The sequence below is a fragment of the Brachyhypopomus gauderio genome, chromosome 6 (assembly GCF_052324685.1).
Source record: "Brachyhypopomus gauderio isolate BG-103 chromosome 6, BGAUD_0.2, whole genome shotgun sequence".
NCBI classification, from domain to species: domain Eukaryota; kingdom Metazoa; phylum Chordata; class Actinopteri; order Gymnotiformes; family Hypopomidae; genus Brachyhypopomus; species Brachyhypopomus gauderio.
This window is the reverse complement of record NC_135216.1, coordinates 19,810,714-19,876,973: the sequence shown is the minus strand read 5'-3', so window position 1 is coordinate 19,876,973 and position 66,260 is coordinate 19,810,714. Positions and strand designations below refer to the sequence as shown.

General features: G+C 43.3%; 1 protein-coding gene across 3 annotated transcripts; it reads left to right on the top strand.

The window, feature by feature from the left end:
• The first annotated feature begins 14,085 nt into the window (after positions 1-14,085).
• Positions 14,086-65,796, top strand: LOC143517216 (histone-lysine N-methyltransferase 2B-like). 3 transcript variants are annotated; one of them, XM_077009458.1, is made up of 37 exons: positions 14,086-14,428; positions 28,368-28,440; positions 28,845-30,422; positions 30,563-30,753; positions 31,070-31,174; positions 31,329-31,485; positions 32,188-32,386; positions 32,657-32,706; positions 39,305-39,568; positions 40,319-40,413; positions 43,034-43,411; positions 43,534-43,647; positions 43,794-43,937; positions 44,125-44,217; positions 44,362-44,479; positions 46,744-46,857; positions 47,011-47,198; positions 47,318-47,446; positions 47,928-48,038; positions 48,185-48,261; positions 53,932-54,038; positions 54,161-54,234; positions 54,318-54,452; positions 54,757-54,915; positions 55,015-55,126; positions 55,430-55,508; positions 55,769-55,926; positions 59,193-59,348; positions 59,456-61,949; positions 62,044-62,163; positions 62,247-62,368; positions 62,525-62,659; positions 62,749-63,001; positions 63,172-63,279; positions 63,414-63,497; positions 63,579-63,708; positions 63,956-65,796. In XM_077009458.1, exons 1-37 carry the CDS (start codon positions 14,126-14,128, stop codon positions 64,229-64,231), a joined length of 9,183 nt encoding a protein of 3,060 aa, XP_076865573.1. In that variant the 5' UTR covers positions 14,086-14,125; the 3' UTR covers positions 64,232-65,796. The 3 variants fall into 3 exon arrangements, with proteins under 3 accessions (XP_076865573.1, XP_076865574.1, XP_076865572.1); XM_077009459.1 differs by having other exon boundaries at positions 32,185-32,386; positions 43,286-43,411; XM_077009457.1 differs by having other exon boundaries at positions 32,185-32,386.
• Positions 65,797-66,260: the final 464 nt, after the last annotated feature.

Here is a 66,260-nt window from a genome sequence, read left to right as displayed (position 1 = left end):
AGTTACGTGTCATAAATTTGTTTTTAGGTTCCTCGTGGATTTATCATGGAATTCCATGACGTGACAAATTACCAAAAATAATGGCCCAACAATAAGCACAAGTACTGAGAGCTACAGAGCATAACTGAGTTTCATTAAATACACAGGTAACGAGAGGGGGACTCGCCACCTCCTGCTGGAAATACGGCACCTTCTCCCAGAGTGAAAACGCAGTGAACATCCAACTCCAATGGAAAATTTCCAAGTAAGTGGTATTCTGATGGGGTTGTGAATAAAAACCCATATTCCAAGACAGTGGATGTGCACTTCATGGTTATGACTCACCAAATCTCATATCAACACCAGTGGTGAAGTAAAACGCAGAACCTGTTAATCACCTTGTTTCAGTCCCAGGTGTTTCAGCACAGTCGCCCATCCCTGCTGTTATGGCTACTGCCTCCTGCCCAGGCTTAATGGAAGGGCCGGCCCTGTGTATCTCCAACAGTTGGTGCAGGATTGGTGGAGAGAACAAACCCACATTCCAAACTGGCAAAAACATGCCAAGACTCTCAATTCAGTTGTGCTGATGAGCATGAGGCACTCGAGAAACTGTAGCAAGTGTCCAGTGACATTATGACATAATCTTAGCAACAACGTCAGTGGTTAAAGGATGAACCCGTGGATTCAATCAGCCACTGTTGTCCAGCCAAAGAACCTGGCAGGTCTGTGAAAGAGGTGAATACCAAAAGACACAGAAAGAGAATGAAGATCCAGAAATCTCTCCTCAAGAAGGACCTAAAAAGCCTTATAGGTAGTGCAAAAAGGTGATGAGATACAGGTTACGTATCAAGGCACAAAACCACTGGGTTCATAGACTGGTAAATTTCTTTAAAAGTGATTTGAAGCGTATTGAATTGTAGTAAGAACAGCAGTCCATTTACATACAATGAACTAAAACAAATTGCCCTTTCGCTTCAGAAAGTTTGTTTATTTGACTCACTAATAAATTGATATCAATGCTTGAGGTGTAGTGTAGTCTTCGGTATGACAGTATCTTTATACTTTGTGATTTAAACAAGACAAAACATTGAAACATTGATGCAAAAAAGAAGGTAAGAATCTTAACTTCATTCAGTTGGCCTTATGAAGGTTTTATCTTGTTCCTGTTTTTGGACTGTAACTGGACATGACACTTATGTCAATGTGCTGTATTTTCATATTTTCCTTTAAAAGAAAATGCTATCAAATTACCTCCTGTTACCTCCTCATCTCTGTTATTTTGATCAAGTACTGAGTACTGAGGTTTTATAAGTCACTCCTGGTCAGTAAATTGAAGATGAGCAGCAGCTGTTGGGCTTGTTTTACAGGCTCAGCGAGATGTGAGGCCTCTGACGACCTTTCTTAGCTATCACTTCTGTCGATGGACCATTACAGGTCTGTGGATGCTACGGTGTGACACACTCATATCATGAACAGTCATGATCCAGGAGCAGGGCTGCTTTATTAGAGAGCATAAAAGAGACCAAGGGCTCAAGAGATGATGACGTAGGTAAACAAGAGCAACGAGACTTTAGGTACAAAGGGGCAGTAAAGATACTAGCAGAATAAAGTGAGTAAATGGCTTGGTACGCAAGCAGGAACGTTTGGCAATACTTCACAATGGAGCCTGAGTCTGTATAGTGTTGAGTAATGAGAGATGGGTGAGAGCGCCCTCTGGTGGACGCGAGGCAGAGGAGCAGCGTCTGGAGCTCCAGTGTTCTATGTTATGGGAGAGATGGAAGAACAGTGTTTACTCATACACATTGTGATCTGCTGGTTAGAATGTCCAGAATCGAATTACACATGGGTGTGTAGAGGCAGAGGTTGTGTAATGTAATGACCAGCTTTTTGGGGGCCGGGGGGTGGTATCAAGAGTGCAGCTATATTCCACAAACAGCATCGATACATAGCTGTCCTGCTGGTGTCCTGCAGTTCCAGCTATGAGAGGTCAGCGGGACAGTGTGAAGGGCCGGTGTGATTGCATCATCACATGACCTGTTTGCAGACAGGAATTGGTCCAGTGAAGAGCAGGTGTGGTTTTTTATGTGTTCAGACAAGTCACTTGAAACATTATTCTCTATATATAGAGGTACGGGCACTTGGTGATGGTCATTCAGGGACCAGCCACTGTGGTTTGCTGGCTTTATGACCTTGGACTTATAACTTCTGCTTGTGAAAGCACACAATCAAGCCAAAAGGCGTATTAAGAACACACTGAAAATAACCACACGTCCAACAAGGTTCCTCAATCATGGCTTTGTTCATGGGGTGCACATTTTTGTGCCCCGACTGTCCCAAAGGATATTTAATGACAAAATAACTGATTGAGTCACCAATCAATTTTGAAGTATTGTCTGACACTTGGGTTTCTGAAGAGCCAAATAAAGCTGTTTAGGTGAAGACATTCTCCTGAAGGACTGTGTCAGAGACATTCGTCAGGTTGCTATTATACTGGTGTTTGATATGTCACTCACAGAGCATTAAAATGGTTTGTAGTCATGATTTTGACATTAATAACATCCATTTTTCTAAAGTTCAGGTTCCTTAGCTGTCGTCATCATGATTAGATTTACTGCCATGTGTACCAGATAAATGCTTAAAATGTTATTAGACACTGAAAGCATGATGAATGATTGATATAAACTGATATAAACACTGATATAAACCCTATATAAACACTGATATAAAAACTGAAAGGATGATGAATGAGCGATATAAACACTGATATAAACAGATATAAACACTGAAAAGATGACGAATGAGTGATATAAACACTGATATAAACAGATATAAACACTGAAAGGATGACAAATGAGTGATATAAACACTGCTCAGCGTTTAGAGGGACAAAAAGACACAGCTAGCCTCCTACAGTAGGACATCTTACTTTAGGGTAACACTAGAGTTTCAGTTCCAGTTCTTATCTAGTGTGGAATAATCGTGCATATGATTGAAGGATATTACTTTCTTACTTGGTATATTTTCTGCCATATCCAATTATACATCATACCACTTTATATCAGCTGACCAGTCTTAATAAGAAGCTAATGGCTTCACCTGGAATCAAATGTCATGAATTCTTCAATTTGTCATTATTTTAAGATGCAAATATTTTTTTGAAACAACAATATTTTTAACTATGATGATTCTTTAAGCAAAAAAGGTAAAAAAAAAAAAAAAAAACCAATTTTTTGCTAATGGTTGTAGTTTTTCCTTCTGAGGTATATAGACACTAGATCAACTCACTTGCAAAGTCTTTAGATAAATACCCACATAGAAATAATTACAATAGATAATCTGTCTAAGATTTTGATTCCCTTACTGTCTTTTGCACACTGATTGTGCATACAGTTTGATATCTTTCTGTGCTGTTTCATTGGTGTGTTTGTCTGGGCTGTGACATCACCATCCCTTGCAATTCCTGCAGGAAGTTCCTGTACAACTGTCAAGTGGTTACAATAACTGCAGTCCTTATAATGTTGCAGACACTTACTGATACGTGTTGGGTCCCTGCTGCTACAGTATTGATAACATCTATATCTGTTCTCAAAGCAAGTCGGGACACAGTGGGCCTGAAATTGCTACCATTCCAGAGTTTAACAGCAATAGTGAGTAATGAGTGTACACATCAAATAGAGTAAATTCCTTTAATTTACATTATGCACAGTGTGAGTTACAGCTCTTATGGTCAAGCATGCAAGCTATTTAAAAAGTCTACTCAATATCATATCTCTCAGAAATGAGCCATTATTTATTAATTCTTGATTTAATAGAAAATTCAAAACTTAGGCCTAATTCTATGCTGTTAACAGAAACCTAGTAGTAGTGCCACTGCTTTGTTTTGTGGTATGTGCAGAGAGGAAGAGAGACACCAATGTACTTTTGGAGTATCTTTATTCTCCATGATAAAGGAAACCAAAAGCACAGTGCCATAGCAATGGGCACTTGTGTCAGTGTGGAGGTGCTGGTGTCAGTGTGGAGACGCTCAGTGTCAGTGTGGAGGTGGTGGTGTCGATGTGGAGGTGCTGGGTGTCAGTGTGGAGACGCTCAGCGGTAGTGTCGAGGCACTGGTGCAATCATTTACATTTACATTTATGGCATTTAGCAGACGCTCTTATCCAGAGCGACTTACAAAAGTGCTACGTAGTTGCTTGGAATCTCCAAGGTACTATAGATAGTCCTGAACACAAGGTACTCTAAGCTAGAAAAACAATTATGCCAAGTCATTATTATACCTGAATATACACATCACCTGAGGAAAGACAGTAAGGGTGTACTCACACTAGGGTCTGTGATCCGGGCCCGGGCACGGTTCCCTGCCGAAGCACGGTTCGTTTGACTAGTGTGATCTCTCCGAACCGTGCCCGGGCCCGGCCCAGTTAACCGTGCCCGGGCCCGCTTGAAGAGGTCGGCCAGGGCACGATTCGCGTGGACTCGGGCACGGTTCGCTTCTAGTGTGAGCGCTATCCGTGCCCGGGCCTGCTTGGTGCCTCGTGTGATTGGTTCATTTTTCCGGAACTCAAACATGACGTCAGTGATGCGACGCTCACGTTAAACAGTCATGATGGCAAATGACAAATGATCAATAAATCTGTGCTTGCATCATGTTTCTGCACTCCCAAAACGACTCCAAAAATACAATAAAAAGAGAATTGGGAACACCAATGTGTTGTGCGAGTGCGCTTTTTTTCCAAATAAAGTGGCGTTGTGATGACGTAAGCGTGCTCGGGCCGGCTTGATGAAGCCAGTGTGAGTGCAGGCCAGGGGGGGAGTGGGGAGGGGGGATGACCGGGCCCCAGCACGGAACCAGCAAACCGTGCCTAGTGTGAGTACGCCCTAAACAATTCCTATAACCCAATTATGCACAATACCTGAGAAAAAGACAGTAAGCAATACCTATAACAAAAACCTGAGGAAAGAGATGATAAAGCACAGTAGACGAAAGTATAATTATGTAAAGTGCACTTGAAAGAAGTGGGTCTTCAGTCGGCGAATGAAGACAGCAAGTGACTCCGATGTTCGGACACACAAGGGAAGTTCATTCCACCACCTTGGAGCCAGGACAGAGAAAAGTCTGGATGCTTGTCTCCCATGTGTCCTGGATGATGGAGGGTCAAGACGAGTCATACTTGAAGCACGGAGCGCTCTAGGTATGCTTCTGGGTTTTACCATGGCCATCAAGTAAGGAGGAGCTGGACCATTCTTTGCTTTGTAGGCCAGCACCAGGGTTTTATATTTGATGTGGGCAGCTACCGGAAGCCAGTGGAGGGAGCACAGCAAGGGGGTGACATGGCTGAACTTGGGAAGGTTGAAGACCAGCCGAGCTGCAGCGTTCTGGATCAGTTGCAGGGGTTTAATGGCATGCATAGGAAGACTAGCCAGGAGGGAGTTGCAGTAGTACAGTCTTGAGATGACAAGGGACTGGACAAGGACCTGAGTGGCCTCCCTAGAGAGAAATGGCCGAATCCTCCGAATGTTGTGAAGGGCGAATCTGCATGATCTTGTTGTGTTAGCAAGGAGAGTTGATTGTCGAAAACTACACCAAGGCTACGCGCTTCCATGGATGGAGTGATCACGGTGTTCTCGAATGTGATTGAAAGATCACGATGAGGACTGGCTTTCCCAGGGATGTACAGCATCTTCGTCTTGCTTGGGTTAAGCTTTAGGTGGTGAGCTGCCATCCACGAGGCAATGTCTTTTAGACATGCAGAGATTCGAGCTGGGTGTCATCCGCATAACAGTGATAAGAGAAGCCATGTGCAGAAATTGTCTCACCCAGTGAGCAGGTATAAAGAGAAAAAAGAAGTGGACCCAGCACTGAGCCTTGTGGAACACCGGTGGAACCTGCTCTACGATCAGCTATTGCACCTGCTCTACAATCAGCTATTGCACTGATAACATTGTTCCCAAAATAATGTCAGATCATTCCCAAACCAGAAACCATGGATTAGTGCTGAGGTTCGGACTAAACTCAAAACTCGGACCACTGCCTACAACTCTGGAGACATGGCAAGCTACAAGATAGCCAAATATGACCTCCAGAGGTCCAGCAAGCTGGCCAAAAAGAACTACAGGGATAAAGTGGATTCCAACTATCAGGGCTCTGATCTCAGACGCATGTGGAGTAGTCTGTGTACCATCTCAGATTATAAAGGAAGTTCAAGCTATGACTTGGGATGGTCCTCCTCACTGGCTGATGAGCTAAATGCTCATTATGCCCATTTTGAAGCAAACAACACATCCCCTGCTGAAAAACGTCCAGTGAACCAAGAGAGCCCCACCCTTACCATCTCTGTGCCTGAAGTGATCGGATCTTTCAAGTCTGTTAACCCACGGAAAACATCTGGCCCTGACGGCATCCACAATGAGGTTCGTAGAACATGTGCCAGCCAGCTTGCTGGGGTATTCACTGACATCTTTAACTTCTCTCTAAGACTTTCAGTGGTCCCCTCATGCTTTAAGAGAATGACAATAGTTCCAGTTCCAAAGAAACCAGCCATCACCTGTTTAAATGACTACCGACTCGTCGCACTGACATCTACAGCCATGAAGTGCTTCGAGCAGCTTGTCAGTGTGGACACATCTGCTCCACGCTTCCATTCACTATGGACACCCACCAATTTGCATATCGTTTCAATAGATCTACAGATGACGCCATCCATAATGCCCTCACAAACATGGACAAAAAGAACTAACACCATCTACAAGTTTGCTGATGATACGACATAGGCTTCATCACAGATGGGGATGAGACGAGGTCAGAGCTACAGAGACGAGGTCAGAGCTCTGTCTCAGTGGAGTTCTGATAACCACCTTTGTATCAATGTCAGCAAAACAATGGAGATGATAGTAGACTACTGTAAGCTGCAGAGGGGGGAACACTCTCCTCTTCACATCAATGGAGACATAGTGGAGAGTCAGCAGTGTGAAGTTTCTCAGTGTACACCTCACTGAGGACGTTACCTGGTCCCTTCACATCAATAAAACAGTGAAAATGCATGTCAGCATATCTTCTTCCTGCGAAGACTCAAGAATTTAGGTTTACATCCACACATCCTCACCAGCTTCTACAGATGCACGATAAGAGAGCATCCTCACAAGTTGCATCACTGTCTGGTCCAGCAGCTGCTCCACCTGTGACCGCAAGGCTCTGAAGAGGGTGGTGAAGACAGCAGTGTCCTTAATAGGCAGCAAACTCCCTGCACTACAGGACATATATAAGTCTCGCTGCTTGAGGAAGGTCCACAGAATCCAGAAGGACAGCAGGCATCCGGCACATGGGCTGTTCAACTTACTGCCATCAGGCAAGAGGTACAGAAGCATCCAGGCCAGAACAACCCGGCTAATGAACAGTTTCTACCCGCAAGCTATCAGGGTCCTGAATAAGATGGGGGATAAATGATAATATATACTCCCTCTGCACACTCACCATCACATCTGGTACATCTAAGCCTTCTGCATACCTAGGTCACTTTTCATCACTTGATCACTTCTCGTTGTCACATCACACAACCAACTGGACTCAAATACCCAGAATTCCTCACTCTCCCCAGCCCAAAGTGCCATAATAAGATCATCATCACCGGATTATTGATTTCACCTGCAAGTCTGTTCCTCTGTTATTTAAGCCCCTTTCCCTTTTCATTAGTTGCGAAGTATTGCCTCAGTTCTCATGTGTGCATACCAAGCGTTTCCACGGCTACAGTTCTGGTTCCGACTTCTGCTTGTGTCCTGGTATCTCGTTCCTAGCCTGCTCCCTCGGATTTGGTTGCCTGATACTCCTGCCTGTTCCCGGAGTTCTGTGTCATCAGGACTACTTTACGTTTCTGTATACCTATTAAAAGACCTGTTGATCTGCACGCGTCTCTCCGACTCTGTAACGATACAGAATACTTCGCCACTAAGCAGATGGCAGATCAAGAGTCCCTGAAACTGGCCGTCTCCGCGCAGGGACGTATGCTCGGCCAGCACCAACAACTGCTCGAGGAAGTCAGTCTGTCCATGAATGTGGTGGTGGAACAACAGACCGAGCACCGGGCTCAAATGGCTGGTTTAGGACAGACCATGCAAGAGATCACGTCTCAGCTCCAATCCCTGTCGCTCTTTGTGCAGAGAGAGGTGTCATCTGAACCGGCCGTCCCTAATGATTCTCAGCACGAGCCCCTGTCCGTAAGCAAACCCGAGAAGTATGACGGCGCCCCTGAGCAATGTCGAGGGTTCTTGCTGCAGTGCTCTCTGTATTTCTCCGGTAACCCCAGCTCTGACCAGGAACGAATCAAGTTCTTCATCTCTCGGCTTACCGGTAAGGCTCTGGATTGGGCTACAGCAGTTTGGGATACGGTTCAGAATTTGGCATATAGTGAATTTTTGTCACAATTTAAGGCTGTATTTGATCATCCCTACGAAGGTAGAGCATGTGGAGAGAGGCTCCACAGATTGAGACAGGCGAATCGCTCTGTAGCTGACTATGCCAGGGAATTCCGCACTATTGCGGCAGGTAGTGGCTGGAACGACCCTGCTCTTATCGTGGCGTTTCGTAATGGTCTCAACGCGGAGGTTTTACACGAACTAGCCTGCCGAGATGATGACCTTACGCTGGATGGACTCGTTGCGCTAGCCATTCGTCTAGACCAATTCATCAGAGAACGTCGAGTCAAAAGAGCCGGTTCACGTCCTTATGTTCAACCTGCACAGTCCATTACTGATGTCAAAGCCATTCCGCATCTGGAGAATTCACCAGAGCCCATGCAGTGCGACTCTGCTCGTCTCACAGCCGAGGAGAGAGGAAGGCGCTTAAGAGAGGGTTTGTGCTTGTATTGCGGTCAAGCGGGGCACACCATACGTACATGCCCTGTACGCCCTCCGCGTTACCATGCTCCTAGTGAGGAGACCAGGTCCTTGTCGCGTACGACAGTGGTGAGTTCTACTGAAAGTCAGCTGGTGTCAAAGTCTTTGACTATACCTGTCGTTATTCACTCTGAGTCCCCTCGTTATCTTACAGCCCTTATAGATTCCGGTGCAGAAGGAAATTTCATACAGGCGAGGCTGGTCGAGGAGATGGGAATCCCTACCCGACCTCTGTCACGACTCCTTAAAGTAGCTGCCTTGGATGGGGATCCTGTTGGTTTGGGAGTTGTTTCGCTTTGTACGCAACCTATTAAACTCCACACTAGTAGCCTGCACTCTGAAACGGTGTCATTTCTCGTGCTCGAATCGGTATCTTATCCCATCATTCTTGGTTTACCCTGGCTAGAAAAACATAATCCTAATATATCGTGGACAACACGAGACATCACCAGTTGGTCGCCTTACTGTTTTTCACACTGCCTAAGCCTTGAGTCTATACGTGCATGTTCCACTAGTATTGAAAGCCCTAGCGATTATCCTGCCGTTAAGATTCCAGAGGAATATCGGGATCTCTCTGCCGTCTTCAGCAAAGAAAAAGCCACACAGTTACCACCTCATCGTCCTTATGACTGTGCCATCGACTTGAACGAAGAGGCAACGTTTCCCAGTGCACGGGTTTACCCACTCACGCAGGAGGAGGAACGAGCTATGGAGCAATATATAAAGGAGTCGCTCAAGCAAGGTTTTATTCAGCCCTCCACCTCGCCTCTGGCTTCTGGCTTCTTTTTTGTTAAGAAAAAAGACGGAGGTCTACGTCCATGTATCGATTATAGGAATCTCAATCAGATATCTAAGAAATATCCTTACCCTCTTCCATTAATCCCCTCAGCACTCGAACAGCTTAAAGAGGCCAGGTACTTCACTAAGCTTGACCTCCGTAGCGCTTACAATTTAATTCGCATTAAGGAAGGAGACGAATGGAAAACTGCCTTTGTCACCACTAGGGGGCATTATGAGTACAGAGTTATGCCATATGGCCTTAGTGTGGCTCCATCAGTGTTTCAGTCTTTCATTAATGACGTACTTCGAGATTTTATTGGACGCTTCGTCATTGCTTACATAGACGACATTTTGATTTATTCCAGTGACATGGTTTCTCATGTGCAACAGGTTAGGTCAGTGCTTAAGAGACTCTTGGAAAATCACTTGTACGTGAAGGGAGAGAAGTGTGAATTCCACCTTACTTCAGTCTCATTTTTGGGGTATATAGTTAACCAAGGGGGCATTACCATGGATGACAGTAAGATTGAGGCTGTGCTTCAGTGGCCACTCCCTACTTCAGTTAAGAAGTTGCAGAGTTTCTTAGGGTTTGCCAATTTCTATAGACGTTTCATTAGGAATTATGGTACTGTTGCTGCTCCCCTCACTGCTCTACTTAAGGGCTCTGTCACCACGCTTCGTTGGACCCCGGAGGCTAGACAGGCATTTGACAAACTCAAGAGGGCATTCACCACAGCCCCGGTACTCAGGCATCCCAACCCTTCACTACCTTTCGTTGTCGAGGTGGACGCCTCCAGTGTTGGCGTGGGAGCCGTTCTGTCGCAGAGGGATGTCCACTCCAGGCTCCGCCCCATAGCTTATTTTTCTCACAAGTTATCTCCAGCGGAAAGAAATTACGGCATTGGAGAGAGGGAGTTGCTGGCCATTAAGTTGGCATTGGAGGAGTGGAGACATTGGCTGGAGGGAGCTAATCATCCATTTTTAGTACTATCCGATCACAAGAACCTAGAATATCTAAAAACAGCCAGACGTCTCAATGCACGACAGTCCAGGTGGTCGTTGTTTTTCTCACGTTTTCAGTTCAAAATCAGTTATCTTCCAGGCCGACGTAACGCTAAGGCTGATGCTCTGTCCCGCCTATCCCAGGAGAGTGATGAGGAGGAGGAGACCAGGGAGGAATTAATTCTTCCTCCGCACGTGCACTTGTCATCCATCAGGTGGGAGATAGATGAAAAAATTGAGCGACTACTCCAGGAGGTAGAGGTTCCACCTGAGTGTCCCGCAGACAGGACATTTGTCCCCATCTCCTGTAGGGAGCAGCTGATCACATGGGCTCACTCCTCTCCTACAACAGGTCACCCAGGGGAGACACGAACACGACAACTGTTGTCCAGCCGGTATTGGTGGGAGTCGTTGGTCACAGATGTGCACCGGTTTGTCGCGTCTTGTTCTACCTGCAGTCAGAGTAAAGTGCCTAAAACCTTACCTGCAGGCAAACTCATGCCTCTCCCAGTTCCAGAGAGACCTTGGTCACACATTGCTGTGGATTTTGTGACAGACCTGCCTTGTTCCTTAGGCAACACGGCAGTCCTAACTGTTGTGGATCGCTTTTCACGTGCTGTACGTTTCATTCCGTTCGCTGCTCTACCCACTGCTTTCCAGACTGCTGAAGCACTGTTTAGCCATGTATTTCGTGTCTTTGGGATTCCAGAGGATATTCTGTCCGACAGGGGCCCCCAATTCATCTCCAAAGTGTGGTCTGCATTTTTTGAACGCATAGGGGTGGCTGTCAGCTTGACTTCAGGTTACCATCCCCAATCCAATGGTCAATGCGAACGGATGAACCAGGAGCTGGGCAAATTTTTGAGATGTTTTTGCATGAACAACCCTACTGATTGGTCCAGATTTTTGCCGTGGGCAGAGATGGCACAAAACTCTCTTACCAGTTCCGCTACGGGTATTACCCCATTTGAGTGTGTTCTAGGGTTCCAACCACCCATGGCCCCCTGGTCTCCTTCTATGTCCAACATACCTGCAGTGGATGACTGGATGGGACGCAGTGAAAGGGTGTGGGAGGAGACACACAAACGGATAGAGCAGGTATTGCAACGACAGAAGAGGCAAGCCGACCGGCGCAGAGGAGAGACTCCTGTATACAAGCCTGGTGATCGGGTATGGGTATCTACACGTAACTTCCGCTCAGCAGATTCCTGTCGTAAGTTAGGACCCAAATACACGGGCCCTTTTGAAATCGACAAACGTATTAACGAGGTTACCTACCGTCTCAAGCTACCTAGTCACTGTCGTATGTCACGTTCATTCCATGTGTCTCTATTGAAGCCAGTCGTTCCAGGGCCCTTGGGAGTGAACCTATCTCCAGATGTTCCTTCCCTTCCCATCATGAGCGAGGAGGATCCCATCTATGCTATTAACCTCATTCTGGATTCTAGGAGACGAGGCAGTAACCTGGAGTACCTCATTGATTGGGAGGGATACGGCCCAGAGGAGAGGAGGTGGGTCCCTCGGAAGGACGTACTGGCCCCAGGGCTCCTGGCGGACTTTCATGCCCGCTATCCACACAAGCCAGCCCCTCGTCCCCGGGGCCGCCCTTGCAAAAGATCCGTTGGTGGTGCTGCGGGAGATGGTCGACGTCCAGGCCGCTCTCGTTCTACTGCCGTCCCGGACGCCTCGGGGGGTGGTACTGTCACATCACACAACCAACTGGACTCAAATACCCAGAATTCCTCACTCTCCCCAGCCCAAAGTGCCATAATAAGATCATCATCACCGGATTATTGATTTCACCTGCAAGTCTGTTCCTCTGTTATTTAAGCCCCTTTCCCTTTTCATTAGTTGCGAAGTATTGCCTCAGTTCTCATGTGTGCATACCAAGCGTTTCCACGGCTACAGTTCTGGTTCCGACTTCTGCTTGTGTCCTGGTATCTCGTTCCTAGCCTGCTCCCTCGGATTTGGTTGCCTGATACTCCTGCCTGTTCCCGGAGTTCTGTGTCATCAGGACTACTTTACGTTTCTGTATACCTATTAAAAGACCTGTTGATCTGCACGCGTCTCTCCGACTTTGTATCGATACACTCGTCACTAACATCTCCTTTCGGATTCTATTTGATCTGATGTTACTATACAAAACACTAAACATTACCTCAGTAAATGCGTATTGTGTATATACCGCTTCCTGTGTATAACTGTCTATTGTGTACATTGTCTATTGCAGTAGCGAACCGTGACCATAATACCTGGGCCCGCTGCCAAATCCCCCCCCAGAAAAAAAAATTCGTCTCCCAATTAACTGCAATTAAAAAATTTTTTAATTGAGACGCCAGTACAGCTTTTAAAACACAATAAACAATAATATATGTACTAGATAACTTCTTAAGCAAAATAAGGTTCCAACAAAATAAGGTTCACAGCTCTGTGTTCCTCGGGAGCGGAATATGTAAACAACACACACGAGGACATCAAAGGACTGAATCGAAACTAGCTAGTGGTGGTACGCTAACGACAGCTAGCGTCGCCACAGCGGGCAGAAATTATCATACAGTAAAGCCCGCCCACTAAGAAGGAAGATATGATTGGTCAATTTTACTTTCATTTGAAACTGGTATTGCGCTGAATTGTAACTGCCAGGCCCTCTGTAAACGAACAGCGGGCATCACAGTCCTGATAGGGGGAGACACAGGCTCACAGGCTTCCACTTAACCCCTCACCTTCCAACACAGATTGAATAGACACGGGTGAATAATTTTTATTTGCTTATATTTTTGTAATTGTTTCGATGTCGATTGTCAAACTGTAAGTAGATAAGATAAAATTGGATACATTATATTATATTATATATTTGTAAATAAAATTGGATACATTATATTATATATATTTATGTTTTAAGAATATTTTAGGCCCTCTGAGAGGGCGTAGAGGGCCCTGACGGTTCCCCACTGGTCTATTGTGTATACCTGTCCATATGTATATCTTTTAATTTTTTTCTTTTATGCAGTTTTATGCAGATATTTTATACATATTTAAGCCTTTAGTGTAATTCATTATTTATTTTCTTTCTTATTCTTTTTATTGTAGAGTTGTATACACAACTCGCCACAAGAATTTCAACGTAAATTTAGGACGGAATTACGTTAATTAAGGTAAGAAAACGCTTCTTTAATAAAGTGAAGAAACTAGACTATAGCGTAGAATTAAAGGAGGTCACCATGTTTGTATAACATAATATGCTAAAAAATCTTTATGAAGCATAAAACTGAAAAATATTTAAATGGGACAAAGTAATTTTAAGACGATCCCAAGCACATCAATGACGCTGAGGCACAGCGCAGTCTCAGGAACGTTAACCAACAACATAACAAACTCAATTTCCCATCAAGCCTTACGTGCCGCGCGCAATCTCGCGCCTTTCCATCTTGTTCCTCCCGAGGCGCAGCACCGTCGTTGTTGTGGTAGCTGGATAATAATGGCGGCGGCTGGAGGCGGATTATCAGCCTCGGTTGTCGTTGCAGGCACAAATACGACGGCCACAGTGCGTTGTCGTTTTCCAGGTCGGCCATGGACGTCTCGGAGTCAGGCGAGGACGGAAAAGCGGTCGAAAGTTGGCAGGCTGGGAGTCGAAGCCGGAGCGCGTCAGTGCGGAGGGCCGAGGCCCGTCGACACCGCGTCGACGCTGAGGGAGGACCCGCCGCTGCGACGCCTGCTCGGACTCGCCGACAGACTCCGGCGCCAGAGGGACGCGGGCTTCTGCACCAGCGGCAGCGATGAGGTCAGCCGCGGGATCTTTTCCTTTGTCGTGCAAACCGAAGTGGGTTAAATGCGGCAGTGTGTTGTGCGAGGGCTGGTCGCGGAGTTCCGAATATTACCCAGCGTTAGCACCAGCGGTAGCGTTAGCACCAGCGGGTTTTCTCTTGCGGGGTAGCTGAGCTAGCGGGCTAACGCGAGCTGCCCGTGTAAAGCGCTGACGTGGGTGGATGTCCCGCCCGATCGGGCTGCGACGCCACCCACCCAAACTGCGCGATCCAAGTGTCTTTGCTAATCCTTCCTCGATCAGCCTCCCCGAGGGCCACCGGCAGCAGCCCAGCCCGCCCCTCCCGGCGGTAGAGCCGTTAGCCGCGACCTTAGTTAGTGCGCTTCGGCATCACTAGTTGGCAACTTTGCGCTGACGCTGACACTGGGGCCGGCCTGGTGCTCTAGTGTCGTGTCTACACCACCAGCACTGCGGGTGTAGCCGTGTTGAAGCTGGTGGAGTACGTGTGAAATATAAGTAGCGGTAACAGTGACGGCCAACGTCGCCTTCATACGCACCGACGGTCGACGGCGGACGGACGTTGCGTGGCTAACGGGTTAGCTAGCGAGCCACCGTTTATCTTCCTGTCTGCTGGTTACCATAGCCTGATAAATTAATGTAATGTATCCAGCTCCTTAAATTCTACATTGAGTTGTTTTTTTTCTGGTACAGTATTCTACGTTTATTCGAGGATTGAGAGCCCTACGACATGTAGCTGTACAGCTTGTGTGTTTTAATCTTTGCGATAGATCTGTGGTCTCCACATGCTCGTCACCCAAGTAAAGTGACGGATTACTGATGTCTACCATCTTCCTCTCTGCTTTAGTTAAGATGACAGAAGTGTTTAGGCCTGGCACATTGTTTGAGAAGTTCACTGTTAAAATGTATTAATAAAAAAACACAATACAGATACTAGGCTTGCAGTGCTCAAGGTATTGGTTATAATGTTCCTGAGTGATAATTGACAAATTTTCTGGTGTCAGTTTACAAGTTATTAGATATGAAGACGCCATGGTTTGTTTGCAAGGTTTCTAATCGTTTTAATGTATTAAATTACAGCAACATATACAGATAATAGGACAACAATGTATTCAGGATTCATTCTTATCTGGGCTTTACTGTCACATCCACTTGGGTTCAAAACCTGGGTCGGTTGTACTGTGCGACCTCAGTTATGCTGTTGCACTGATGCAATATTGTTGTAATGTCATGTTAAGCCACAGTCTCCACTCTTGCTTCTTTGTCGAGCATCACACTGGTGCAGATTCGCTTGTCTGGATGACTGTGGCGATGTGGACAAATGAGATAACTGTGGTCAGCCTTATAGATGTGAGAGAGAGAGAGAGAGAGTGTGTGTGTGTATGTATATATATATATATATATATATATATATATATATATATATATATATATATATATATATATATATATATATATTAGTTGCCATGCATCTAGTGTTAATTTCATTTGAATGAATAAGCAACAAATTATCAGTCAAGTTTTCAGGCAAATTTTAAATCATTGTAGATCATTGCAGATTGTCTGGGTGACAGTTTTTTAAAATTCCCAATATAAAGTACTTCCACATGCTGGTGAATATTTATGTTGAGAACCACACACTGGCTATAATGTCCAAGTATGTTCTGTCATTTGTGTTACTGCATGAATATGAACAGTGCCGACTAGTGGCAGTTGAAGGAAATTTGCTCATATATTGGAGGGAAATTTAGGTTTTGAACTCATTTGAAGTACATTGTAAGCCAATAAAATGGATAAACTATATTAAAATATTTTTATTTAAATAAGTGATTATTAAAGTGCTAAAAAATATGAGGAGGCTACAAATGGAAACTGCATTTGCTCAGTGTGTTAATTTAGCAGTGGTAAATGTTTGAAGTTCTGTATATAATGTGCAGTTTCATTATTTTAGCTTTATACCATTTTTGTCTCAGTGCTGTACATTATAGCACAATCAATTTGAAATACATTTTGCCATCAGTAATTTCTTAGCCATTTTTAGTTTATTAGAGCCACAACAATGTGTTTGATTTCTCTGTCATTAGTGACAAATTTGGAGGCAGGTTGCTTTGATTACAAGAAAGCAGAGGTGGTCATCTTTCAGAGAGACTCAAGGATAAAGAGTGATGTTTCTATTATCAGCTACAAAGGACCTAATACTAACAGGTAATAACAATGGGACAGTTGTGACTTGATTCTCCTCGTCTGAGAGACAACTAAGCTTGTACACATTTGGTCTGATTAGATTATGCAAAGAAGTTTGAAATGTCCTGGATTACTACTAGGGCTGAACGATTAATTGCATTTGCGATAATTTCGCGATTTTTAAAAACGCGATTGTCTAATCGCACAGGCTGCGATTTAAACTGGTCACGTGACTTGGGAGCGAGCCGAGGACGAACGGAGCAAACCCGAGCAGGAGGCAGGGAGGTGGAGAAGTGAAGTTAACACAGCGCACTTTAACTTGTTGCACAATGGCTTCAGGCTCGACAGAAGATGACACAACTGAAAGTCTAATACCAAAGAGGGGCAGCACATCAGTTGTGTGAAATTACTTTGGCTTTTAAAAAGATGCTGCTCAACGTCAGGTACTGTGTAAAACGTGCCTTGCTACTGTTGCTACGACGCGAGGAAACACTACAAACCTTCTTCAGCATAAAAAAAACACCACAAAGCCTCATATTTGTAAGGCTAAAATGCCAACGACCAGTGCTGCATCTTCAAATACGCAAAAGTGTTTCTCTGCGCTTATACAGCTTTAGTATGCGGTGAGCAGCGAAATACCGTAAAATCACGCATATAGGCGCAATAAGATTTAAAGCGCGGATGAATCGCGAAAGCGCGGATAGCTTGACCGCGATCCAGCAGACAGGGTTCACTGACCGAACCGTTTGAAAGTGTAACTCCTTATGGATATAATTGGAAGCGGCACGCTGAAATAACTCGGGCAGTAACGGAGTTCATAGTGAAAGACATGATGTCCGTTAATGTAGTGAACAATCCCGGCTTCATGGCTTTGTTAAACACACTGGATATGCGCTACCAAACGCCCTCACCCACATATTTTAGCCAAGTTGCTATACCTGCAGGGTTGCCAACTCTCACGCATTGAGCGTCTTAGACTAAAAAGTTAGTAGTTCGCTCTGGCGCCAACCACAGGCGATCGATCGATCACGATATAATAATAATACTTAAATTTAGTCCATTTTTTTACACCCCCCCCCCGGCAACCCTGTATCTGAGCTGTATCAAAAATGCCGAAACAGAGTTTCCTGAAGTGGAACAATGGAAAAAAATCGCGATTTTAAATCGCAATCGCAATTTATAGATAAAAAATTGCAATTAGATTATTTTCCAAAATCGTTCAGCCCTAATTACTACCTTCCAGCTTTCACAGAGGAGGAGGTTAAGAAAATAATTTACTTAGGTATCAGTGGTGTACGTGTTCAAGACCATCTGAAAATCTGCATAGCAGTGCTATAAAGGCAACATGGAGGATTCATGGTTGATCACCATATGCTACATTGTAACCTACATATGGGAATAGTGAGAAGTTTGCAGCTCATTTAGCTCGAAGCCTTTCTGTATGTTCCTTTGGGACGCCACAGAGCAATTCTAAACTGGTTTAACCTAATTTCTCACACGGGGTGAGCAGTATAACGGTGCTGTGAGCTGTTTATCACTGGTTGACGTAGGTTGTCTGTAAGAGGTCTTCATTACTGATGTCCTTGGTAGGATTGGTTTGTAAATTCCAGCTCTCTGCTTGGGTTCACTTCTGCAGTCCAGTCACACTGTAGTGAACCTGGTGCAGAAGAGTTTCATCACACTGCTTTCATCTGCTCTTGTCCCAGTGCAGGTCTGAGTAATATTGTTTCTGATAAATGTTCTCATTGTGAGCTGTTAAACGGGTGTAATGTCATGAACATTAGGCCTGTAACTAATTACCATTTTTATAGTCAAATAATCTCAGTGATTGAAATGAAGAGTTGACCCGTAACATGAATCATACGATTACTCTTTAATTTTGACTTGTAGATTAAGATACGGTGGAAATCCGCAGTGGTCCTGCTACCTCTGTTCCTGGACAGATCTCTTGTATATTTAACACCATTTAACAATTCATAGAGCAAGATAAAATGTACTTTAAAATAGAAAATGTTACGTGCCTCCTCTTCAGGGGCACCATGGAGCAGACGTGCCTCCTCTTCAGGGGCTCCATGGAGCAAACGAGCCTCCTCTTCAGGGGCTCCATGGAGCTCCAGCATGACTCATGCGCTCCTACACCAGGCAGTGTGAGCTATACAGATGTTGCCCTTCCCAGCCTTTCTGGCAGAGTTAAGATTGAGGTGCTCTCTCACCTTGGACGGTTTTGATGGTTATGTTACTGGGTTGTTGTTCATTTCATTGAAGTAAGTGATGATTCCTTCATGTCAGAATTAGAGATTTAATGACCGATTGGTAATGTATTGGTATTGGCTGGTATTTAATCAAAATGTGTGATCGGCTGGTAATATTTCTCCAATTTAGCTCATCCCGAGAGCCGATCGGTGGCGTGGAAATACTAGGGGTGCATGAAATTTTCGATTCTTAGATGCATCTTGATGCGCAACGTAGACGATTCAGAATCGATTCACAAATGACAACAATCTATTGTCTTGACGTTAGCTCTAACTGAGAACGTAATGAGTGGAACTCAGAAGAGCGGAGGTGTTGCATCCAGACAGTCTGTGCTGCGCACATAACAAAGATGCAAGAAGAGCGGCAAATCCAGCCGGCATTAACCTGGTTTATACTTGACGTGGCGCGAGGGTCTGCTCGGCGAAAAAGACATAATCGCGGTGGCTCCGCCAGTGCGCAAGAGCCTCGCGCGCTGTCAATTCGAGAGGTCGTGCACCTCTCGAATTTTGTAACTTCGAGCGCGCCGCATTTCAGCGCAATGAACAAAGTCATACACATTCACACGGTGTAATTAAAGCACTTGTACTCAAGTCCATTCAAGGTCCATTTCAATATATCCCAGCACGTTAAACTTAATAAAGTTAAATATTTGTACATATACTCGAAATGATTCGAAATAATTCGCTTTTTTATCACATTATTTAATGGTTGTATATTTTCAAAACGACTAATCTTAATGTCTTCACGTTCTCATGTTTCGTCCTGGAATTACAAGAGAACTGTTCAGTCAGACAGCTATTTGTTGTGAAACGAAGTAGTTACAATTTCAAGCATTTTCAAGTACTTTAGCCTAAATTCCAGCACTTTTTAAACCTGAAACACAAAGCAACATTAAAATTCGCTTTGTTCTTAACTCTATCTCAACTTTCATAGTGAAAGATTTGCGTTGAGAACCAGGGCTTTCGTGCCCTGCTGCACACATTGGAGCTGAGATACAGCGTCCCGTCTAGGAGATATTATTTTTCCATATTTTGTCTGAACTCTTGGAAACTTAAAAAAAAATATAAGGATGGCGTTTAAGGTATTAGCTATTCAAAATATGCTGAAGTGTACAAGCATTACTTTTTAATTAGATCTGGTGGCACAGAATTCTGAATGTGTGTATGAAAAGTTGTTTGTGATTTTGGTAAATTTCTGATTTTGTCTGAGGAGTTCTATACTCAGGATATTGTTTTAAGTCAGCTGCTAACACATAATTCTACTCTTGTGTGGAAGCTGTGGTTTTAGTACCACATATTTGTTTGTTGTTTGCAGATAATGTTGGTTAAGAGTTGGCATTTGCCAAAATCTGTTAATTTACTACAAACATGCTGCTACAGGTGTACTTTTTCAGTTTGTATTTCTTTGTTCAGTTCTCTGGAATGTATGGCCTTGTACTTGCCATATTGCTTTCATTTGATTAAATATAAAATAAAATGGGAGTTTTAAAATGGAAATAAAATTGAAGTTAGGGTAAGTGTACCCATTAAGCCCATGCACCCTTTAAGCCCACTTTCAACTTTGATGTCAATTTACAAACAAAGCAAAACATAAATTTTGGCATCCATTACTTCATCTAATCAAATGGTTTGTTACTTCAATAACATTTTTTATTGCATACAAATCCCGTTTTCCATTGTTGAGTTAGCCTAGCCCAAGTGTATACAGTCTAGGGACCCCTGACAAGAAGACACTTAAAAACTTTGGTGTTTTGAGACCTGTCAGGAATCAGCAATTTTCAGCAATTTTCAGCCATATCTTTGGTAAATACATTAATATAATGTCAAATAAGAGCGAAATGTACCAATTTTGATATGTATATCATTAGAATTTTACGTAATTATACTATTTCCCTTCAAACGGAAATATGAGTTTCATGAGCTAGCAAACATAGCTAATCTCATGCTAACACCCCTAGCCCTGTTAATGCTTTACTTCCACAAGAATTAAGGTTGTCAGCTACAAATAGTAAGCGTTTTGTTATACATTTAATATTGATATTTAAATAAATGCATCATAAATTGCTCTGTGAAGCCGATTAATTTAATAAATTAGCTTTTTTCACAGGTGGGCTTAAATGGTACATCCCATCAAAATGCATGCAAACTGCAGTGAGCACATGTTAATATTCAATGACAAAAACTTTATCTCTCTGAATGTGGGCACAGTAGTAACTGCTTTAATGTTTGATGCAAACTATATTTAAGCTTCATGCATGGGTTTGTGAGCATATCTTACATTTTGAAAGGAAATCATTGTCATCATGTTTCATCATGTTTTTTTCATCATGTTTACTTTAAAAACAAATCATTAAACAAGTTTATTTAATCAATAAATTATGTGATGGGCTTATTTGGAACACACATGGGCTTAAATGGTACTATAATACCAATTAAGCCCATGCCAGACTTTTGATGTTTTCCCTAAAATTTCTTAATTAATGTATTTTGAAATGTACATTAACTAATTAATAAATATTCAAATGAGAGTTAAATCTTGCCCTTTAACAAATTATGTCACTTACAAATTATGTCAATATCTAGACAAATTTGCAAAACTTAGAAATTGGTGGGCTTAATGGGTACACTTACCCTAATTCATCATGGATTGCTACTACCAAGATGCATCGATAATCGTTCTATAATCGAATCACAGACCTCTGAATCGTAATAGAATCGTAGAGTACATGGAGATTCCCACCCCTAGGAAATACATACCCTTTCATTTTCGACAAAGGGACTAAACGGTGGGCCTCGTGAGAACAGTTTATGGTCTGTACTGCATGTGCTGGTAGAACATTTGTCCGTCTGGCAGTTTTTTTTTTTTTACACCATATGTGACAGACTCATCCAGGACGTTTTGTAAAATTAATGTGTCTTGTGGGGGAACCAAGACCTTTAACACTACTAATCTGATACGGCACAGCACGTAAGAGTTCATCACATGGCTGAATACAGTGAGTATCAGCAAACAGTAGAGCTAGCAGGTACAACTAGCACAAACCCAGAAAACCGTGCAGATCACATTTGACTGGTACGAAAAGTACAGCAGCAACAGCCAAAAAGCTAAAGGATCCACAGCCAAAGTGATTGAATTGATAGCGATAGATAACCAGGCCTTCTCAGTTGAAGACGTGGCAGAATCCCATTAATGTTCCCCCGCGGATCCATGCTGTGCTGCTCGTAGTAGGAAATACTCTTCCGGTGTCTCTTCCTGAGCTGCATCAAGCAGTTTATGCTCACATAGACCTCGATCAGTGATATATGGAGTTCCGACATCAGCCCGACTCTAGTGGTAAGATGGTTAGCTATGGTCTCAGTGAAGAACAGTGGATGGATCCAGACTGTTCTTCATGCCTGAGAGTTTCCATGTTCCCTCACAGCTAGTGCTCTGGTGGCAGTTTGACAATATGTTTCAGTTGTGTTCATGTCATCTTGAGAAACAATGCACGAAATGTCACAAAATCACCAACACGCTAAACTGATGCTTTTCTTTGTTTATCTACTGCAAATGTTGTTAAAGTATTATGCTGTTTCACATGAGTTTGTTAAAATTGTAATCAAATAGTTTAGACCATGTTTCATGTCTTGCTTGCACAAAAAATTGCATGTAGCCTCGCTCTGGCATGTAGCCTGCCCTTGATCTGTATTGGCTCTCGGCCGATTGCGCTGAAAGGTGATCGGTAATTGGAATCGGCCTCAAAATCGCTGATCGGTCCATCTCTAGTCAGAACATTCTAACCAACTAATTGGAAATTAGCTTTAATTCCTAACCTTATGTGGTGGTTGTTTTTTGTTACACCACCCAATGGAGGATGGGTTCCCTTTTGAGTCTTGGTCCTCCTGAGGTATCTTCCTATTCCCCACCATCATAGGGAGTTTTTCCTTGCCACTATCGCCTTTGGCTTGCTCGTTAGGGATAAGGACCCATACGATTGTAAAGCTGCTTTGTGACATGTCACAAAAAGTGCTATATAAAATAAATAAATAAATAAAATAAAGAATTAACATGTATTATCCAGCTGTTTAAGATAAACACCTTTTTTGAATTTTGTGATTATTATGCCATCTATTAAGTTGTTTATTAGAATTCCCTAATTAAAATATCTAACGGCTCACAAGTGAAGTAACAAGTGCTTCATGTTCTCTTGAATCAGTGGATCAGATCTGACGTTTTGCTCTGTGAGGTCTGTAGATCACAATCCCACTCCACCATATCTCATCTACTTGCACTTGCCTTTAGTCACTCTCAAAACACGATCCTGAGCCGTAAGGGAGTAAGTGTCCTAGCAATAAGGTCTATGGGGTAAACACTCAACCACAGATCTTCAGGTCTCAGCAGCTTTCTGACTGACGATTTCACCCTTTAAATCACAATGGGGGAGGGGTGGAGGTGCCGTATCAGCTGAGACAGGTGGAGACTCGGGAACAGTAGAATATCAGCAGTAGATTGACCCCAGCAGGAGAGAAGATTATTAGGCATGTCTAAGTACAGAGACGTGTAATCAATAGGAAAATGCTCTGTCTCCAGTGCAAAGTTTCCTTATTCTAGGTACCACTGAGCGGCACATTTTGATGTAGGCAGACGTGGTGGGTCATAGATTAGGCAGATTAGGCTAAAAGTGTTATTATATTTTTTTCCTATATTAATCGATCTCTGTAATTATCATTATATAAGTTTGTAACTGTTAGCGGCTGGCTAACAACACCAGAATGTACTTTGTGTACTTTCTGTGTAGACGGGTGGTATTTTTTTCAAGCGGTAAAACAAAACAAATTATTAGTGTTTCTGAACTTTGTTCTAGACACTTCAGCATTTTGTATATTGGGTGTAATGGTGCTCGATTGGACTTGAGGCGAGACACGGCAGGCAAAAACATCGTTTTATCATGCACTGGTCAATTTTGAGGTTTTAGGCTATTTTGATACTGTATCATGTATTCTTTCAAACTGTTGGAAAGAAAATGTCCAAAGTAAACATTTGGGTGTTTATTTATCTACACTTTGTCTGGATGCGCCTGTAGATTTTTCCTAAATTCATGAAAAGTTAGCATTCTTACGGAGCATGAACCACCGCTACCGTTATCTGTACCATGTCATCATGGGTATCGTTGTAAAGCTCTCTCTCTTGCACGAGTATATCTGATCCAAATATAGGCATTTCCTTTCTATCAGCAACCAATCGTGAAAGAAAAGAGAGTGATCTAAACGCAAGCTTGACATCTCATTGGCTGGTGTCGATTTCTGGGAATGTGATTCGTTCAGATGCTTCACGTGGTCACATGCGCTTACACTTCCTGGTTTAGCTTTTCACTATCTTTATAATATAAAAATGCCAAAAGTAGTACTTTTAACAGCATCTCAGAAAAGACAACAACTGTCATTTGCAAGAAGATGCAAAGGATAACTTGCAAAATCAATTAGATAATAAAATGCTTTCACGCAGTGCATCGATTCGTAAGCTATCCTTCAGAAATAAGTAGACTTTAGATAGCGGGGCGGACCAATGTGCCGCACAGCAAAGTGCGTTTTAACTAATTAGTGGATTAATTTGTCCTAATTGTGTAGGTACAGGGCTTAAAATTAATATCAAACCACGAGTTTTGAAACAGTTTGATTTTAGAGTGCAGTCTGTGTGAAAGAGATGGGTACCGCAAAACTGTATATACATCTATGCGTCTTCAAGGTGTAACTAGGGAAGATGTGGCATTTGAGGTGAACATGTGGATGATGCTCTTAGCACATGAGTTAGGGTTGGGACATGCAGGCAGAGGTGGAAAGAGTACTGAAAAATTGTAATTGAGTAAACTTATCATTACTTTGCCTAAAATCTTCTCAGAGTAAAAGTAAAATTACCCATCTCAAAATTTACTCGAGTAAAAGTACAAAATTAATTCAATTAAAATGTAATTTGAGTAAAAGCTACTTAGTTACTTTCAGTTATTTAATGCATGGATGAATCATGAACCAAATTCAGCACAAGTTGTTTTAATCGATTTCAAAGTGTATTTAAGTGCACATCCACACTTGCAAAAATATCAGCTGGGCTCAGGAACATATTCCTCACAGCACAAGGACAGTCACAACCTGTACCATAAAGTGCAAACAATTTTCAGTCCTATTGTCCAACGGACAACACTATGATAAGAATAAAGAAATTTAAATTACAAATTATTCAAAAAACAAAATGCACACAAAATTAAGTGCCCACAAGATGCCACAAATCAAACTAAAATGCAACAGGATTCCACTACTCACAATAAAATGCCCACAGGATCCCACATCAAAAATTAAAAAATGCTCATAGGATCCCACAATTTAAAAGTAAGTGCTCACAGGATCCAACTATTCAAAATATAGTGCCCACTGGATCCCACTTTTCACAATAAAATGATCCCACAGAACCTGATAGATAGAAGATTTAAAGATAGAACAATCTCATCCTTTTGGAAAAAAAGTGCACCAGATTGCGACCTGATTGAGACAATGGAAAGGGTGCGCGCAAGGCAAGGCCATGCAATTGGCCTTCAGTTCTGGGACTCAGAAGTTTAAATTTCTGCCCGCATTTTTCCACCATCAATATTTTTTACTCAGTAATGTGAGGGCATTCAAATGTAGTGAAGTAAAACTACTTGGGTAAAAATGTACTCAAGTAAAAATGACATATTTCAAAAACTACTCAGAAAATTACAAATTACTCATAAAAAGTACTCATTACAGTACACATTACATTACAGTAATGTGAGTAAATGTAATTAGTTACTTTCCACCCCTGCATGCATGTTTACAAAAATAATAGAGGTATGGGACAGGGTTGAGATAGAGACAAGAAGCTGATCCAGACTACTAAAGTGCCCTGTCTTTCAATTTGTCAGTTTTACTTTTATCCTACAGATTTTTTATTTAGTGGCAGAATACAAAATATGAATAAAAGTGAATAAATACAATGTTTTATGAATAAAAGTTTTAAACATACCTATTTTGTTATGTAAAAATAAAAGTAAAAAATAAATGCACCAGTTAAACCTGAGGAGATTAACAGATAGTGATATCCTATACATTTAGTTGTATTGTCAAATGCAGGGTTGAGGCAGCTGCAGGTATGGCCATTTCTACCTTTAGTGAAGGTGCCTCTGCTATGCTGACTGATATGGAGAGGTTGTTGCTGCAGAACACAGTCTTAAGCCTGCTTTATACCTCCGGACACGGACGAATTTCGTCCGTCCGTACCAAACGTAGCCTCCGTAGGGGGCCACTATACCTCTTTCCAGTTCCAACGTTGTTATGATTTTTTTAAATACATCCTCTAGAGGGCAGTATAGTCAAATTTCCGGCACCGGCGCACCAGCAATCTCCTCCCAGCTGTTTTTGCATCGCTGTTTATCGCGATGACCTGGCACCGTAGCAGAATGTAGCCTCTAACCAACTCGCAAAGTTTCTCTTCTAACTCGAGCGTCATTTTTTAAAGTCCAGTACTCTTCTTCATTGATTTTCCCGAATTGGTGTACGTCCGATGCTTCTGACTCTCTACTGCCCCCTGATTTCCGGTTTATATTGCTCCATTGCTACGGATTCGTAAGCGATCTGGCAACGGACCCACTGACGGATGAAACGACCTCCGGAACCGGACGAAAGGGTCCGTATCCGTAATTACCGTAGGGTGTGAATGGGCCTTTACTGTCAATGTAATGAAGCTGACATGATCAGAGTATCAAAAGCAGAGGTTGTCACATCTGCCACGTCTGCCAGTGTGAAACATAAGTGCACAGCTAAAAAGCTGAAAAGACATCATCAGGAAATGTGTGAGGGACCTACATATGGAGCAGGGATGGATTACTAGGTTGTAAACGGGACTGGGTGACTATTGTGCAGGACAGACATACAACAATCTAGGGTAACAGTTCTACAAGTTGCAGTGTGTGTATGTGTGTGTGTGTGTGCGCGCGCGCAGTTAAACTTGGTCATTACATTGTTCAGTTTTGCTGTTTGTCCTTTTATTGTTGGGGATGCTCTATAGCAGGGGTGCCCCCCCCCCCCCCCCCCCCCGCTCAACATATTACGTTCGCCCCCCCCCCCGCTCAACAAATTACGTTCGCCGCCACCCCGGTAGATCTTTCTGACTCGGTCATCTTATAAGTAGCTCGCAAGCCGAAAACTTGTGGGCACCCCTGCTCTATAGCATTGCTGCTAATGATATGATTAGATTTTGAGTAAGTAAACAATGGTTTCCAGTACAAATCCATGAAATTTCTAAATGTATATCTTTAAAGGCCGTTTTCTCAATATGAGTTTTTTCTTATACTCTGAGCCAGAAATCTCCAGTTCACTTGTACTTACATATATCAAACTTTCCACTTTTATTCATATCTATATTCAGTAGGTTTTTACAGATGGAATTCTTCATATATCAATTATAGCCTGAATTATCTAACAATTTTTTGCCTAAAAACATGGCGAAAGTTGATTATTTTTTACTTATGAGAGTATTTTCTGGTAATAAAGTAATAAAAAGAGATATTCAGAATTCCTTCTGTAAAAACATTTGATTCTAATGTGTTAACAAAATGAAACAAGAATTTTGAACCTGACTTTATGCATTGTTCAGATTTCTGTTGAATTATATGCAAATTTGCATGTATTTAATTAGATAATGCCTAATTTGCATATTTAAACATAACATTTCAGAAAACTTGTAATACAAAAAGTTATTCTCTTAATGTCATTAATCAATCTGGTAAGTTTCATGGTGATTGCTATTAGATAAAATTTTTACCCTATTCACCTGTCATGTCTTGCCTTAAGATATCCAAACCACTTCCGTACGATGGACGTGAGGTTTCCTTTCTTTGTCACTGAGAGCAGAAGTCTCGCCTTCATCTTCATGTGTTGTCTTGGGGCTCTCTGCTTTGGCCATCACACCATAACATGCTACTGTTTAAACGCCATTCTCCAACTAAACATAAACATCAGTGTGCAGTGTGATGGACAAATCACATGTATAAATATAATATACACACAAGCTGCTAAATACTAACAACTGAAACAGCCTTCATTTCCACATGCCCACAGGCTTCTCTCAACCTACAGAGACCTCACAGACTACCAAGCAGTATAACTCTGTGTGAATAAAAGTGAATAAAATACTCAGCGCTATGGGCAGTGACCTGGATGCGATTTGAGCAGGCTGAGAGATTGTGGATGAACTCGTGTACAGAAGCCCTTATCACTGTTCACTTCCAGTGTTTGTTAGCATTTAGCGGCTTTTGTTATGAACTGAAGAAGTTAAATTTGAAATCCAAATATTGTTTGATTTACACTTCAGATTTTTTCCAGAGATTATATAGTCCTCCAGTCAAAAATGTGATCTTTCAGTTTAGTGTGATCATACCACAATGACTGTAACAAAATGATATGAATGAAACACCCCTGAATGTATGTTTGTTTGTTTGTTTGTTTGTTTACAGGAGGGGGATTATTTCACAGGCTTTCAGGCCGATAGGCCGAGATTCTTGCGTTCTGGACCAGTTGTTTCTCAGAGTAAATACTTCTTGAAATATCTGTACCTTATTTAATGATGGATGGGATGTTTTATGGGATGTTAATGCTGTGGTTTGATAAAGTAATGTAGTATTCAGAAAAATTAAATGGACCTCATTGGCAGTTCTAATAAGCACTTAAATTGACAACTATGTATCTGATACCTTCTATATAGTTTTCATGATAAACTAGCCATTTAAATAAGGAATAATGCACTTTTCATTGTGAAGAGTTTATCTACATTACTTAAACATAATTAAACATAGTGTTGTGTTATGTAACAATAAATAGCTTATGGAGTTTGTTTCAAACACCTCTTCAGATATTTGGCAAACGTTACTGATCATTTTGTCCTGCTCTGGGAGGAGAAGGTAAACTGCTGATATTGGTCTTTCCTTCACTAGGCAGTCCTCCTGAAACATCCTCACATATGTTGGTTGAAGAGCGTTGTCCATTCCCCGACCCACCTGCAAATGACAGAAGAATCACCACTTCGAGAAAAGAGTCAGTCGGTACAGAGACAGCCGCAGTATGTCCATCAGAGAAACCCGAGAAGAAAGGAAGGAAAGGTCTCCAAACCCCCCGTGTAACACGGCGACCCAAACTAATTGTTAAAATGGCCACCAAAAAGATTACCAAGAAAATGTCTTTAGGTAGTCAACAAGTGAAAACGGCTTCTTTGTCTGACAAAGAAGGGATGAAGTTTTCACCAAAAGAAGAAAACGGGGCCGTAGAAGATTGGGTATTGGATGAATTGGACAACAATGTAGTGACGTGTGCAGGAACTGAAACCAAAGCAGAGAGCCATGGTTGTACTAGTGTGCCGGAGTCTCGAAGGAGACAGAGAAAATTTGTGTGGACTTTAACACTGGTCAAGGGGAAAGATAAAGCTTCTGAGAAGAGAAATGTGAAGAAAACTTTGGAACAGAACTCTAGAGGAGGTGCTGACACTGCAGGCCAGTCTCGGGGTAGAAAGACCAAGATGTTCACTACTGACAAAGCTGCACCTGTCTCTCTCAGAACACATGTGAAGCAGAAGGAAGTCCACAAGGCAGTGAGTGTGTCTCCAGAAGCAGAGACTCATGCAAAACAGGGAAAGGTCATTTCACCTGATGGAAGCACAGGACCATCAAGTACCGGTTTCCCACGTTTACCTAAAAACCAATCGCCACGCATGCTAAAGCGTCGCAAGTCTTTGTACGGCTGCCGCAGGAAACCGGAGAAGGAGATGCAGCACAGAACACATGAGCTTCAGGTCCAGACAGAGGAGAAAGCCCCCAAGAAAAGACGTCGGCTGGTGTACTACACCTACGAGGCCATGGATTCACCTATGAGCCCCAGCCAGGAGCAGCTGCCCCCAGAACAGACGGCGCGTCAGGAAGCTCTGGTGGACAGCAGTGCGGCTCGGCCGTCCAGAGTTATCAAGATGCCTAGAAGGTTCATGGATGACGATAGTGTCTCTGGACTTCCTGTAAAGAAGCCCGTCCAAACCGAGGTCCAGCCGGACCAGGCTGGCTCTGAATCTGAGGATACTGGTTCCTGTCGAACCATGGAGCTCAAAAGTAAGCGGAAGGGAGTGAGAGTACGCATCACTGGCCAAGATGAGATTGTTGGGAAGGCGAAGCCTCAGGCTCGGTGCGGGAAGCCCAGTACGTTGGTTGCTCCACGGAAGAAGGTGGGGCGGCTTGCTTACGATTCCAGCCACCTTAAAATCTACGAGAGGTTGAAGAAGCTGACAGCGAGCCTAGTGCAGAGGAGGGAGCTGAGGATGGCTAGCGCCCGCTCCAGAGCCCACAGTGAGAAGCCCGAGGGAGAGGCGCAGACTGCCGAGGAACATGCAGAGGCAAAAAAACAAAAGAGCTCTGATATAAAGATAGAGGACTTGAATTCTCCAGGGGTTATACGCAAACTAGCTTTACATGTTGGACATGGAGCTGGTCAGTCAACACTCCCCTCCATCGATGGTGCACCCCATCAGGCTGGTAAGGAGCATGTTTGTTTATTTCTTCGAATGGCTTTTGAGTACTACTTCAAAATCACTTAAAAAAAAAAAAGTGTGAATTTCTGATTTAGCGATATGATGCCCACCCGTTGTAGATCAGATAAATTTTTCTTTGCACAGAGAGTACCAGCTTGGAGGACTCGGATGTACAAATTCAGGATGCAAAAGATTCTCAGGTGGTGGTGGAACAGAGTAGCTCCATCCACAAAATCAACCTCTCTGGTGCCAACAAGCGGATGCTCCACCTGCTGAAAAGAGCCAAGGTGCAGCTGATTAAAATCGACCAGCAGAAACAGCTGAAATCGGGTCAGGTGAGGTTCCTGTCACGCACCTGAGGGTCATGGGGTTAAATCACAGGCTGGTAAATGTATCTGGATAAGAGCTTTTCCCAAGTTCTGCAAACGTTAAAATCTTACTATAGTTATCTCTTATTTGCTGTTCTTTTTATACTTTTCTATTTATCTGTTGATGTTGGACATAAATATTCGTTGTAGTTTTTAATGAGGTTTGGGGCGTAAGTTAGGTTAAATAATGAGTCAAAATACTGCAATGAAGAAGAGGCAGGGCCTCTGTTCTCTGGTCGTCCTGATGAGTGGATGGTACTGATTTTATGCCACTTTCTGCCAGCTGTTGTCTGGCACTGTCAGAGTTGGGGACTGTGCCGTTACGGCCAAGAGTCGGAGGATGAGGAGAAGGAAACTGAGCAGGTGGCCAAACACGGAAGGACCTCAGGTAGCGTGTGTGCACACGACGATGCTGACTGCCCACACAACTACTAGAGTTCAATTTTATTTCAATGTACCCCTTATATAAATTGTTAATGTCTTTGGTGTGTTCCAAAGAAGCCAAACAGTACTGCTGCAATATCTTCCGTGGATCTCTGTAGGGGCATCTGATCGGAGGTCCAAGGATAAAACACGTGTGTCGGGCAGCAGCAGTAGCTCTAGGCCAGCCTCGTGCCGTGGTTCCAGACGACATTCCCCGGCTCAGCGCCCTGCCGCTGCACGAGAGAGAGGGCATCACGCCCTCACCCGACACTGAGGGTATGCACACTGGCTACTCATTCATCAGGGTGAACTGAAGTCGATCTTCAGCCATCTAGTCATCTGATTCTGGAAGTTAACTTTTATTTAAAGACTCTTCTGTCCAGAGCTCGTTTTAATGCTTAAACTGAGCCACCAAACCCTGTGATGTGGTCCTTTGGCCATAAGAGGTGCATCTGCGACAAAACAATTGTCTGTATAAAACAATTGTTTTCTCTAAATATTGTTGTTTAAGGCTATTGGCCCTTCCCTCATTAGTAGCACTTTACTTTTGCTGTGTTCAAGCGTCCAGAAAACCAGTGAACAGTGGTACAGTGAACATTATAACAGTGGAGAAGCTGTTATAAAGGCCAGACTTCCTACTCACATTTAAAACAACTATGCTATGGATTCTCCCTTCTCTGTCAGACTGTCTACCTCACCTTCTGTGTTTAAATGCAACCTCAGCGCATGCTGAACCTTTCACTTCCCCTCCTGTGTCCTCAACCCATCAGCTGTTTGTTCTCTCTCTGTTCTTATCCTGTACCCTGGACTGTCTTCTGTTCTAGTTATTAGGTTACAACACACATTATTGAACTGTTTTCTTCTGTGTTGAATTAGTCACATTATAAACATGTGTTGATTAACAAAAAAAAATTGTTCATGGTTTTGCTTTGTTGACTGTTGACCATGTTAACCGTTTTGCTGTGGTCTGTCCAGCAGATCTGGGTTCTCACTCTGAGCCAGACAGCACCGGTTCTGCTGAGCACAGGCCAGCGTTCAAGCGCAGGGCCTTGGGTATCCGGCAGCAGCGCTGCTTTCTCTGCAAGGGCTGCTGTCGGGAAGAGGACTGTGGCGAGTGTGTGTTCTGTCTCGACAAGCCGAAATACGGAGGGCCCAACAAGAAGCGTCAGAGCTGCATGTAAGTTGATGAAAGCTGCTGTTTGCAGCAGCAGTATCAGGGATGGTGGCGTTGGTGCCGGGGTTAGCGGGTATGTGTCGCGTTTAGCGACGTTAGCAGTGTTACTGCCGGGGTTAGCAGTGTTTTAGCATCACTGCCATAGTGACTGACAATGCGACACTAATAACTTTTATCCGGTTTTTAATTAGTACATGTAAATCTATATTACTTAAGAATTCCTTTGTCATCATTTTTTCCACTTAAACTGTTGATCATTTTTGTGCTCTTCAGCTATAAGAAGTGCTCGAGGATCGAGGAGAACAAAATCAGGAGAATTAAAGGTATGGCTGGGTCTCTCCGCAGCTGTTCAAGGAGACACAACTATAGAGACAAGATGGATGTGGAGTAGCTTTTATTGCTATTTTTGCACAGTGGACATTTAGCTGAATTAGTGCATGAGAGGAATTTTTCACTAACCACCGTCCAGTCAGACGAGAGCCCAGTAGAGCAGAGGTCCAGGCGAGAGCCCAGTAGAGCAGAGGTCCAGGCGAGAGCCCAGTAGAGCAGAGGTCCAGGCGAGAGCCCAGTAGAGCAGAGGTCCAGACGAGAGCCCAGTAGAGCAGAGGTCCAGACGAGAGCCCAGTAGAGCAGAGGTTCAGTCCAGTCCTTGCGGGCTTCTAGCTAGACTAGGCGTTTGTTCTGTGCTAGCTCCTCATTCACATGAACCAGGTATAAAAACAGTAATCCTGCACTTCTTAGGAATCCCTGTGGACTGGGTTGCTCAGTATTACAGTACAGACTATTTCTGTACATGTTTCTATGGGCTTCTAGAGCTCATCTGGTATGCTAGGTACACCAAGATTGTGTTGGATGCCAGGGAGCACACTGATCTGTAAGACACTTGTTAAGAGCAGATGTCGAATGATGAACATGTATTTCTGGAGTAGGCTTGGGTGGATTTTATTTTTTCACACTTTCCTGATGTTACAACAGGGTATATCATATACGGTAGTGTTTGTGCTGGTGATGGGCTTCATCCACACACCACAGTTGCAGCATATCTTTGTGGTAGAGCCATTGACTCTGGCTCTACCACATGGCTTCACTTTTGTGCAGCTAATGGATAATGTACAGGGCTCTAGACTAACTTTTTGCACTGGTGCGCCTAACTTTTTTTCTTAGGTGCACCAGCACAAAAGTTAGGTGCACCTAAATTTTTCGACTGCATCACATTTAACACCGCAGTTTTACCGGTTTCACATTTTTAAAATTATTTGTCACACGCGACATCATTGCTGTACGTCGGGTTTACGTTCCAGCCATTTTTCTTCTGAAGAATTATTTCTGACTTTAATTTAGTCAAAGTCAAATTTATTGGCGAGGAAAAACTCCCTATATGGTGGGGATTAGGAAGAAACCTCGGGAGGACCAAGACTCAAAAGGGAACCCATCCTCCATTGGGCGGCCCGTTAACACAAGTCCGTGGTCACAGGGTGGTTTCAAAGTTCTACAGCAACAGTCAAGGCTCCTGTTCCCTGGCCAAGCAGCCTCAGTCCCCTCGGTGCAGGCGGTGGGCCTCAGGCGGGCCAGCATCAGCATGACCCCTCGTGGCAACGTCTCATCCAACCCTGGCATCAGCACATCCACCGGCAAGCCAGACCATCCCCCAGGTGCCTGCAGGTGCCTGTATCCAATCGTCTTGGGTGGAGGCATGCAAGAAGATAGAAATACAGACTGAGTGGACATGAATTTAAACCACCATTGATTTAAATGTACATAGCTCACGTGCCAGTGATGAGCATGTGGCTCCGGCAGGCTAATCTATAGCAGCATAACTAAAGGGAGGGGTTCAGAGGTGACCACAGGCATGAGGGCTCACTGAGACATTGCTTTCCAGTCAAGTTATTGTCACAAATAGAGTGATGCCATGCCACAGCTGGATGACAGCATCAACATCTCAGATCACCAGAAATGTCAACGTCTGGGGGCCCCCAAGCCCCTACACCTTACAAGGGGAATATTAGCTGAAGGCTTGATTAAATAGTTGAGTCTTAAGTCTAGATTTAAAGATTGGAACTGTGTCAGAATCTCTGATTGGAGCTGGAAGGCTATTCCATAATTGGGGGGCTTTAAAGGAGAAAGCTCTGCCTCTGGCTGTAGTCTTACAAATTTTTGGAACTAGGAGAAATCCAGCATTTTGGGAGCGCAAAGGGCGAGACTTATAGGTTAATAGAAGAACTTTAAATTCAATGCGATATTTAATCGGAAGCCAGTATAATGCGGCGAGAGTGGGACTAATATGATCGAATTTTCAAGCCTTAGTTAGGACTCTAGCTGCAGCATTTTGTACAAGTTGAAGCTTCTTTATGGACTGTTTAGAGCATCCAATTAGAAGACTATTACAGTAGTCCAATCTCGACGAGACAAAAGCATGGACCAGTTTCTCTGCGTCAGCTAATGAAAGTAAGTGTCTCAGCTTGGCGATATTACGTAAATGGAAAAAGGCAGCCTTAGTGACATTGCATACATGTCCGTCAAATGAAAGATCAGAATCAATAGTGACACTTTTTGCAGTAGATTTAGGTGTTACTGAAAAACCATCTAGGGCAGGCGTACTCAACTAAATTTGTCCGCGGTCCAATTTTGGCAGATACCTGTGACCCGAGGTCCGGTGCGGGCGGGGGTGGCGAACGTAAGTTGTTGAGCGTGGGGTGGCGTTTTTTCAATAGCCCTGAAATAAATGCTACGGTTTTGTTTTGGTCCGTATCCAGTTAATCAGGAATGAGAGAGGGTTCGGGTCCGGATCCGGACCGCGGTCCGCCAGTTGAGTACCCCTGATCTAGGGTAAGGGGAATATCAGCCCAATTGCTTCTAGCAGCTTTAGGCCCAAGAATCAGCACCTCAGTCTTGTCAGAATTTAGTTGAAGAAAATTAGATGCCATCCAGTTTTTAATGTCCTGGATGCAGTTCTCAATCTTGAGAGTTGTAGTGATATCATCTGGATTAGAAGATATATACAACTGAGTATCATCTGCGTAGCAATGGAAGCTAATACCATGCCTACGAATGATAGTGCCCAGTGGTAGCATATATAATGAGAATAATATGGGGCCCAGTACAGATCCTTGTGGGACACCATACTTTACTTTAGAAAGCTCTGAGCATTCATTATTTACTAGTACAAATTGGTAACGATCTGTCAGGTAGGACCTGAACCAGGAGAGTGCTTGACCTCTTATGCCAATGCATGTCTCCAGCCTAGTAAGTAGAATATTATGGTCAATGGTGACAAAAGCAGCACTGAGGTCTAGCAGTATGAGAAAAGAAACGTGTCCTTTATCAGAGGATATTAAGAGATTGTTCAATACTTTAGTCAGTGCTGTGATGAGCTCTGAATCCAGACTGAAATAACTCTTAAGACATGTTCTGTCTGTAAGAAGGAAGAGAGTTGAGAAGAAACTACTTTCTCTAAAATTTTGGATATGAATGACAGATTAGAAATTGGCCTATAGTTGGACAGTTCCTGGGGGTTAAGACCAGGTTTTTTAATTAGCGGCTTGATGACTGCAAGTTTAAATGAACTGGGCACGTAGCCCAGGCTCAGAGAATATTTTATTATAGTAAGCAACGGTTCTACATTGCTATGCAGTAATTCTTTAAGTAGATGGGTTGGTACAGCATCTAGTATGCATGTGGAGGGTTTAGCAGATTTTACCAGTGAAATAAGCTCCTCGCGACCAATTGGGGAGAAGGACTCTAACAGGGCATCAGAGCTGACCAGACAGCTGTCAAGGTGCATTGGCATGTTGACAGGCTCTGAGAGAGCACTACTAATTTTTTCCCTAATTTTATCAATCTTCTCATTAAAGAACTTCATAAAATTGTTACTGCTACACTCTAGTGGAATTAGAGAATTGATTTGCTCGTAACTCCTCGTAAGGCTGGAAACAGTTTTAAAAAGGAGTCCTGAATTGTTTTTATGTTTTTCTATTAAGGCTGATAAGTATAAGGACTTTGCCGTATGGAGGGCATGCTTATATTCAATAAGTCTGCTTTTCCATGATAGTCTATACACTTCTAACTTCGAATTTCGCCATTTACGCTCCAGGATCCACGTGGCTCGTTTGAGACTACGCGTGTGCTCATTGTACCATGGTGCTATTCTTCTCTCAGTGGCTCTCTTGTATCGTAATGGCGCAACCTTGTCTAAAGCTGTACGAAGGGAAGTCTAGACGTGCGCGGTGAATTTAGTGAAGGGAAGTTCTTCTTTTGCAATATTGTAGGCAACGTTAGACTTGATTATCATCTCTGCCTTACCTGATCTGTGTGCTGCTGCCTGCCGGTGAAAGGCAGAGGGGAGCAGTGTTAATTTTGACAGCAATTTTTGATTTAGTCTTAGTCTTTTGACTAAAATGTAATTTAGTTTTAGTCATAAGTTAGTCATTGGAATTGTTTTTAGTTTTAGTCGACTAATTATCATTAGAATTTAGTTGACTAAAATATAAATGGTCATTATATACACTTGCACAAAGTGAAATTTATTAACCAGTTACAAAATATTATCGTTTGTATATACAAAAAAGATTTCCAAACAACTTTATTGAACTGAACTTAGTTATTGAGCATAGCAATAACAAAACATTGATGACCAGTAGGCCTGCTCTACCTGAAAACATGGAGTTTGTTATGAACAATACATATTACACTCTATATAAAACTGGGTGCTGTAAAAACAGCAATGTCATAGCCCGCAGATGTCGTTTAATTTGTCGTATTTTTCCCGACATCGTCGTCCCACATGGTTTACACACCGACTTGTTTTTCTCAAAGTCAAAGGAGAAATGTGTCCATATATCGCCTCTTATCCTTCTCCCTGCTGACATTGTCGAGTTAACTTCGAGTTGAATTTCATGAGTGACCACAGTTCACAGGCTGGTTTGGTCCTAACGGGTTCTGTGCGATGTGAAGACGTTAGTTCTGATTGGACGGTTACCCGGTTTGTCCCACCTCTCCGTGTACGCTAAAGTAGTTATGGTTGGATCTCTTCTTAACTCATCCCTACCTTTCTCAAAACTAAATCAGGTCTGATTTGAATGTCGTTGCTGGCCAATATTTTAGTCATTGTTTTTATCCCTTCGTATAGTTTTTATTTAGTTTTCGTCATGAAAAAAGGTTCGTTGACGAAAACTATGACAAAATTTATTCATCAACGAAATTAACACTGGACTGTTGTTGAACCACAGGGACCACATAGACTTTTTCCCGTCGAACAGCTAGTTGCACTGGTTTTAGTCGCACCATTGAGAAATTAGGTCACGCGTGCGACCAAATTGGGGCGTACTCACACTAGGGTCTGTGATCCGGGCCCGGGCACGGTTCCCTGCCGAAGCACGGTTCGTTCGACTAGTGTGATCGCTCCGAACCATGCCCGGGCCCACTTGAAGAGGTCGGCCAGGGCACGATTTGCGTGGACTTGGGCACGGTTTGCTCCTAGTGTGAGCGCTATCCATGCCCGGGCCCGCTTGGTGCCTCGTCTGATTGGTTCATTTTGCCGGAACTCAAACATGACGTCAGTGATGCGACACTCACGTTAAACAGTCATGGCGGCAAATGACAAATGATCGATAAATCTGTGCTTGCACCGTGTTTCTGCACTCCCAAAACGACTCCAAAAATACAATAAAAAGAGAATTGGGAACTCCATAGTTTTGTGCGAGCGCACTTTTTTTCCAAATAAAGTGGCGTTGTGATGACGTAAGTGTGCTCGGGCCGGCTTGATGTAGCCAGTGTGAGTGCAGGCCAGAAGGGGAGTGGGGATAACCGGGCCCCAGCACAGAACGAGCAAACCGTGCCTAGTGTGAGTACGCCCTTAAGGTGTCACTGGAGATGTGTACACAGTTCTACATGGAATGGCTGGCTCACTTTTATCATTGGGCCGAAACACTAAATCATCCTAAACAAAGGCAAAGGCGTTTACCTTTGAGTCCTGAAACATTATCCTCACCATTCTTCTTTCTCACCAGTAGACTGCCCTCTGGTGGCTAATACTATGTGTAACCACCTCAGTACAGAACATTTCTACTAGACCAGGGTACCCACGGGTCCTTAAAAAGTCTTAAAATGTCTTAAATTTAGTTTTCCATATTCAAGGCCTAAAAATGTCTTAAAATGTCTGGAATTTTATGAGGGAAGGCATTAAATTATTGTAAGTGTGTGTTGTTCAGTTCTGGCGCGATGTGAACTTTGCCGAATCTAGCGCTAGGACCATGCAGAAAATAACCGCTCTAGGGTCCTATTGCTAGATTCCTAGCGCTGGAGTATACGGCCTCAACAACGTCAACAATTTTCGTTCCCTCCCAATTTTCGTTCTTGTGAGAGGTATTAAAAAGGTCTTAAAAGTCATTGAATTTGAGATTTAAAAATGTGCAGATACCCTGTACTAGACTCATTGGTTTAAATGGAAGAGGAGCATATATATTTTGAAAATGGTGGTTTTGAAAATCTTAACAAACAATTCAATCAATAATACCCATTTCAGTATCAGTGATTGACACTGTCAGACACTCCTGGCTCAGATCGTTTGTTTTGACGAACCCAGTGGGTTCTTGTGAATGTGAAACACCGGGTAGTGCCAGCGCCTCTTGGACTATCTGGTGTGCTGCAGTCTGTCAGGATACTTTAACACACATGGCTTATTTTGTATCTCATTTTACATGTTCATTGACAGCTATCAGTTGCTGTTAGTAGTCTGTTGCTGTTGGTACCTGCTGCTAAGTTGTTTTGATTTGAGTATCAAATTGAGTATTTGAGTATTTTGTCTGTTTGTGTCTCGTACTGTATGTTTTTGTGTCCCCCGGCTCTGTCTTCCCAGAGATGTCCTACTGTGTCTCCCCCCACTGCCCTTTGACCTTTTTATGTGACCGATTCTCTTTTCCGCAGTTCAGATGAAGCGACGGCACACAGCGACTTTCTGCGCGTCCGGCATCGGAGGGGAAGAGGGCGAGCCAGGTGATCCAGCAGAGGATGGGTCCCGTGCAGAGGACCCTGCTAACGCTCTGAGCCCCACACGCAGACAGCCAAGACGTCAGGTCACGCCCCGATGCTACAGCGACCTGCTGGAATCTGACTCCACAGACACGGAGGCACCCCGTGGGGAGTCTGCAAAGGACAAGGCCAGCGGCGTGCCCAGTAACAATGCCGACGGTAATGAGTTTAGTCATGCTCTGTTACGGTGGTAATGTGTTTAGTCGTGTTCTTTTATGATGTGTTCTATATGGCTTAAAGCTTTGGTTGATTCCTGCACTAGTTCTTGATTTTGTATTTACTTTTTATTAGATCAAACATTTTTTTGTCAAATTTTTTGTTGAAAAACTTAGTTGGATGAATGGATTTAGGATGTTGAAATGATCCCTGAGTGCCTGTGAAGAGTGAGCACAGATTTATCTGCTATCAGGTGCCACATGCAACACGTGCAGACACGCGTGCACATGCAACACGTGCAGACACGCGTGCACATGCAACACGTGCAGACACGCGTGCACATGCAACACGTGCAGACACGCGTGCACATGCAACACGTGCATTGATTTCATTTTAGTTTTTTAACCGTCACACATGACAGTTGGATCAATTACAAATGAATATCTGATCTATTGAGACAGAAGGATCATATCTTAGAAAATTGCAGTTGATTAGTGACATGTGAATGTAGCCCATGTTTTATAGGTGAGCAGTCCTGTCCCCCCACTGGTTAATATTTGTCCATGTGATCCAGTGTTTCTCATTACAATAGAAAATAGAGTTTTTAGAAAGAGCACGTTTGTCATTATCTATCGTCATTCTGACATTATTTGCTTCTTTTTTGCCGTTCTTAATGGGCCATGGTTAATTTCTGATCAGTTTATTGTGGTGTCTAGTGTGTCTGACAGTCTCACCTCTCCTGTTTCCTGATAGGTTGTACAGCACCTGCTGATGCACATGAAGAGACGGTGAAACCTCGGAAGCCGGGCCCACCCAGAGGACTGTGGGGGCGCCGTCGTGTCGATAAGGTATTCTGAGCTGGAATTGGTCTTGAGGGTCACATCCTAATATACTAACATTTTGCTTGTGGTTTGATCTTTATATATCTCTGCATCTGACTGTGTTGGACTGTCCATGCCCGAGTTCCCATTTGAGTTTTGTGTGTTTTAAAGCGCTGTTTGTTTAGAATCTCTGATCTTTAGTAGAATTTCTTATTTAAATCATTTTAAACTATGAAAGTATTTAGTATGGAGTTGTTTTCCTGTTAATGTCATTGTGTGCAAATGCAGGGAAGTTGTACTTTTAAATATTTGTGTAGTTTTTTTTCCTTTCAACATTTCATGTGTCTCTCTTTACAGGAAATGCATTCCTGTGTCTTCTTAATCTACAGATTGTAGGTTGAAGGGAATATTTATGTCCTTTGTTGCATGCCAGACATGGCAGATATGAATACGAACACATCTATTGCTAAAGAATATGTTCTGGCCCTTGTCTGTTAGAGCTGGGATGCTTTGTTTTGTAATGTTTATATAGTTATTCTCCAATAAGTGTTAATAGCTTTTGTTTTGCATCTATTCATTATATTCAAATATTTAGAGGAGCGCTATTTGTTCAGTTTGTCTGGTTTTCCACGGGAGCAGATTTTGTCTGTCTTCATTAACACATGCAGCACCTCTTCTGTTTTCTCAACTGCACATCACTTTAGCTGTAGGGTATTTATTTAAACAAAGGTGGTTTGGTTCTCCTGGTACAGTTCCCAGAAGGTTCAAAGTCTTCATCCTTGAAGCAGCCCTAGCAGGCAACTTGGAAATCAAATTTTTCTGATTAAACATGCATTTATTTGTCACAAGGTAGCAAGCTGATTTAGCTACATTGGAAGTTGCTTATGAAATACGTATAGCATTTCAGAGAGTTGTCATTGAAATAGACATTTAAATGATCCAGACATGGGTGTAATTGCAGTCCTTATAAGATCAAATCACTTGGTAAAAGATAATAGCTGTAAGCAATAGGGTTGCAACGGTATGAAATTTTCACGGTATGATAACCGTCTCAGAAAATACCGCGGTATCACGGTTATCACGGTATCACAGTTAGTTTGTATATTATTAAAAGATACACTGACCCTTAAAGAAATTACAACAAGTTTTTTTTGTTCAATTAACTATTTATTGTAGAAACCTGGAACTATTGTATACAAAATGCCTCCTTTAAAAAAAAATAAGCTGTAAACATGTTTATATAAATACTGCAAAATTAGAGAAACCTAAATCATGGATTTCAGTACAATTATTTAAGTTTAAATTATTTAATATCTGATAAACTCAGCCTGGGTCAGTGTCTGATCAACAACTGTTGTAAACGTCCGTTGTACTGCCAAGTTAGAATATAACCAGATACTGCAGAAAGAGATGATTTATTTCTGACATGACCCTCACAATAGAGATTTCTATTTTAAGGCTTTCACACCGAGTCTGGTTTTAACATATGAAAAACAGGCACGTTAGAATTTGAAAATGAACGCATGTAAATTAATGGCGTCTTTCACATCCAGTGAAAGCAAGGACCATAAAAAGCTAGGTTTATTCTTTTCACTAGTGACCGTAGCGCGACTTCGCACAGTTCTCTCGTATTACGTTAACAAATACGAGCCTCTTGTAATTCCAGGATGAAACATGAGAAAACGTGAAGACGTTAAGATTGGGCGTTTTGAAAATAAACAACCATTAAATAATGTGATGAAAAAGCGAATTATTTCGAGTATATGTATAAATATTTAACTTTATTAAGTTTAAGGTGCTGGGAGATATTGAAACGGACCTTTAAAGTTACGTACAAGTGCTTTAATTCCACCTTGTAAAGGTGTATGAATCCTGCAAACATGACTTTGTTCATTGCGCTGAGTCGCGGCGCGCGCAAAGTTACAAAATTCGAGAGGTGCACGACCTCGCGAATCGACAGCGCGTGAGACCCTCGCGCACGGGCGGAGCCACCGCGATTACGTCATTTTCGCCGCTGACTTTAGTTTAGCTTTTTTTTGTTAAAAAAATTGTAAAGTCTGATACGCTTTCTGCCATTCTCACCGCTGTGCTGAGTAGCTGAACCAGAGCGGAGTTGCGCATGCGCGGGTTAGTTTCTCCGCTGGCTTGCTTTTTACCGGTAATAAGCAAACGCACACGGTATGATAACCGTGTATTTTAATACCGTGGTATACCGTGAAACCGGTTACCGCTGCAACCCTAGTAAGCAATCAGTATTTTAGGGTCAGCTTCATATTAAATATATAAAATTTAAATAATAAAAAAATAAATTTTATTAAAAAAAAAAAAATGTTTTTGACAAATTTGAATGAGCCAGTTTTCACTTTTAACTGAAGTCTGACACTTTAATCCTCTTTGTAATGTAGCTTGGTGTCTTTAACTGCTTGTTTTGGGGTCATTTGAGAATCTTTCCTCCTGTCTTTTTCTGTCCACTCGCCTGTCCTGCTCCCTCGTCTTTCAGAGACAGCTGCTTCCTCCTCCTCCTGCTGCTCCTTCTGCTCCTACTCCTCCTGCTCTCCGTATCCTGTGGTCATATTGCGGTGCTCCTGTAACGCTCCTGCCCCTTCCCCCCCGTCCTCTCTCAGCTTCAGCGTTGCTTCCCCCACAGGCCCCGGAGCCCCGCCACCCCCCCGCCCCAGCAGGAAGTCCGTCTCTAAAGCTCCGACTCAAGCTCCAGCTGCGTTTACGGAGGCTGCCGATTAGCGTGGTGCGAGCGGCCGAGGCGTCCCGCCCGCACGATGCCGACAGAGAACTGCAGGAGAAGGAAGAGGAGGAAGAGGAGGATGGAGGGGAGCGGGCAGAGAAGGAGAGAGGGCGGGTACAGACCCGTACTGACCTGCCCTGTCTTCCTCCTCCCCAGAGCGTGGCAGAGCAGACCCCACCTAGCGTCCTGGCCGCTTTGGCCAACGGTTTTGCTCAGCGGGAGCTGCAGGCCCAGACAAACCTGCAATCCCTCCAAACCATCAAACTCCGAGTGGACTTCAAGGTGAGCAGGAAACAAGCGATGTGTCGCAGTGACGTACCTTAATACCAAACAAGCTTCTTTTAATGCAACTCCTACATTCTGTTGTTTGGGTCTGGTGATGCATTCTGGCCTCTTTCCCTCAGGAGGACTGTAACATTCAGAACGTTTGGGCGATGGGGGGGCTGAGTGTTCTCACTTCAGTTCCCCTGACGACCGAGTGCGTGTGTCTACTCTGTGCTAGTAAAGGCCATCATGATGTAAGAACCAGCATGAATGGAAAGGTTAAAAATGTGATGTGAATGTCTGAACCCTTTAAGAAATGTCTGTAGTAACATATAATCTGCATTAAATTGAGCATGTGAGTGGAAATAAAGGCAACCCTGTCCTGTCTCTTGGTTTTCAGATGATCTTCTGCAGGATGTGCTGTGAGCCCTTCCACCGCTTCTGTCTTCCAGCAGACGACCGTCCACAGACCAACAAAGAGAACTGGTGCTGCCGGCGCTGCAAATTCTGCCACGTCTGCGGCCGCAAGAGCAAACAGGGCAAGGTGCCCACCGGAGCCTGTCTGCTCTGCCTTCACACCGCGTACAGATCCAAATGACCACAATAAAATACTGTAGTGCATAAGAAATTTTGTTTCTACTAACAGTGCCGTAGTAAACTGAATACAGATTAATGTGTTCCTTTAATTTTAGAAAATGCAGAGCTATCATGTGCTTTTCTCTTCTTCGTAGCCGGTGTTGCAGTGTAAAAGGTGTATGTATTGCTACCACCCGTCCTGTCTAGGACCGACATATCCTAAACCAGTCAAGTGTGGCACACCTTGGGTAAGGTTTGGCCCGTCCGCATTTGCAATGTCCATTTTGACTTCTCTTGGTACTCCTTTTTACAGATCAAAAGCCCTGTTGACAAGCTGCAGAAGTGTGCGTGTATTCAGGAGAATGTCTTTCTCTCTGTCTTGTGCGTCATAGGTCTGCATGTTGTGCATTCGGTGCAAGAGTTGCGGCGTGACGCCGGGGAAGTCATGGGACGTGTCCTGGAACCACGACCTGGACCTCTGCCCTGACTGCAGCCGCCTGCACACCCAGGGTGAGCTCTCAATCAGGCCACGCTAGTCCATAAGAGCCCGGTTGCTTTCAGCGTTTCTTTCTTTCTTGCGATTCCATTTCTGTGTGCGAGCGTGTTGGCCTGGAGTTGCATTTGTATGACTAGTGCAGAAAAGCCTGTGAAATTGAGTTTATGCATCATCACGGTATCATCGGAGTGCATGCTGTCAATCGGCTGGATGAAGAAGTGGCGAGGAACGGCGGGGTTTGATGAAAATGTACGCTCGTCTTAATATCTTAAATTTAGTTTTACATATTCAAGGTCTAAAAATGTCTTAAAATGTCTGGAATTTTAGGAGGGGAGGCATTAAATAAGTGTATTGCTCAGTTTTTCTGTTTTATTTTACCGATGTATATCCCATAATAATTAACATTTCCGCAACGGCCGTATACTCCGCCTGCTAAATGGCAGTAGTACGTCACCTAACAGGTGGAAACAGCAGACGATGCTTTAGCTGCCTAGCAAGCTCCTTTTCTTATTTGAGGCCTGCGGCGGGAACAACAATACAAGGCTCCGATGCAGACATGGGTAAATGTCGATTCAATTAAGTGGCTGGAGGATGAAAAATATTGTGGCTGGCTGAAACCTTCCAGTGATTCGTATGAGGCGCGATGTGACCTTGCCGAAAAACATTCAAACTTGGTACAATGGGCTGTAAAGCGCTGGATTCTCATATGAAATCTGAAAAACACAAGCGATATAATAACACTCGTAATAGTAATATGCATATCGAGTCATTCGCTGCTAACTGCAGTTTATCTGTAAGTGCCAAAAATGATTTGTCTACTGTGTAGTGCGACCAAACGTCCGTATTTCCCGGGATGTATTTCATGTGCTGTCCCGGGTTTTTTTTTTAAAGTGAGGAAATGTCCTGGTTTTTTAATTACCTTCATTGGACCATTACAATTAAAATTTACGGGCACTGCGCACGGCGCTGCATGTCCCGTAATCCCCCCTGCATGTGCAAAGAAGGCAAAAACAACTTGAGCACATGAGATCAGAATTCGTTTAAAAAAAGAAGGAAAACGAAACCCTTCCTTTAGTAATTAAGTCTAGGTTTAGTCCGGCGGTATCGTGTCCTTGTTACGTGCTTTTGGAGCGTGATTTTAGAGCCCAATCGATGGTCAGATAATGCGCTGTTAAACTCATATAAGGAGTCATATTGACACTTGACCACATATCTGTTGTGGCAGAGAAGTAGTCGACATTCTTGAGCTCACTTTTGACCAATGTCTACTGTGTTGTACATTTTCGGGACAGCCGTCTCAGAAAAATACGTCTTTCCAGGCAACTTGTATTGCTTGTCAAATTTCTCAAGCATAGACTTAAATGCCGGTTTCTCGACCGTGCTAAATGGAACCATCTCCCAACAAGATACCGCGTTACGGCAGACGTCAGGCATTTATTCATAGGGAGTTTTTCCTTGCCACTGTCGCCTTTGGCTTGCTCGTTAGGGTTCTGGACCCATAGTATTGTTAACCTTTTAAATCCTGTAAAGCGCTTTGTGACATGTGTTGTGAAAAGCGCTATACAAATAAACTTTGATTTGATTTGATTTATGTCTGTTACTTTCATGACTGTATTTGGAACCTCGTGCAAAGCATTCAGCTACTCCTAACTGTCGGCTGGAACCAACCTGAGCTGCTCCTTTTGAGGCTGCTCCACGGCTTGGTGGGTGTTGCGCTTCGATAGCTGTATGATAGGTAGCTAGGTGGGATCTCAAATTTGATGTGTTTCCCCATTTCACAGCAACCTTTCGGGCACAGATTTTGCATATTGCCTCGTCTAAATTGGCTGGCTCTCTCTTTTCATTTGGTTGAAAGCCGAAATGCTCCCAAACTGGCGAAGTCACATTTGGTTTTGCGACCAGAGTAGCCGCCATTGTTTCCATAAAAAGGCAGACACTCAGAAGCAACGGATACGAACGTTTTTAAATAGTAATTAACATCCACAGAAGAACCTTGTGAAAAAAGAAAACACGAACATCGCGGTGTGACGGTTGCTTGCAATTCCCTGCGGTTGGCAGGTCAATATCACGGTATTACAATATTGCGGTTATTGCGACAGCCTTACCGCAGACGCCCTACTTTTATTCCAGACAGTGTCAAGATTTTGGGGGAATACCGAAAAGATACATGACTGCTCATTTCAAAGCGTGTTCTGTTTTAATTGTCAACATGTTGTTCCTCTGCTCCGTACATGTGTGCAATGTCAGAAGTAGTTCTTTGTTTCGCCTGGTTCTGCAGGTAACTTCTGCATTGTGTGTCTGAAGTGCTACAAGGAACACGAATTTGACAGCAAGATGTTGCAGTGTGCTCGATGTGCTCACTGGGTACATCCCAAGTGTGAGGGCCTCACAGGTTAGTGTCTCATCACAGTGCCACATTTTCTTTGTTTGTATTTTTTGCACTGTATTGTTCCTATAATTATAATACAATTGCTTCAATAATGTGCAATAATAGTACTTTTCATTTTTTGTCCTCCCCTCCTTATTTCTCCATTCCCCCACTCAGACGACTTGTATGAGATCTTGAGCCGCCTGCGTGGGGAGAGTCTGGTGTTCTCCTGCGCGTCCTGCAGTAAGAACTACCCGAGTGGCTGGCAGGATGTGGTGCAGGACGAGCTCCGTGCCGGCCTAGACAAGGTGATGAACGGCTTGCGGAGCTCCACAGCCACCTGCCACCTGCAGACCTGCCCCCAGGTAGAGTTCTCCACTAGCTTGGCTTCTGGGCTCGTAACCCATCTTTCAACTCCACAGCTCAGCTTGATGGCTTTCTGGCATAATTTACAAATTCGCTTTGTGTATCCGAACATGGCAAGGCCTGTCATGGTGCTTGGGGTGTGAAGGCTCGGAAGACAGTGTGCGACCTCAAAACTGTGGGACAGAAGGCAGTGTGCGACCTCAACATTGTAGGACAGAAACTTGAAGATGGCCAGTACACGTCTCTTGTGAGTGAGCCCAGGGATGTTCTTGCACATGGCAACCGGTCTCCAGAACCCAGTAACATTTGCTAACTAGCTATTTATGGCTACAGATGTAACATTATGGTGATCTTATTTAAAAGCTTTTATTTTGTCTTTATTTTGTGTGACTGTGATTTTGACTGTCCCTTCTACCAACCACATTATGTATCTTATCACATTATGTATTATGTATTTTATTTTCTGGAATTGTTCATTTGGATATAGCAACTGATTACTCAGAATCAGTTTTATTGGCCAAGTGTATGTACATACACAAGGAATTTGACTCTGGTAGTTGTTGGCAATCTAAACAATACACAACAGACATATACTTAGTAACAGACATACAGTATTAACAATACTATACAATAACATACGATATATACAGATGCACAGTGGTAGCAGTACTATACAAGTAACATACATTATGTACATTATAATACCCCCATATATTTTTACTAAACAGAAAGCATTTCATGAAGATGTGGTGATGATGCTGATGAAGAGGATACAACAGGAAGGATCTCTTCCAGAGGGACAGAGGCCCACAGCACATGCCAAGGCCTTGTATTTAAAGGTAAGAAAGTTAAGTTGCCACATTTTGCGCACACCCGGTTTTAGCGTTGCACGTAAATTATGAGTTGGATGTTCTGTGTTGAATACATAGTTGGAGTTTTTTTTCCTCTGAATGAATGTATGTGGATGTGTGTGTATTCTCTTCAGTTACTGGAGCAAGCTTTCAGTTGGTTCAACAGTCAAGACCCTAAAGTGTGGAAACCCGTTATGAAGGAATTTCCAAGGTATTTAATTTGAATTTCTATACTTCCATCCATTTGTATCCTCTTATCCGGGTCTAGGTCGCAGGGGCACTAGCATAAGCAAAGAGGCCCAGGTGTCCCTCTCCCCAATCACCTCTTCCAGCACTTCTGTAGGGATACTGAGGCGTTCCCCAGACAGCCAAGAGTCCTGGGCTACCCAGAGCTCATGACCATAAATGAGAGTCAGAACGTAGATTGACCAGTAAATTGAAAGCTTTGCCTTTTGGCTCAGCTCTCTCTTCACCACAATGGTCTGGTACAGCATCCAACAATGCAGTGCCCACTCACTCGTACAGCAAGAGCTGGAGGTCCTGGCCTGATGACGCCAACAGGACCACATCATCCGCAAAAAAGAGATGTGGAATCCTGAGGCCACCTAACCGAACCCCCTCCGCCACTTGGCTACGCTCAGAAGTTGTCCATGAAAGTTATGACCAGAATCTGTGACAAAGGGCATCCCTGACAGAGTCCAACCCCAACTGGAAACCAGTCTGACTTACTGCCAGCCATGTGAACCAAGCTCCAGTTCCTTTTGTACAGGGATTGGATAGTCCGTAGCAGCGGGCCCCATACCCTATACTCCCGGAGCACCCCCCAGAGGAATCCCTGAGGGACACGGTCGAATGTCTTCTCCAAATCCACAAAACACATGTGGACTGGTTGAGCAAACTCCCATTCACCCTCTAGGAACCTCTCAAGGGTGAAAAGCTTGTCCAGTGTTCCACGACCAGGACGGGACCCACATTGTTCCTCTTGTAACTGAGATTTGACTATTGACCGTACTCTCTTCTCCAGAACCCCTGCATAGACCTTACCGGGGAGGCTGAGGAGTGTGATCCCCTGATAGTTGGAGCACACCTTCCGGTCCCCTTTCTTAAAAAGGGGAACCACCACTGGCCCCGATGTCCATACGGTGTTGCAAAGACGTGTCAGTCTTGGAGCATACAGAGCACTAAAGAATTCAGGGTGGACCTCATCCACTCCTGGGGCTTTGCCGCCAGGAGTTTCACAACTACCCAGGTCACCTCGGCTCAAGTGATCGTCAAACTCTCGTCCATGTTCCCCAGTTCTGCTTCCTCTATAGAAGGCGTGATGGTGGGATTGAGAAAAATATTCCTTCTACCACCTAATGACATTTGCTGTTGAGGACACCAACTTCCCAGCCCCTTTTCTCTCCTGAGTCATCTTGACTGTTTTCCAGAATCAACCTTATAGCCACAGCTCTGGTCTGCCACATTGACAATGGAGGCACGGAACAAGGCCCATTTGGCACTTAAGCACAAACAGTCACAATTAATATCAGACCATAAACAATATTTTACATTAGCCAAATCAGACATGTGATGTCAGGTACTTGATAGGCCTTAATTACCCTCTGGGTCAGTTTTGGTGAGCGATTCTAGTCCTTTCTGTAATAAGAAACCCTAAAATAGAAATTTGGTAATATTTGGGACACGTTCGTATTCTATGAAATGAATAAATGCGCAATGCACAGGAGTCAAAGTCAAATGTATTTATATAGCGTTTTTTACAACACGTCACAAAGCAGCTTTAAAATCGTATGGGTCCAGATCTCTAATGAGCAAGCCAAAGGCGATAGTGGCAAGGAAAAACTTCCCATGATGGTGGGGATTAGGAAGAAACCTTGGGAGGACCAAGACTCAAAAGGGAACCTACCATCCATGTAGTTTCTTGCATGGAATCATCTTAGGTAGAAGCATGCAAAAGAGATATATAATACATGTGGACATCAATTTAAACAACCATTGATTTAAACCTACATAGCTCATGTGCCAGTGATCAGAAATTAGATGCCATCCAGTTTATGTCCTGGAAGCGGTTCTTAATTTAGAGAGTAGTATTTGATATCTTACGGATTAGAAGATGTATACAACTGAGTATCATCTGCGTAGCAATGGAAGCTAATATCATGCCTACAAATGATAGTGCCCAGTGGTAGCATATATAATGAGAATAATATGGGGCCCAGTACAGATCCTTGTGGGACACCATACTTTACTTTAGAAAGCTCTGAGCATTCATTATTTACTAGTACAAATTGGTAACGATCTATCAGGTAGGACCCGAACCAGGAGAGTGCTTGACCTCTTATGCCAATGAGTGTCTCCAGCCTATTTAGTGGAATATTTTGATCAATGGTGTCAAAAGCAGCACTGAGGTCTAGCAGTATGAGAAAAGAAACGTGTCCTTTATCAGAGGATATTAAGAGATCGTTCAATACTTTAGTCAGTGCTGTGATGGGGTCTAAATCCAGACTGAAATAACTCTAGGAGGAAGAGAGATGCGAAGATATGAACGACAGATGAGAGATTGGCCTACAGTTGGACAGTTCCTGGATTAAAACCAGGTTTTTTTATTAGCGGTTTGATAACCAAGTTTAAATAAACTGGGAATGTAGCCTAGGCTCAACGAATAGTTATAGTAAGCAAAGGTTCTACATTGCTGTGCAGTATTTCTTTCAGTAGATGGATTGGTAGGGCATATAGTATGCATATGGAGGGCTTAGCAGATTTTACCAATCAAATAAGCTTCTCACAACTAATTGGGGACTCTAAAAGAGCTTCAGAGCTGACCAGACAGCTGTCAAGGTGCATTGGCAAGTTGACGGGCTCTGATATTGTATGACTAATTTTCTCCCTAATTTTCTCAATCTTATCATTAAAGAATTTCATAACATTGTTACGTGCTTGGTAAAACACTGTAGCCCTTTTGCAGCTACAGGTGGATCAATGTTTGTCACATCCGGTAAAATATAATTGAGCGTGGCTATGGTACTAATGTTATAGTTTGTTTAATTTTTGTAGCGGGGCGGCCTATGAATACCATTGTTCAAACTAAACTCGTACGTTATGAGGCTGTGGTCAGAAACAGCCTCGCTCTGAGGAAGTACTGCTAAACTGGATATGTTAAAACCAAACGGTAAGACCAAGTCTAAAGTATGACTACAACTATGCGTAGGACACACCACATTCTGAGTGATACCCATTGAATCAAGAATTGCTTGAAAGTTTATGCTAAAAGAGTCATACAGATTTTCAAAATGAATGTTAAAATCACCAACTATAAGCATCTTATCGGCTGATAGCACTACATGAGACAGGAAGTCCGAAAACTCCTGCAAGAACTAAACAGTATGAACCAGGGTGGCGGTAAATAGTAATTAATATAAACGACTGCAACGCTTTGTTGGTTGATAAATTTGATACAGTGAGGATGAGATGTTCAAAAGAATTCAACTTGAGCCGTATTTTTGAGAAATTACTATATCTGAGTCATATATTGTGATGACACCACCTCCTTGACCATTTGGATGGAGGTTATGGACATATCTATAGCCAGAGGGAGAAGCTTCGTTTAGGGCCATATAGTCATCTGGCCGGGTCCAGGTTTCCGTCAAGCAAAACATGCATAGATTATGATCGGTAATCATTTCATTAACAAGTAATGCTTTAGATGACTGGGATCTAATATTTAGCAGTCCTAGTTTCAGAATTAAATTATTCTCAGAGGGAGCGTAATTGAATTTAACATTGATTAAATTTGGTCTACAAATTTAGCAAAAATAGTTTTTTGATACTTGAGGAACAAACACAGTTTCAATCCACCGTGACCTAAGTAGGCTTGTCACGATACTAAGAATTACAACTTCGATACGATACTTTAAAAAATAATGAAATTCGATACCATTTTCAATACCAAAGTCAGATATTGTGCTCATTTCCATTTTAAAGCCTTTTTATTTTTTTTATAAATAAACAAATGAATATTGTATTTTGTTTCACAAATGTCAAATAAATAAAAGGTGTAGTCCCTACCGCATTAAAACAGAAAAATAAATTGCACATAAATATAAATTAACATAAATAATAGTAGTGCACTCTGGAATTCACATTTAGAAGTCAAAAAAGGCTAGTGCAAAAAGTGTATTTTAAGTATACTTTAAACAACTTTAACTTTAAGTTTTTAAGTAACTAAAACTTCAGTATTACTGTAGAGTTCAGTATATATAGATGATTGATTCGTTGTAGTACGATCACTCTTTTTTTTCTCTGTATGCTGTCGCACTTACAGCTCTTAAACCAAGAATATAACAAACATTTTCTAGGATACCATAATCGGACACATAATATTGTATGCTGTAGTAATAATAGAAATGGGAATAATTACCAACCTCTTGGAATTATTTGTACAAATCTGTATGCCGGTCCTTCGGGTGTTTGGCCAGATTCATTGTGTTAAGCTAGGTTTATACTTTCGCGAGTGAACGTAGCGCGCCGAGTCCGCACACCTCGCGCGACCCTGCGCGAACCGCTTGTCTGAAACGATATGTGGTAGTATAAAGAAACCCCTCAAAAACAGGGGAAGGAACATTTACCTGACGAATTTCAATGTTGCTTTGTGTTTCAGATTTGAAATGTGCTGGAATTTAGGCTAAAGTACTTGAAAATGCTTGAAATTGTAACTTAATTTCGCAACCAATATCAATCTGACTGAACAGTTCTCTTGTTTTACGTTAACAAATATGAGCCTCTTGTAATTCCAGGACGACACATGAGAGAACGTGAAGACGTTAAGATTGGGCGTTTTGAAAATAAACATCCATTAAATAATGTGATAAAAAAGCAAATAATTTCGAGTAGGCTATATGTATAAATATTTAACTTAATTAAGTTTAACGTGCTGGGAAATATTGAAATGGACCTTGAAAGTGACGTACAAGTGCTTTAATTCCACCTTGTTATGGTGTATGAACCCAGCAAACATGACTTGGTTCATGGCGCTGCGGGGCGGCGCGCAAAGTTACAAAATTCGAGAGATGCACGACCTCGCAAATCGACAGAGCGCGAGGCCACCGCGATTACGTCATTTTCGCCGCGTGGACTCTCGCGCCGCTCACAGCGCGTCAAGTATATCACAGGCTTTAGCGCCCTTCGTTGAAATGTTCTGAAAGCACCGCTTGCAAACTGGTTTGTTCATGTCCTTCGGTTTTCCCATCTGTATCTGCTTCGAATCCAAAGTATTTCCACACAGCACTTCTGCTGCTTTCCTTGCTTATTAAGACGGGCTGCGAACACACTGCGTTTGCTTTAGCTACCATTTTAGCATTACAAACTGCAGCTTGGGTTTACGGCAGCTTGGGTGGGTCAAACGAAAGCGCATTTTATGTAAAAAGAATTGATACTTGGAGAAACGAGTATTGTACCGTTTCAGATGTTCAGTATCGATACGTATCGATATATCGATTTTTTGACAACACTACTCAGGATTGTTGCATAGTCTGGAAATATTTTGCACTTGCTACTTTGCCAACTGTGAACAAGTAATAAGTGAATACTACACTACACAAAAAAAGTATCAAACTTGTCTATTGTAATGGCGTATAACCAGTTGTACTGTGACCAAATTAATAAGGTGAAAGATGGCTTTAGAATATTTTGATGTAGATTTTAAAATACTGCTAAATAAAATTAGTATTTAACCCTGTTTTGTATTTTTCATGTGTTATTTGCTTGCTTACAAATGACTTTTTTCCTGTGTCAATCTGTAATTAATGCCTGCGTAACCTCCAACACTGACAGTTGGTGTGTGTGTGTGTGTGTGTGTGTGTGTGTGTGTGTGTGTGTGCCACAGTGGCATGCTTGCGGAGGCGATCATTCCGCCCTCTGAGGAACACTCGTACGCACAGTGGTTGGAGCAGCAGAACTGCAGCAGGATGGAGACCCACTCAAAAGCACAAGGCAAAAACGCACACGCTGACTTAAATCACCGCCAACTCCTGCAGATGGATATCAATTAATTCAACAGTTTTCAGCTTGAGAGTCTCTGTCAATGTCTCTGTTTTTGTTCCTATGAACTGTAGAACCTCAAAGCGTCCCCCATGCAGACGAGAGACAGTGTTCTCTCTGCCAGCACCAGAGTGATGCCAAGCCCAGTGTAAGTGTCCAGGCAGCCTTTCTCCAGGACTTGTTGTTGTTGTTGCCCCTCCTGTCTCCTCCTCACTGTGTGTCCTTTCCCAGGAGGCGGGTAGGCTGCTGTATTTGGGGCAGAACGAGTGGGCTCACGTGAACTGCTGTATCTGGTCAGCGGAGGTGCAGGAGGTGAAGGGGGCCTTGCTGCATGTACACAGTGCTGTCGCCAGGGGGCGCCTTATGGTGAATATTAATTGGATTCTCATTGGTTACATCATCCATTTGATTGAGATACCATTTGATTGGCTGACTTTAAACAAAACCCTTTTAAGTCCTTATGTTCCATGTGACTTGTGAAGTTTTTGCCACACTCAATTTAAAACATTTAAAGCTTAAATATTATTCTTAGGAAGTAAAAAGAGAAATGGTTGTAACCTAAAGGAATCTAGATGAGTGATTTAGGTGCTTGTCCTCTGTAGTGGCGTCAGAGCGGCGCATGGCCGCCTGTGCTCACCCTTCATACTAACGTCTGTCCTCAACTCCATAGCGATGTGAGCGGTGCGGTCACACAGGAGCAACGGTGGGTTGCTGTCTTGCATCATGTCAGAGTAACTACCACTTCATGTGCGCCCGCGCCAGCCACTGCGTCTTTCAGTGTGATAAGAAGGTCTACTGTTACAAACACCGTGACCTCATTAACAATAAGGTTTGTTTGCATTGAGCAGGACTGGTGTTTTTGATTCCTGCATAATGGCTGACCTTTTCCTATGAGCTGCTGTGATGTTCATGTGCGTTTTGTTTGCAGATGATGAATGCCTTCGAAGTTCTGAGGAGGGTGTATGTGGACTTTGAGGGTATTAACCTTCGCAGAAAGTTTCTGACGGGCTTGGAACCAGAGTGCATTAAAATGATGATTGGTATGTACCCCAGTGTATACTGACGTACACCATCTTCTTGACCTCAAGATTAAGTACATTAAGCACAACCTTAAGAGTGCCAGACTTTATAGTAAAGATCTAAAGACTTAATTGCTGGACACACTGAAGAACATGTATACTACACATGCTTAATTAACAGTAGGTAGTGACTTGCGTATCTTATTGTGCACACTTTCAGCTGTGACAGCTGATCAGTACGTTTCTTTAGTTCTGATCAATATGTTTGTTTAGTTCTGATCAATATGTTTGTTTAGTTCTGATCAGTATGTTTCTTTAATGCAGGCTCTCTACAGATTCACAAATTAGGTGTGCTGACAGAGTTGTCTGCTAATGCAGGAAAATTGTATCCAGTGGGTTACCAGTAAGTAAAATTAAGCATGTAGTTTACATTGGCTTATTTTGCAAATGCTGAATTCATCTTTAATTGAGAAATCCAGTTGACAGCCTTTTCCTGATCATATTCTGCTGTTTGGAGGGTTTGTATATGTATTGTATATGTATATCTGTAGCGTCTTTGTATGTGATAAATCTTATCATACACTATAAATACATTATCAGTCTAGGCTGAAGAAAGCACGTGTTTGGTCTTTTTGAATAAATGTGTGATTGGTGTATTTGAAGATGCACTCGGTGGTTCTGGAGCACCGTGGACCCAAGGAGGCGGTGCCGGTACACGTGTGAAGTGACTGATGTGCAGCCGTCATCGAGGTTTGCTCAGAACTCTGCCCAAAACCATGAGGAGAACTGTACGATTGCACATAGCCCAAAACCACATGAAGGTGAGGTTTGCTGTTTTGATGTTTAAAGATAAAAACTTTGATATTATTTTGATTTGTGTTGCTAGGTTTATCAGACAATTGCCAGTAGCACTGTCACTATCAGACAGATGGCTTATACCAGTGGTTCCCAAAGTGGGGCGCGGAGCTATTGCGGGGGGGTGCGGAGCTTGGAAGTAAAACGTGCACATGTGTCAATATGGGGGGGGGGCAAAAGCGACGCAATCACGGTGGCTCCGCACGCTGTCGATTCGCGAGCTCGTGCACCTCTCGAATTTTGTAACTTTGCGCACGCCGCGCTTCAGCGCAATGAACAAAGTCATGTTTGCAGGGTTCATACACCTTTAAAAGGTGCAATTCAAGCACTTTGGTTATTTTTTTGCACGGGGAGAACTTGTAGATAGTTTAATCGCAAATGCCTTCTCTAGTGGAGTTTGGTTTCTGGATGGTGTCGCGTTAAATGATTCCTCAAATTTGTGGTATTCCCACAATATTTCACCTCCATGTTGCACAGTTTACACACGGCTCTGCTTTTATCCAACTCTTCCCTACCATCATGGTTTCTGAATCCAAAATGTAACCATACATCTGCAGGGTTGCCAACTTTTGAAGATCGCTTGGAGTGAGATTTGAACCTGGAGGGGGTGGTGGTGTAAAATGGACACAAATTAAGTATTATATTGCGATCGATCGCTCGCCAGTGATTGGTGCCAGAGCGTACTAGTAACTCATTGAATCATAGATGTGGATCAGAGGTACATTTTTTTTACTCTTGCTGCAGCCATGCTTAACTGATCACCCAGCCAAGTGGCGGTGCTCGAGAAAAAAAAGGATGATCTCGCGAGATAAAACGCGAGACGTTAAAACGGTACGCATATGCAGGGAAAATTGACTAATTCTAAAGATCGATCTCAGGTTTCATAAATCGATATCGAATCATTCAAATGAAGATCGATTTTAATCGAAAGATCGATTTTTTTAAACACACCCCTAAACAGCAATTTGACAGATTGATCTCCAGCCCTGTCCTCATCAACACCCACACCTGTGTTAATGGAGCAATCACTGAAACGATGTTAACTGGTCCTTTTTAAGGCAGGGCTGCAATGAAGTTGAAATGTGTTTTTGGGGATAAAGTTCATTTTTTTGGCAAATATTGACTGTTAAGCTGATCACTCTTTATAACATTCTGGAGTATATGCAAATTACCATTATAAAAACTGAAGCAGTAGACTTTGTAAAAATTAATATTTGTATCATTCTCAAAACTTTTGGCCATGACTAGGTAAAGCGTGACCCTAGATCATGGGTTAAAGTTCTCCGTCACTACGACGGATTTCCATCATTTGATTTTTTTGGGGAAAAAATCCGTCAAATCATAATAAACCACACACGCGCGTGCTATCTGTTTTGTGGCCGACATATGATTCTCTCACTGGCGCTCATCAGCGCTGGATGGATGACGGCGGTGTCATTTGATTGACTTGCGGGTCATCCCGCAAAAGTTATCCTGCCTGGCTGGATTATACTTTCGCGAGTGACCGTAGCGCGACTCCGCACACCTCGGCCAAAACTGTCACATTCTTTGCAGTGTTCTCCGAAATGATATGTGGTAGTAAAAAGAAACACCCCTCAAAAACAGGGGAATGAACATTTACCTGACAAATTTTAATGTTGTATTGTGTTTCAGGTTTGAAAAGTGCTGGAATTTAGGTTAAAGTACTTGAAAATGCTTAAAATTGTAACTACTTCGTTTCACAACTGTCTGACTGAACAGTTCTCTTGTATTACGTTAACAAATACGAGCCTCTTGTAATTCCAGGGCGAAACATGAGAGAACGTGAAGACGTTAAGATTAGGCGTTTTGAAAATAAACCACCATTAAATAATGTGATAAAGCCAATTATTTCGAATCATTTGGAGTATATGTATAAATATTTAACTTTATTAAGTTTAACGTGCTGGGAAATATTGAAATGGACCTTGAATGTGATGTACAAGTGCTTGAATTCCACCTTGTAAAGGTGTATGAACTCCGCAAACGTGCTGAAGCGCGGTGCGCACGAAGTTACAAAATTCGAGAGGTGCACAACCTCGCGAATCGCCAGCACGCGAGGCTCTCACGCACGGGTGGAGCCACCGCGTTTACATCATTTTTGGCGCGCGGATCCTCGCGCCGTTCGCGACGCGTCAAGTATAAACCAGGATAGAGTAGGAACTAAGGTACATACTGTACGCGAATAACTTACTGTACGCAGTTATCCTATCCTGACGGTGGTGTTCTGTTTGTATTTAAAAGCTCTATCCAGTTGAGTGATTTTATTTGCCATTTTTGGACATTAAATTTTTTTTGTAACATACCTACTTAAAGTAGGTAATCTTATGGCTTATGTTTTTGCGATAGTGAATCTGATAAAAACGAGAGTGTCATACCTTTTAAAACTTACCAGGATTCACTAAATTTGACTTGGTCTTTAAATAATTTTCTGGAAGAGGACACCCAGATAACTCCATTATATAAACATTTACATACATTTATTGCTCAGGTGTTGCATTTTGTCGCTTCATAGATTCTCTCTTCTCTCCTTACACAGACTGTTTAGATAAATATACTTTATAAATATGCTTATTGTGTAGAATTAGGCAAAAGAGGCCTTGTCCCAACTACACCACATTGTCAGTAATTGCTGGCATTGTCTTTTGCCAGGAAAAATTTTCAGTCAAATGGAACTTTCTTGCTTTAACCCATGCCCTAGATTTAGATATGCTTTGATCGTAATTACAGTATAGAAAAAAAAAACTTGTGCTGTTCTCGTGTAGGCGTACAGTGTGAGAGAGCGATCGCGTTGCCGAGATGGGCTGCGGTGGAGACTGCACTGCCTCAGCTTATCGTACGCAACACTCCACAACACTACACTGTGCTGCCAATGCTCCTCTGCGCACCAACCAAAATTTTTAAAAGTCGGTCGTTACTCCGGTCCGTCGTTAACCATACCTGTCGTTAAGCGTGGATTTACTGTATTCAGTTCAGTAGATATATGTGGCTTATAGCCCGGTGCGGCTTGTACAACATTTTCCATTTAAAAAAAACCTTGGTAGGTGCGCTCTATAGTCCAGAAAATACGGTATATTCCTACATAATGGGCAACAATTTTAATCCAGCATGGCAAGCCCTATGAATGAAGCCAGATGTACTGGGATAGATGGTTAGGGCAGCAAAGACAACTCTTCCCTTTACATTTGAATGTGAGTAAGGGTATTTGTCTTAGATGTGGACAGCGCTGAGGTTGAACCTGCCATCGAGACGCCCTCAGGTACCCCATCCCCAAACTCTAAACTGGACACAGGAACAGGATGTAAAACCCTAGGCCACACTCACAACAGGAGACCTGCTGGGGGCACCTTCCGACTGCTGCCCTCACCAGGTGTGTTCTTCCAAGATCCATGTCATTACCTGGAAATGGCTTTTTTGAAATCTAAATGTGTCCCCACACACACACATACTTCATAAAAGCTTTGTTCTCCTCTACAGGCACCGCAGCTTCAAATTCTCATCACATCCTGAACGTTTGTGACCTTGATGAGACGCGCCGGTCCAGGAGACTTTCCCTTCGAAGTCGCAGTGGTTCTCCCACCCGTTCCTCTCCTGGTCTGATGAGCCTGCGTTCAGGAGGCACACTGCACCCTAGATCACTTCCATTTAGCACCCCTGTCTCTCCGCTTGGTGCTCCTGAGAACCCCATGAGCTCCACGTCCCCTAGACGCAGGGGGCGCCCTCCTTCCTCCCCCTCTGGTGCTACCTCAGCGTATTCCCCTCGACAAGGAGTCACTGCAGATCCTCCCTCAGGGGTTTTCTTATCCCCGGGCCACTCCGCCAGGATTCAGCAACATTTCAAGATCACACCACATGAATCTGCAGAGGTACCTCAAGACTTCTCGGCTTCCTTGGAACCAGAGGATGCTGCAGGAATGCCGGATGAGGGTGTTTCCATGGTTACGGTCATTACTGATGACACAATCCCATCTTCCTCAGATCAGGAGCTGCTCTCTACACACTTTGATGCTGATGTGGAAGTGGCCTCCATGCTGAATGCAAAGCTAGAATTTGATGAAGTTCTGCTGAACGAGGATGTTCCTTTGCACTGCAGTCCACACGCCAGTGGAGCAGTGCGTCTTGAGGTTGTAGAACATTCTGAAGGTAACAGACGAGCTCCAGGTACAGACGCCACTGGATACAGCGCCAATCTAAAAGACTCTACTGGCTTTGCAGCACATGAAGGACATAGTGAGTTGGACTCGGGCGATGAGATCTGTGATCATTACATTAACTTCTCTCGCACAGTAGTGGTGTGTGAGTCTAACAAGGACTCTCCACAGGCAGGTTTAACCCTCCCTACCTCACAGTCCATTTCTCAGCTGGACGGAGCAGACAACGATTCAGAAAGTGATGCAGACGAAGCCAGTGGAGGTGATGATACTCAGGAACTACGGAATAGTTATAATGGTCAGGATGCTGAGCCATCGAAAGGAATCTCCCCTGGAATGGGAAACGGCTCTGTGAGCACAGCAGAGGCTTCTGCAATGGAATTTATTCACAATGATGCTCAGCTAGACGTCTTGGAAACACATTCTGCAGAACAAAGTTGTGAAAGCCAAGAATATCAGGTATCCACACCCTTACCAGAGAGTGGGGAAATGTTTATTGACTCTGTCACCGAAGTGTTCTCTACACAAGAAGGTGTGCCAATGGAGGACCTAATGCTACAAGAATCGCACCCGACACCTAATGCAGACCTTCAAGATTCAGTCTGCTGTTCCCCTGCTTTTGACCCCAGCAGTGACCTTATTACAGGACAGGATAATGTCTTGATGGATCGTGAACCTGAAGAGAGTTTACACAAAGTGTTGTTAGATCCTGTCAGCGGTAATTTTGTGTCCGCTCAAGATGGCAGCATAATGTATACATGTGATTCCTCGTCACTGGACTCTGTACACCAGGACACACAAGCTGCAGGGCAGATCAAGCTGCCGGAGCCGACGGCGACGCCCACTCGTCCTTTGAGCAGTGTTGGAAAAGTGCAAATAATTACGTCAGGTCTACCGCCACAAAGGAGGTTTATAATCCCACAGCCTGCGACACAGCACAGGGTCACCAGGGTCGTCAGGGTAACGGTTCCTCCTCCTGCATCGTTTCCTCCGGCAGCCTCGGGTTTTGTGCAGAGTGGAGCTGCTGTCAGTCCTTCAGTTGTGATTAATGGTCTGGACTCTCTTCCCAAGGCCCCAAACAGCAGAACTGTTGCTGTTCGCATCGTCCCTGCTAGAAAAGCCAGCGTGTCCACCGCAGCCCCACAGGTCCTGCTAGTCAACCGCTCTGGCCAGATTTTAATAAAAGACCCGCAGACCAATACGTACCAGGTTCCTAGTTCTACTTCACCATCGTACAGCCAGATTAGCCAGATCGCTCAGATGATCCACAGTCGTAACCTTGGACCACGAGCTATCCCAAGGGTTATTGTAGCACCTGTGCCACAGGTGAGCCTCAGCCAAAGTCCAGCCACGCATGTAGTATCGTATAGCAATGGACCTGCACCCCCAAGTAAAATTTTAATCAGGAGGCTACCTCAGAAACCTTCAGAGGTGCGAATGACCAGTGGCAGTGTGGTCATGAGAAGAGCCAACAGTGTAAGGGTTAAGAATGTATCTGTGCCTGCCTCTCCAGAACCAGAAGAGACCCAAGGAGATCAGGCACAGGCTATAATTGAGAGAGCTATGGCCAGCCACCGGGAAATGGCCGACCCTTTGGTCAGCCCATGCCAGGTCCACCCACACCTCAAACTCCACTCTCCTGATGTGCTAGGACAGTCTCTGAGATTACACCACCAGACTCAGCCTGCCATTCTGTCCCATTCAAGATCTCAGGTTAGGGTCAAAAGAGTGTCCTCAGTGTCGGACCGAACCGTTGTAAAAAAATGCAGGACGGACTTCACAGAGCAGATGGTTCCTGTCTCTCAAGACGAGCTCAGCAGGTGAGTGGGGCCGGGGGTACTGGAATTAAACAGATGAATGTGGAACATTAAAATCATGAACTGTCCACATCATTGTTTCCCTCTTTTACTGTAGAGCCAATAAAGTTCGCATTAAGGCCCCAACTGTTAAGGAGGTGCTGGACTGTGACCAACATGTAGCTGAAAATCTGGAAGAACCAAAGATTGATGAAGCCAAAGAGTTTGAAAACAAACGGTCAGCAACTCTAACGCAGTTTTCATATGAGTGAGTATATATTAATGTTTGTAGACCCCATCAATTTTTGTTTTGTTTTGTAGAATTGCTGCAAAGGACTGTGAACCCAGTGAAGCACAGGGGAGAGAGAGCGTTGATCTGGGCAAAACACACTCGTGGGTCAGCTCCGGAAATGGTGATCTGTCTGACTGGGGCCCCTGTGCAGGTAGTATACACCCCGCCCCCCTTTTGAGCAATTGAGAGTAAAAAGTTTGGAACTGAATCCAGATTATGTGGGTGCGTGTGGGTGTGTGTGGGGCTTACAAGCAGTTATCTCCTGCAAAGAAGAAATTGTCAAACATAAGGTCATCTCTTATCTCAGGCTGGAGCTCAGATGAAGACTCTCCATCACCCTTGAAACCAGAGCAGGACGGGTGTGAGGCACACGACCAGGCCCACCTGCTCTTCAGGATCACCAGCGACGATGGCTTCAGTGTGGAGGCAGACAGCATAGAGGGTTAGATTCTTCTAGCATCAGCGTGTTTTAGAACGGACCCTGATCAAATTTTGTTCATGAATGTTTTTTGTCGTCGTCTCCTCCCTCAGTGGCATGGAAGGCCGTGGTAGATGGTGTCCAGGAGGCGCGGGTGGGCTGTCGGCTGGAGCATTTGCCCCTAGGAAGAGTGAGTGGAGCCCGTGTGCTGGGGGTTGTTCACGACGCTGTGCTCTTCCTCCTGGAGCAGCTGCAGGGTGCTGCCCAGTGCCACAAACACAATTTTCGGTTCCATCAGCATGAAAAACCCGAAGAGGAGTTACCGGTCAACCCCAGCGGCTGTGCGCGTGCAGAAGTCTACGCACGGTAGGGCCACAGCATACACCTGAGCTACTGTTCTACCTTACAACATACACCTGAGCTGCTTCTTTACCTTACAGCATACACCTGAGCTGCTGTTATGACAGATGTGTTTTGCCATGGAGAGAAAGTTCAAGCCAAATATCATGACCGTGGATGCTGGTTTTGTCCTGCAGTAAATCCACATTTGACATGTTCAACTTCCTGGCGTCGCAACACCGACAGCTTCCTGAGAGCAGGCCCTGTGATGAAGACGAGGAAGAGGTCAAGCTCAAGTCCAGCAGGTTGGTTTGTTCTAGAAACTTCTTATCAGCTGAGTACTCAGCACTGTGTCCAGTACAATGCTGAAAGGTACTTTGTGTTTACCTGAAATTATTGGAATGTGGATGAAATACGAGTCTCATCTCCATGTTTGCAGACGTGCCACCAGCATGGAGCTGCCAATGGCCATGAGGTTCCGACACCTTGAGAGAACGTCTAAAGAAGCTGTGGGGGTTTATCGGTGAGTCTGCCAGATTCTGCACAGGCTCCTCAACTCTAAAATAGACTGAATTTGCGGTAAGGTTTCTTCATTTGTTCCCAGATCTGCCATTCATGGGCGTGGCCTTTTCTGCAAGAGGAACATAGAAGCAGGAGAGATGGTGATTGAGTACGCTGGTAATGTCATACGCTCAGTGCTCACCGACATGCGGGAGAAGTATTACGACAGTAAGGTATGTTATACAGGCTGATCCAGTGTCTTCATCCTCTTCTCAACCACCCCACCCCTCCTATTTATCCATTTACTTATTTTTTACAACATTTAGTTCATGTTTGTAAGGTGTTTGTTCATTTATGGTGTTCTTGGCTAGATATTGAAGCTGGAAGCTGGCATCTTCATGGATGTGTTGCCTTCTCCTTTTTGAAAAAATTGACTCCTTGTTTGTTCGTTTGTTCTCTCTCTGTCTCTCTGATGTTAAGGGTATTGGCTGTTACATGTTCCGCATTGACGACTTTGATGTGGTGGATGCCACCATGCACGGCAATGCAGCACGCTTTATCAACCACTCATGTGAGCCCAACTGCTACTCTAGAGTCATTAATGTGGAGGGCAGAAAGCACATTGTAATTTTTGCCCTGAGGAAGATCTACCGCGGGGAGGAGCTCACCTACGATTACAAATTTCCCATCGAAGACGCCAACAACAAGTTGCACTGTAACTGTGGAGCTAAACGCTGCAGACACTTCCTAAACTAGGAGAACTTACCTTGCTCATACCTACAACCTGAATGAGGAGATCCATATTAAAGCTGTTGAAGGTACTCAGGGGTAAGACTGGAAATAAACAAGGAGGCCGCTGTGTGTGTAAAGGAAACGTTAGTTTAAATAAGCACCTATTTATGACCTTGAGATCTGCCACTTTTGGACCAGGTGAAACTCTTTGAATGGACCAGGCACCAGAACACCTGGCAGATCACTGAATTTAAAAATGAAGACAGGTGTTTTTTTGTGGTGGGTCTGTTTTGCTTTTATTTTTAATTTTATTTTTGTGTATTTAATGTTTGCCATCCATTATTATTTGTTCCCGTGTAATCTTGCTTTCTTTAACAATATTAGTAACCTTTGAAAATACGGCCCTTTTGTTTCGTTCTTGATTGGAAACTCATCCCTCATCAGAGTAATCATCAAAACATCTCATGTTTCCTGAAGTCTTCTTTATCACTGCTGTCAGCTCGAGTGCAGTCCCCAAGACCAGCGGGACTCTGAGTGAACGTTCAGTATTGTTTCAACAGGTGGTCTCGTGTTTTTGCTACTGATTTGGAAGAACTCATTGGTTGGGAGTCCTCCATTAGCACCTTATCAGTGTTGCTCTGTATTTTATTGCAGAGTAGTAGATTATTATTATAACCTGTTACTGGAGCTTTTTTCCACTGAATGTTTTTAATAAAGGTGCTGATGAAGCACCAGCAGTTTTTCCCTTTTAACTTCCAAACAACTCTGTTTCTCTGGTAATTCATGTGGTCCGTGAGCCAGTTTAGATGCATTTAACCACTAGATGAATTTAAGCAGCAGAATTTGGATGATTTGCTACACCAGACTTCCTACAGCTACTCATTTCTGGGTACTTGTACAGATTATTTTTTTAGCTCAATAACTGTGAGGAGTTAAAGTTCTATGTATGTGAGTGGGAGCTGCTTGAAGTTCTGCTGTAGGTAAACCTTTCGAGATGTTCCATTCCTTAACCTCAGTTTTATACGTTCTTTATAGTGCTCATAGGAATCGGATACAGTAACGTGTGTATCATAAGCTACAAACCATTTCAGCTGTATAAACCTGTGCTAATCTGAAGGGGTTAAACCTTCTGCTTTTTATAGCCATGTGTGGTTTTTTTTTTTTGTCTTGTTTTTTTTTAACAAACATCCAAGCATATTCTTCACAGGTCCACTACCTCAGCGGCTCATGACCAGTGTTGGCTAGTGTAATACAAAGAACTGTAGCACAAATGTACAGAGTTCGCTGTGGTCCTGCAGCATTTACCGTCCGCACCATGACTGCAGATGATTGGTTTCTGCTTTCAGGCTTTTGCTCCGCCCATCTTGTGCTTTTGTATTGAATGTTTTGTTTACTTCACAGGAAGGAGGACTGAGCCCCACACTCGGCATCAACAACTCTTCCATATTATTTAGCACGTGTGTATAGTTGTACAAAAATTTTGAAACCTGTTAAATTTTTCTACGCACTTTTTTTTTAATTTATGATGTTCATAATAAACAATGGGACAGAATAAACATAATAAAGATCCTGAAATGTTTGAACAAAAAGATATGTAACTTGTTCTGAATGGCACTAGTATTGTGCCTTTGTTGTATAGCGCCTTAGTCTTGCCAGTTAAGTAGCGTGTTTTCAGTTATCTGTTGATCTAGAGGGGTGTACCTAAAATGGCCTCTAGAGTGCGCTGGAGAACAGTTAATTTGATTGAGCAGTAACCAATGCACTTGTAAAAAATGTAGGATCAAAGGATGAAAGTGAGTGCACTGTGCATATCAGTGTAGGTATGAAAACCAGAACTGTAGTGGGACAACTTTACACAAACCACAATCGATAGACCGATCAAAGGCCACATCACACAACATTAATCAATTATTCACTATTTGCAAATTTCCAACTTAACGCAGTAAAGGATAATGCATTTTCTTTAGTTTATATTCTTTAGTAGTTTGTTTTTACGTTTGCTACATTCAACTGTTTCAAATTGAATGCATTATTCTGACCGGTGAAAGCACAT

What these genes read in the sequence shown, in the direction of transcription:
- LOC143517216 (XM_077009457.1), top strand. Translation starts at nt 14,126, where the DNA reads ATGGCGGCGGCTGGAGGCGGATTATCAGCCTCGGTTGTCGTTGCAGGC. An exon ending in CAAGTGTGAGGGCCTCACAG is followed by an intron (nt 46,858 to 47,010) that starts GTTAGTGTCTCA and finishes TCCCCCACTCAG; the next exon opens with ACGACTTGTATGAGATCTTG. An exon ending in GGAGGCAGACAGCATAGAGG is followed by an intron (nt 62,660 to 62,748) that starts GTTAGATTCTTC and finishes CTCCTCCCTCAG; the next exon opens with TGGCATGGAAGGCCGTGGTA.